Raw genomic sequence first — 72,089 nt, forward strand, 5'->3', positions numbered from 1 at the left:
TTTGTAGGGATAAAGTTAAAGGATGGTTAGGGTTTCAAAATTTGGAACTTTTCAACCAGGCTTTGTTGGCCAAAAAAATTTGGAGGTGCACTATCTTTGAGGCCAAGTGTGGGTTGAAAGCATTATTTGTGTGGAGAAGTCTCATGTGAGGAAATGAGATCATTTTGAAAGGTTGTAGATGAAGAGTAGATAAAGGAAATTAGGCGAGGGTCATTGAGGACCCTTGGATCCTTACCCTCTAGTTTTAAAATTTATGACAAGCCTTGCATTCCTCAAAACCTTTATGTCATTGATTTAAAGTTAGATGATGGTAGCTGGGATGAATATTTCATTAAAAGAATCTTCAATCTTGAAGATGCTAATTGATTTTGAAGTTGCCTAGTGAGAATTAAGGGTTGGAAGACAAGGTTATGCAACACTATACTAAGAATGGGGAGTTGTTTAACGCCCAAAATGTGACTACCACTAAGCAGTAGTTGTAGTAAAATCGGGCGGTCAATCCACAAGGAGGTAACCTAAATCAAATGATTAGTAAAAAAAATAACACAAAAAGTTAGTAACATGAAACAAATAAAAATGGAAATGAAAAGAGATTTGAGATTTTGGTGTTGACTTTTTGATGAAATGATAAAATGAGACAAGTGAAATAAAAGTAAGGTGTAATTAAGAGTTTAAGAAATAGAAAGGTTTTAAGAATCATCCATATGCTTGTTTGGTTACTTAGTTTCTTAATTTACAAAAATACACAAGTAAATAGCTCACATCCCAACATTTACTTGGAAAATCTAACATTAAAGTCCATATTCTTTTTTAACAAAAGTTCATTTGAGTTATAAAGTTCTTTACTTTAGGAGCACAATGTTAATCTTATGAAAAATCTAAAAATGACAAAATACCCAAGGGCAATAATGAAATAGAAGATTGGACATAAAATTATGTATCAATATTACTTTTACTAATTAGAATCACATAGAAAGAGCTTGACTAATCATATATACTATTAGTGCAAGTAAATAAAGATAACAAAATAGAGATGAGGATGAAAGAACATAAGGATAAATAACTCAAATACATTATATTAAGAACATAGTAAATCAAAGTAGCAAAATAACATCACTAGCATAATGAATCATCCTTAATCTTCCTATGAAGATTAGGCCATTATGCTCATGATTCTCACAAAATTCTAAGAAGAAAATATGAGAAGAAAGTGAGTAGAAATTTTGCTATAGTTTATTTACTCTAAAAATTACATACCAAATGTGAAAGAAGAGTCCATATTTATAGAAGGAGAAAATGACTAAAAAGAAATTAAATTACAAATGGGGTCTACAAAATAAATTTGAAATATTAATAATAAAATATGATTTTGAAAAATCAAATCTTATTATTAATATTAACCTAGCTATTTTAGTGAATGGTCATTTTGCCATTTTTCTAAAACACCACAAAATATGAGCTTAAGAGCTCAAAATGGAAAGGCACAAGACTCATGTTGTGAATTTTCTAACAATTAAAATATGCGCAAGTATACACAGTCACAAACAAGTAATACAGTGATAATGTATCAAAGTTCGTCTCCACAGGGACTTTTCAACTAAATTAATGTAAAATCAACCAAAAACAACTTATAAAATAGTAACCAAAACAAAGGAAAGAGTGGGTAATTAACTCTGAAAATAATTTTAGACAAACAAAGGAATTAAACCAAAAATCAGAGATTAAAATGACAAAATACTGGGTGGTTTTCAGATATAAGAAAAATGGGTTCGGGTGATTAATTCCCCTCGGTTCGTTCCAGTTGTTACAGCAATGGGTTAGCAATTGTGACAGTGTTAACAAATTTCGTAAAACCCAGCAAGTTTTTCCCAAAACGTGCAATCTAATGTCTATACTCCCTTTCTATACATTCCTGCATGAAACCAGATTATAAACATTCAATTAAGCATCAAATCTGACGTTATGCAAGGTAGCAAAACATTCCTATTCTACTACTCACAATCACCTAAAACTAGATGAATCTCTTGCATCAATTGAATGGGTTCAGCTAGACTTCCCTCTTCCAAGTTAGATCTAGCTTAGCACATGCTAAAAATGGCCAATAATTAACATTCAATAACAGTAAAGCACATTCAATTGAACAAAGACATAATCACTTAGCCATTGCATTTGTATATTGAGTTCATACTTGAGGGTTCATAATCACCCTAACCCTTAAGAAATTAGTTCATAGTTGCAAACTTAAACATGAAAATAATACAGAAGTAATCCATGGAGTTTGCAGAAATTAGATGAAATTAATACAAAAAGAAAGAGATGGTGTAGGACGAATGAGTTGTGAGCTCAAATCCCCCTTATGGCATCAGCCTTCTTTCTTCTCTTTTGGTCGTACTCTTCTCAAATCTTCTCCCTGAAACCTCCTCTGTACTTAGCCAGAAGTTCTCTCTCTTTCTAAAATGGTCAATGAAAATCAGCTGTCTCCAAGAATGGGGGCTGCCCCTTTTTCGGATGGTACTCTCTCTTTTTAGGGTACTTGGTTTACCCTAATTAGCAAGTCAATTCCCACCTTGTCCTCCACGTGCCACATCACCTAGCTGACTTAATTGTACAATACTCTCGCCACCTCAGTGCCACTTATGCCTCATTAAGTCCAGCTCGCAGTTGTCACGTTTCCTTCCTGGCTCTGCCCGATGCTACGGTGATGCTACAGCATTAAGGCAGCATCAAGCCCCTTTCAGAATTCGTTGCTCCCTTTTTGATTCCAAAGTTCCCTTTCTCAAATTTTGCAAGTTTCCTTTCCTGATTAATACAACACAGAAATTTACATAAAAAACACTGAAAAATATGACAATGCAAACACAAGGTCCCTAGCTACACAGACACACTAAATTGAACACAATTACAAGAAATAAAAACTCATTACTCTTTTGTTTGGTTCAAAAATTAAGTTTAAAGATGTGAAAATAACTCTAAATCCTAGAGTTATCAACACCCCAAACTTAGCCTATTGCTCGTCCTCGAGTAATGATGACACAAAAATAAACACAATAAACAAAATAAAATACACAACTTAACAGATGAGAGATCCAAAAGATTCAAAATGGCCTAGTGAACATGATGCTCTCAGAAAAATGGAATTAAGTGGAATAGCGAAGTGTTTCTGCCTTAACCGTATATGCTGCCCTTCTCAAATTTAGCTCACTGGATATCACTAATATCTCCCCAAAGTCACTTAATCAATAGTGTATACAAGTGCATCCCACCTAACCTTGAATTTCTCTACAACTACCCTTTGATTTTTTCATTCATTATAGCTCCATAAGTTGAATTAGTGCACTCCTCTCCACTAATGTAGTCTAAACTTATCCCCTCAATCAATAGGACTTTACTAAGCTTGTAATGTAAGGCTTGGGCTAGGGTATGGTAAAGGATGTCTTTTACTAGCTTAAACCTAACCACCTCACTTGTCAAAAACCGAGCCTCTCCCTCATGATTTATCTCTCTTGAATTACTTCCCTAAACGTTTTCTACTCACAAAGACATGTTGTTGTAATATAATTCTCTTGCTATTTTTATTCTTATCTCTTTTTTTTTTTTTCTTTCTTTTTCTTTGTTTTTCTTTTTCTCTCTTTTTTTTTCTGATATTTCATTTACTGTAAATTTTGTTTTTTTTTTTTTTTTGACTAAACATATTCAAAACAAGAAAGATAACACTATAATACAATTATATGATAGATAGCAAGAGAATATGCTTGATAGTATATAATGGTACGCCTTGTGAGCTAATTCCCCACCCCAAACTTACAACCCAACATTGTCCCCAATGTGGCTAAAATGGTAATCATGAATTAGCTCGCCACAAGCTACACTCACCACACTCACCCCAAACTTAGCATGAAAATCAATTTCTGACAAGTGAGAGCAATTAAGTTGGGACATGTATGGAAAGTGTATTGTAGGGGTAATGGGTATGCATGATCGGGTTGAACACAAAAATAGGCTAATCGGCTCAAAAATTGGGTGACTAAGGGAAAATATTCGTATAAGGGAGGCTAGAAAGGCTCAAGCGTCCAAAGATGGCCTAAATCATTTCTAAGGGATAAGTCTAGCTAGGATTTCGCCTCAAGGAAATGCACTAACCAATTCTAGATGCTAATATTACATATGCAGCAGTCATTTGAAAAATTCAAAGTATGGTGGGAAAACAAAAGTATAAAACTATTGAGGAGAGACTAAAAGGAAACATCCATGATATCCCGCAACTTAACAAGCAGAGGCAACATATAAAACCAGGCAGCAACATGCATGGAATGAATGGAAAGTATCATCATCGAGCAGAACACTAGGCCATAGGAATATATTTTAAATCTCTCAATGACACACTAAAACACACAAACAACAACAAGACAACACAGAAACATAAATCTAACAACAGAACCTAAACAGAACATAAAAACTAAAACAACATAACACAGAACAGAAACTAAAAATAGTTAATAGGAAAGGGAACCCCCTTCACTCGGATTCCTCTTGCGATTGCTGCCCAGAGTGCTAAATGAATGCTGTAACAACTGGGCAAATCCCAACCAATCGACCAATCAAACTTTTGTAAAACCCCGATACGAAAACAACGTCAATTTCTTTTTGGACCTAGCCTAAATGTTTGCTGCCCAGTGTTGCTGACTGGTTGCTATAGCAACTGGGCAACAACTCTCCACCCCAAACTTAATTCCTCTGCCCAGACTAGAACTCCACTGTAACCTTTCCATGACCTTCCTGCACAGAAAATAACACCTTCTCAGATTTAAACAGAACACTTTATTTACAGCTACTATATATATATATATTTTTTTTTTCTATTTGTTTTTTTCTTTATTTTCTCTCTATTTTTTTTTTTATATTATGGGGTGCCTTTGATTTTGCCTCACTCTTTTCTGTTTCTGTTTCTTTTCTCTCTTTTCTTTTTATGAGGCACCCCAAGTTACAATTTTCAAGCATCCTTCAAGGAGATCGAGGTCTTTTCTCGGTTGACCTCGCCTCCCCAATAGTGTTTCAGCCGCTGGCCATTCACTTTAAACTCTCTTCCTGAAATTTCATCACGCAAGTCCAATGCACCACACGAAAAGACTTTAATTATCAAGAAGGAATCAGAGAAACTTGATGCTGGCTATCTGGAACTTGCTTTCATTTTAGAATTAGAGAAATACACCCGCTGCCCCACTTCAAACCTTTGGGAATGAGCTTTCCTACCACACTTCTTTTTCTTCTTTCTACGTGGCTCTTGCAAATGAGACGATGCCTTGTTTATACTTGCCCCTAGCTCATTGTTGCTCTCAAATTCTTTAAGAGATAGCCTCATCCTCACTTTCTTGCTATACCTTGTGGGTACCTCTTCCTCCATATTAGTGTTCTTGACAGTGATGGCCAAACAATCTCCTACTTCATCTGGAGAACGTATATGATTGAATACCTTGAAAATTACTTGTTCTTCTTGAGCTCTCATTGTGAGCTCCCCTTTTTCCACGTCAATCAAGGTCCTCCCAGTAGCTAGAAATGGCCTACCCAAGATAATTGGAACATCTCTATCCACTTCATAATCAAGAATGATGAAATCGGCCGGAAAAATGAACTTATCAACTTGCACTAGAACATCTTCAATTTTTCCTTCTGGGTGCGCCATAGAAAGATCCGCCAATTGCAAAGTAACTGTGGTTGGCCTAGCTTCCCCAATGCCTAGCTTTTTGAAAATTGACATAGGCATTAGATTAATACTAGCACCTAAGTCACATAGAGCTCTTCCCACATCTCTTCCACCAATTGAACAAGGGATTGTAAAACTACCAGGATCCTTCAATTTCGGAGGGATTTTACTCTTCAACATGGCGCTGCAACCTTCTGTAAGAGCAACAGTCTCAAACTCTCCCAATCTTCTTTTTTTCGTCAAAATATCTTTTAAAAACTTGACGTAGTTTGGCATTTGTTCCAATGCTTCCACTAAGGGAATATTGATGTGGAGCTTTTTTAACACATCCAGAAACTTCCTGAACTGCCCATCTTGCTGCTGTTTGCGAAATCGCTGAGGAAATGGTAGGGGCGGCTTTGGTACAGATTCCACTGGAACAGATTGCTGACCCGATGCTGTATCAACTGGGCCAGTTTCAGTAACTTCTTTTGCTGGTTTTTTACTAGATTCTCCTTCAGTTTGGATTGAAGTGGGCTCCCCACTGCCTCTTATTTTCTCCTCAGAATTTTCCAGAATTTTTCCACTCCGTAGCGTGATTGCCTTGCATTGTTCTTTGCCATCCCTCCTTGGATTCTCGGTGTCACTAGGCAAGGAACCTTGGGGCCTATTTTTCAGATCATTGGCTAATTGTCCCAGCTGCATTTCAAGATTACGAAGGGATGCTGCCTGACTTTGTATCACTGCATCATTCTTTGCCATATAGTCCCTCATTAGACTCTCCAAAGAATTGGATTGAGAGCCTTGAGGGTGTTGCGTTTGTGGACCCCTTGGCTGCTGAGAAAAACCTGGTGGATAAGCTTGCTTCCCTTGTGCTGATACACTGCTGGAACTTGCTCCTTGACCCCCCCAAGATAGATTCGGATGTTGCCTCCAAGCTGGGTTGTACGAATTTGAGTATGGGCCACTGTTTCGGTTAAAATTCTGGTTTCCCACATAACAAACTGCTGCTGGGTTGGAAGGGCAATTCTCAAACATGTGCCCATCTCCACAATATACACAGGAAATGTCTCCACTTTGAATAGCAGCAGCTGGCTGAATGTTGTTCCCCAAACTCATGTTTTTCAGAATATTAGTCATGGAAGCCATTTGGGCTGTCAAAGCAGTTAATGCATCTACTTCAAGAACCCCTGCCACTTTTCTACTTTGCGGAGCTCTCGTGTTGGACCATTGATAATTGTTGCTTGCAATTCTCTCCAAAATTTCGAATGCTTCATTATAAGACTTGGACAAGATAGCACCATTGGCCGAGGCATCTAACACCATTCTAGAAGCTGCATTGAGGCCATTATAGAAAGTCTCCATCTGTATACAGTGTGGGATACCGTGGTGTGGGCACTTCCGCAAAAGCTCCTTAAATCTCTCCCATGCATCACTGGTTGATTCATCTTCAAGCTGCTGGAATGACATGATTTCACTTCGAAATTTTGCATTTCTGGTAGGAGGGAAATATTTGCGCAGAAACTTTTCAGCAAGATCATTCCAATTTGTGACGGAATCAGGAGGCAAAGTGTTGAGCCATGATCTAGCTCGGTCTCGTAATGAGAATGGAAATAGCTTCAGCCTCAATGCTTCTTCACTCACTCCTTGAAGCTTAAAGGAATCGCTCACCTCCAAGAATGAACGAAGATGGAGATGAGGATCCTCCGTTGGCATCCCGCTGAACTGCCCCACAGTTTGGAGCATTTGAAACATCACTGGCTTGAGCTCGAATTGAGCTGCTTGTATTTCTGGCCTCACAATGCCTGGATTTAACTCATTAAACATGGGGGCAGCGTATTCCCGTATTGCTCTGGCTCTGTCATCCGCCAAAACAATGGGATTAGTAACTTGCTGGCCATCCCCCTCATCATCAACACGTTCAGCCATAGTGCCTCGGCTTTTAGCCTTTTGATCTTTTCTCCTTTTTCTGAAAGTGCGTTCGATCTCGGGGTCAATAGGAGCAAGTTCACTGTCCTCTTGCTGGTTCATACACTGTAGGTACCTGAGTTTGCACAACCCGAACCAACAAGGTCAAAAACAATGAAAATAAACTGTAAAATAGTTGATAAAACAGAATTTAATTTTAAAGTCCCCGGCAACGGCGCCAAAAACTTGTTGTGAATTTTCTAACAATTAAAATATGCGCAAGTATACACAGTCACAAACAAGTAATACAGTGATAATGTATCAAAGTTCGTCTCCACAGGGACTTTTCAACTAAATTAATGTAAAATCAACCAAAAACAACTTATAAAATAGTAACCAAAACAAAGGAAAGAGTGGGTAATTAACTCTGAAAATAATTTTAGACAAACAAAGGAATTAAACCAAAAATCAGAGATTAAAATGACAAAATACTGGGTGGTTTTCAGATATAAGAAAAATGGGTTCGGGTGATTAATTCCCCTCGGTTCGTTCCAGTTGTTACAGCAATGGGTTAGCAATTGTGACAGTGTTAACAAATTTCGTAAAACCCAGCAAGTTTTTCCCAAAACGTGCAATCTAATGTCTATACTCCCTTTCTATACATTCCTGCATGAAACCAGATTATAAACATTCAATTAAGCATCAAATCTGACGTTATGCAAGGTAGCAAAACATTCCTATTCTACTACTCACAATCACCTAAAACTAGATGAATCTCTTGCATCAATTGAATGGGTTCAGCTAGACTTCCCTCTTCCAAGTTAGATCTAGCTTAGCACATGCTAAAAATGGCCAATAATTAACATTCAATAACAGTAAAGCACATTCAATTGAACAAAGACATAATCACTTAGCCATTGCATTTGTATATTGAGTTCATACTTGAGGGTTCATAATCACCCTAACCCTTAAGAAATTAGTTCATAGTTGCAAACTTAAACATGAAAATAATACAGAAGTAATCCATGGAGTTTGCAGAAATTAGATGAAATTAATACAAAAAGAAAGAGATGGTGTAGGACGAATGAGTTGTGAGCTCAAATCCCCCTTATGGCATCAGCCTTCTTTCTTCTCTTTTGGTCGTACTCTTCTCAAATCTTCTCCCTGAAACCTCCTCTGTACTTAGCCAGAAGTTCTCTCTCTTTCTAAAATGGTCAATGAAAATCAGCTGTCTCCAAGAATGGGGGCTGCCCCTTTTTCGGATGGTACTCTCTCTTTTTAGGGTACTTGGTTTACCCTAATTAGCAAGTCAATTCCCACCTTGTCCTCCACGTGCCACATCACCTAGCTGACTTAATTGTACAATACTCTCGCCACCTCAGTGCCACTTATGCCTCATTAAGTCCAGCTCGCAGTTGTCACGTTTCCTTCCTGGCTCTGCCCGATGCTACGGTGATGCTACAGCATTGAGGCAGCATCAAGCCCCTTTCAGAATTCGTTGCTCCCTTTTTTATTCCAAAGTTCCCTTTCTCAAATTTTGCAAGTTTCCTTTCCTGATTAATACAACACAGAAATTTACATAAAAAACACTGAAAAATATGACAATGCAAACACAAGGTCCCTAGCTACACAGACACACTAAATTGAACACAATTACAAGAAATAAAAACTCATTACTCTTTTGTTTGGTTCAAAAATTAAGTTTAAAGATGTGAAAATAACTCTAAATCCTAGAGTTATCAACTCAAAACCCACAAAAATTGGGTTGAAAGGTGGCTGAAAGTGTTGACCAAGTGCAGCCAATGGAGGCGCACCACGTGTCCAAGTGGTGGCAAGCTTGGACTTGGGCTTGTTTGGGCTCATTTTGGGCCTAATTCCCTTAAAAAATGCCACTTTTCAACTCTTTTTCTCAGTTTTGATTCTTTCTTTCTTCTTTCTTTCTCTTTATGCCAAAATGCAGCTTTAATTTCTACAAAATAACAATAAATTAAATCATAATCAAATATTTTAATTTATAAAATACATCATATTAATTCCATTAAAATATTAATTAAAACTTAATTTATTTTGACTATTAAAATCAATAAATGTGTATTTTTCACTACTAATCAGGAGTACAAAATTGTCATGGGACTTAATGATAGAGCTGAAGCTTTAGATATGAAAAGAACAGAGTCATGATGGACATGCGTGTGAGTTTATTCTAAATAAAACACTATCAATGGAAAATCGGTTCATTGTGGCTGCCTACTATCAGGTTCTATTTTTCTGAGGAGTTCAAGTCAATCCTTGGTGTAATAGATGAAATGGAAAAAGTCAAGAAGATGTGTTTGCATGCACATTGAAGATGTTGCTCGGTTTCTCATGTCTGGAAGATCAACTAGTTTTGGAAGCAAATGAAAGATAGTGTCGACAACGACATAATCACATTTCTGACCAAAATGGGACGTTGTTGTTAGAAATAATATAGTGGAGAAGAACGAAATATATATTAATATATTTAATTGAAGAACGAAAATTAAAAAATGCAATAGTAAGAATAAACCTAAGTCGAGGCATGTGAAACACGCTTTCCTTAAAGTAAATTTGCCCCCATCTACCTGAAGGTGCTAAAAGATTCGTGAGCAACCACTTCCCGGGATACAATAGCTATCAAGCAGGACAAAAGCACCACTGCATCTACTTAGGCGAACTTGAAACAAACCTTCCCTCTATCACCAAAAAATACTACAGAGACAGAAGAGAGAAAGAGACTAAAATTATTGTGTGTGATACTATGTATATGTGTGTCCTAGAATGAGAGGAGAAGCCTCCTTTTACAGGCTTCATGGAGAATTGAAAATGTGTGAGAATCAAGTGCATTAATGCCCAAATATCCAACAAATCTGGAATCTTAATTTCTAAAAATCAATCAAAATTAATCACACTTATTCTGGTAATATCAACAATTACCCAAAGTGATTTTCTGAAAATCAATCCGAATTAATCACACTTATTCTAGTAATATCATCAGTTCCCCAAAGTAATTTTCTGAAAATCAATCAAAATTAACCACACTTATTATGGTAATATCAATTGTTGCCCAAAGTGATTTTCCAACAATCAATCGAAATTAATCACACAATATTCTGATATCTCAATTTTGAACAAAGTGATTTGCCAAAATCAATCAGAATAAATCACACAATATGAAGATAATCTCATCTTTAATCAAAGTGATTTGCTGAATCATTACCATTTTAGGCATCAATTTATCATTCACTCAATCTTTTTCCAACAATCCCCCACATGAATGAAATTGATCAACATTAAGAAACAATGACTCGATACGACTCGACGCAACAAGGTGATAGAGTTATCTGATTGATACATGCGTAGGATAGGTGGGTGTTAGCCTTTGAACCTTCCCTTGTAAGAATATATTTACTTTACTAACTAATCAGTAGATACGATGTCTTTCAATTGTTCTTCCATTTGTGTAAACGATGATATATCTCACACGGATATCTTTCTAGCATAGTTTCAGTTCTCATGGTTATGTTCTTTTTGGCCATGAACATCTGCCTGGTTCTGTGAGAGGTTTTAGAGAATTGAGCCCCCAAAATTCTCCTTCGAAGCGGCCTTACTTCTCTCTCACATAGGTGACCTCTTATCTAAAAGCAATCCTGCATTACTCTGCTCGAACTTCCGATGCATAAGGGTCATTAAGAGCTTGAGCTTAACCTCTTTTACAATGAGCATCACTGTTTCACCATTGAAACAGGTAGGAGCAATCCCCCAAAGTGATCCTACTTGATCTCAATAACTAGGTTGTCCCATTGAACCTAGATCTTGGGATCTCTAGTCAACTAGGTTGGGTTTCCTTTATATTGACCTTAATTTTCCTTTGGGCTTAAGTCCCCTTGCTTCTGATGTCTTTTCAACTTGATCTCTTTTTAACCCTTTGGTTAGCAGATCCGCAATATTATCTTTTGACTTCACATAATCAATCGAGATAACTCCACTTGAGATCAGTTGTCAAACGATATTATGTCGTCGACGTAAGTGCCTAGACTTACCGTTATACAAAACATTTTGTGTTCGGCCAATTGTTGCTTGGTTATCACAATATATACATATTGTAGGCACATGTTTAGGCCATTCTGGAATATCCTCCAAGAAATTACGTAGCCATTATGCTTCTTCACTACATTTATGTAGGATCTTAAAAATTTAAATCTAGATGCATGCTTCCTATTATTTTTCCAAACACATAATAGAAACATAGAATAACATGACATACATATGAACATTATATTCATAAATTAACATAAACACAATGATGTAGAAACTTACGAATACGCAGCGGAACTGGAACAACTCCTTCCTTCAATCTCTCTAACTCTTGATTCCTTTTTGTAGCAGAGTATTATCAAGAGATTGAACTAGATCAGCAACACAGTCTTCCTCACCAAGCCTTTGATCAATCTAGAACTAGTGTGGGCTGGTTCTCAACACATGAGAAAGAGATCTAGAAAAGAAGAAGAGAAAGTGGCTAAGAAAGGATTAGAGTGTCTAGGTTTTCACTTACCAATGAATTAACTGATACTTACTTATGAAAACCCTAGATATCATATTCCTTATATAGACAACTTAATGGGCTTTATTTAAATTTAAATTTAAATTTAAATTTTGAATTAATTAAACTAATAAACAAAAAGATAAAAGCCTTGGGCTCCCACAAATGGACTTGGGCCCAATACTTTTATTTTGAATTTAAATCCCAATTGGGCCTAAATTCAAAACCTTTTATTTATTTATTTATTTTAATTAATTAACTAAATCCTTATTCAAATTAACTAATTATAATTTGAAACTTGATTTAATTTTTATTTATTTATATTGACACCAATTTATCAATATTAATAAATTTACTCAAAGATTCTCTTTTATTCTCTAAATCTCATATCTCTATAAATTTTCCAAAATTGACCTAGTCAACTTTAAAAAAATCCTAATTGATAATTAAATCAATTAATTGAGACATTCTAGATGATTTACTCAAAGGTGATGCGGGGACCATGGATCCATGAAATCAAGCTCCAATAAGTTACCATGAATTTATTTACGAATAATTTCACTACCTTATTAATTCCTCGTGACTCCACTATAGACTTGGAATTGAACTCTTGAATTCATAGAACGTATTTTCCAAAGCATAAATACGTTATCCATTGTTATAACCATTACAGTTAGTCAATCCTCTATCAATGACTTACTAACAAGCTGGGTGAAAATTACTGTTTTACCCCTCATCAGTATTTTATCCTTAACTCCCACTAAGTTCCTTATAAATGATATTTCCGTGAACTTAATCACAGAAATGAGATCTCAATCATTTAACCTTTTGAACAAAGCAATTAAGGAAATCATCTTTTCACTTCTCATACAGAAGTTATAGATTTCATATCTATGAATAATACTCCCACTCAATTTCATTACTAAATCTCCAAGATGTAAGTATGGGCTAGACCGTAGGGTAAGCTGGTAACGAACAAGTCAAAAGATTTAAATAATATAATTACCAGAATATTATCACTCAGAATTAAGATCGACTTAACCTATGGTCAACGTTGTGATATTGATTAGATTCGATAACAACGATACTTATTTATCAATCAATAATCAATATCGGTCCTAGTCCGATGTAACCAAATACATCCGATCATATCTACTTGGTCAATGCCTTGGATAAGACATCACACTCCTAATGTGTAAGTAGATCATATCGTAGATTTCCTAATCAGTGAAAATCCAATGCACTGATCTAATCTAGGACTTGTTCTTTTGAACATATAATTACAACTATAATCCACTGTGACCTAGTCACCATAATTGTAACTATCCATATGTTCAGGATTTTATGAATGTTTGTATTAATTGAATAAACATGTAATAAAACAAGCGAACAATGCAATTGAATAAACAAAATGATTTCTACTTCTTTTATTGATAATAATAACGTGTTACATAAGAAAAATGGTTTTATTAAGGGCATAAAACCCAACAATTTATCCAAAGCTACAAACTCGGATTCCATCGTGGATCTAGTGATTACAGTTTGTTTTGAGGATTTCCATGAAACAGTTGCGCCACCTAGAGTGAACACATATCCACTAGTACCTTTCGAGTCTTGGATGTGAGATATCCAGCTTGCGTCAGTGTATCCTTCAAGAACAGCTGGATCTCTGGTATAGTTCAACCCCTAGTTGCGAGTATACCGCAAATACCTACGTACTCTTGTAATTGCCTTCCAGTGTTCAACACCTGGATTACTCGTGAATCGACTTAAAGTACTTACAATGTAGGCAATATCTAGTCTTGTACAACTCATCAAGTACATTAGACTACCTATTACTCTAGCATACTCTGCTTGAGAGACAGTGTCGCCTTTATTCTTTGACAGATTATGACTTATGTCAATTGGTATTCTAAACACACCAGAATCATTTTTACCAAATTTGTCAAGAATCTTGTCCACATAGTGTGACTGACTCAAACTAAGTCTGACTGGCATCCTTGTCATTCATGTCAATATATATATATATATATTATGCATAAATAATGTTAGTATATATATAAAAGACGATAAAAGAAAAAAAAAACATACATATACTAGACGAAATATGACTTTCCACCAATTGAAATGTATTAAGCAATTTTTTTCTTCTTCTAAATAATTTCAATACATGGATATGAAACTGAAGGAAATTAATAGATATAGAAATAATTATATATGAATATTTCTTAATTATGATACAATTATATATGAAACATATATATAGAACATAAAATTTAATATGAGATAGATAAAATGAACGAAACCTACAAAGAAAGTTTTATGCACAATGCCATATATATGAATCTATATAATTTTCATGCATATATATATATAGATTTATATATTGAGTAGAATATGAAGAAAAAGATAGGTACCAAAAAATAAAAAGAATTGGATCAATGCATATATAAGTATAAAGTTATTGTCACCAATTAAATATAAAACAAAGAAAACCAAAATTGGTTTCCGCCCTTCAACCTGTTCATCTTCTCTAAGGAGTCAAAATCTGCTTTAAGATTGTTAGAAATAATATAGTAGAGAATAACGAAATATATATTAATATATTTAATTGAAGAATAGAAATGAAAAAAAATACAATAGAAAGAATAAACCTAAGCCGAGGCACGCAAAACACGCTTTCCTTAAAGCATATTTGCCCTCTCTACCTGAACGATTCTAGAAGATTCGCGAGCAACCACTTCCTAGGATACAACAACTATCAAGCAGGACGAAAGCACCACTGTGTCTGCTTAGGCAAACTCGAAACAAACCATCCCTCTATCACCAAAAAATACTACAAAGACAGAAGAGAGAAAGAGACCAAGACTATTGTGTATGATACTCTGTATCTGTGTGTCATAGAATAAGAGGAGAGGCCTCTTTTTATAAGCTTCATGGAGAATTGAAAATGTGTGAGAATCAAGTGCATTAATGTCCAAATATCCAACAAATTTGGAATCTTAATTTCTGAAAATCAATCAGAATTAATCACACTTATTCTGGTAATATCAGCAGTTACCCAAAGTGATTTTTTGAAAATCAATCAGAATTAATCACACTTATTCTGGTAATATCAGTTGTTACCCAAAGTGATTTTCTGACAATCAATTAGAATTAATCACACAATATTCTGATATCTCAATTTTGACCAAAATGATTTGCCAAAATCAATTAGAATAAATCACATAATAATCAGATAATCTCATCTTTAATCAAAGTGATTTGCTGAATCATTACCATTTTAGGCATCAATTTCTCATTCACTCAAAATTTTTCCAACAGCTGCTTATCTAAAAAAGACTCTGAACTTTTCATCACCATTTTCCTGGAAAATATGGGCTGTTAGAAACAAAATTAATCATGGTAAATGTGCTCCTCGTGATCGTGATTTAATTGTGTGGTGTTGTAGGTTACTTGCTGATTTTAGAGGTGACATTAACATACCACCTAATGAGTGTTGTTGCTAAGTGGGTTCCCCCAAATAATAAAAGCTACAAGAATAATGTAGACATTAAGACTTGTGATATAAAGGGCAGTTGCAACTTTAGAGGTGGTTGCAAGGGACTCCAAAGGCGAATCGGTAGTGGTGAAATCTATGTAGATGGAGAGATCGTTTGGTCCATGTATTGGTAAAATTTTGGCCATATGTTGTGAAGGTGTCAAAATGAGTTTAAAATGTTCTTTTATGTGGAGTCTAATTGTCTTACTACTATTAAGATGTTTTAGAACAACTATAAGGGGTTGCTTTAATTTAGATGGGGTCCTCAGAGAGAAATAAAAAGATTTATTGGTGTAAATGGAGCACTCTTTGCCAACCAAATGAAAGAGGGGGCCTTGGCTTTAGGGACCTTGGAGTTTTTAATAAAGCTCTCATTACCAAGCAAATGTGGAGGCTAATCAGAACACCTAACTCTTTTAGGTGGAAATGTGCTTAAAGAGTGACATTTTCCCAATTGTAGCATTCTTGAAGCAAAGAGTGGGACTCATGCCTCTTATGTATGGAGAAGCCTTATTTAGGGTAAAGTAACAATTCTCCAAGGGTATAGATGGCGAGTGGGTAATGGGAACAAAGTTAGAATTCTTGAAGACCCTTGGCTCCCTTGGCCTCTAAGCTTCAAAGTTTTTTACAATCCTTTTTCTCCCCAATAACCTCCATGTTATTGATCTTAAGCTTGCTGATGGGAGCTAGGATGAGGTGTTTATCATGCAAGTGTTCAACAAAGATGATGTTGAGGTGATCTTAAACCTTCATGTTGAAAACAATGGTTTTGAAGATAAAATCATGTGGCATTTTTCCAAAAATAGAGAGTATAATATTAAAAGTAGATATAAAGTAGCCATTAATTATATTGAGAATGTTGAAGCTTCTTATATGCAAAAAATTGAGTCTTGGAGGAAGTTTATTTGGAGAGTGAGAGTTCCACCAAAAATTAAACACTTTTTATGGAAACTTTGCCACTCATGGCTCCCTACTAATGGTGTTTTATCTTACAGGGGTATGAATTTTGATGGTATGTGCAGAAGGTGCTAGGGTGGATAGCTAGAGGATGTTCTCCATGTGATTTGGAGATGTCCTAAGGTGGCACAAATTTGGAAAAAAGCTGGCTTATGGAAGTATCTCAAAGATAGCAATGATGTGGATTCATTCTCTTTCGTTTCTAGAATTGCAAATTGCATTCCCAAAGATAGATTTGATTACTTCTCTATTATTGCTTGGAATATTTGGCAGAGCATGAACCATGGTTCAATCATACCTGGAAACTAATGAGCTATTGGAATAGAGTGCTAAGTACCTGACTAATTTTAAGAGAGGCTACTTTGGTTGGCACTAAGAAATTGGATTGGAACAATGTTAAATGGAGTCCCCCGGCTTAATTTCTGTGTATGAGTTGCTTTTTGCAATAACCAGCTCAATTGATAGCTAGGACCAATTCTCATTTATATACAAAAGAATACAAAGGGTCAGCCACTAGATTAGTGACACGTATACAGTTTGTTATACAAAGGGAATGTTCTAGTACAATGACTAACGAAACCACTGAAAACAATGACAAGAATACAATTGATACATTTTCTAATCACTCTCTGTTGTGTCTCTATCATCATCTATTTCTTTAACACCACTCCTCAAGCGAGAAGGTGAGCAACGAATCCCGAGCTTGTCAATGAGGAACTTGAATCGTGTATGAGATAGACCCTTTGTTAAATAATCTGCCAGCTGATCGTGGGATGGAGCATGTCTTATTTCAAGCTCTCCTTGAATAACCTTGTCTCTTACAAAGTGAATATCAAGCTCAATGTGCTTTGTTCGAGCATGGTACACCGGATTTGAAGCCAGTGGACTAGCACTCATATTGTCACAACAAATGACTGGTGTTGAACTTATCTTCAATCTCATTTCTTTCAGTAGGCCTTGAATCCAAGACAACTCTGCTACCAAGTGAGCTAAGGATTTGTACTCTGATTCTGTACTGGACCTAGCAACCAAAGTTTTCTTTTTAGAAGACCAAGAGATTAATGTGTCTCCCAAAACACACAGTATCCTCCTATGGACCTTCTATCATCTAAGCAGCATGCCCAATCTGGATAAAAAAATCCAGTTAAGTTTAGATTGTTGCTAGGAATAATATGTAGACCATGGTGCTGAGTTCCTTTTAGATATCTCAGTATTCTCTTGGCTGCACTCCAATGAGTATCTGTTGGACTTTTGAGGAATTGACTCAGTTTATTCACTGAGAAAGCTATGTCTGGGCTTGTGTGATTCAAATATTGTAGTGCTCCGATTACACTCCTGTAGGCAGCATGGTTGTTTAGACGCTTCCCATCATTCATTGATAAAGACTTCTCTGCAGTCATAGGTGTCGAGCTAGGCTTCAGATTTGGCATATGAACCCTTTGTAGCAGCTCTTCAATATATTTTCCTTGTGTGAGGTACATTTCTGTGGAGTCTCTGAACACCTCAATACTGAGGAAGTAGTGCAGTGACCCTAGATCCTTCAAGGTAAACTCCTTGTTCAGCATACAAATAAACATGTGTACCCCTTCTCTGTTATTACCAATTACTATTATATCATCCACATAGATTAAGACTATTACCACAAACTTAAGTGTTTTTAACATAAACAATAAAGTATCTATTGGGGTTTTATGCCCTAATTAAAACTCAATTTTTTTGTAATCTCATTTTATTATCAATAAAAGAATAGAAATCATTTTTTGACTTGGTCAATTACTTTGCTCACATGTTTTATTTTCATGATTATTTGTTTAATATAAACTTCTATTAAATCCTGAGCATATAGCTAATCGTATTTATAGTGACATAATCACAGTGGAATATAAATATGATTATATATTCAAAATAAGTTAGTCCTAAGATTAGTCAGTGCACAGGATTTACACTGACTTGCCAATCTACGATATGATCTACTTACACATTGTAGTGTTATGTTCTTTCCAGAACATTAGCAAAGTAGATAAGATCAAATGTATTTGTTACATCAGACTAGACCGATATTGATAGTTGATAAGTTAAGTAAACATACTGTTATTATCTATTCTAGTCATATCATATAGTTGACCATAGGTGAATTCAATCTCAATTCTGAGTGGTTAGTATTCTTACTAATTGTATTATTTGAGTTCTTTGACTTGTTCGTTACCAGCTTACCCTACGGACTATCCCATACTCACATCTTGGGAACTCGGTAGTATAATTGAGTGGGAGTGTTAATCATAGATATGAACATCTATAGCTTCTGATGAAGAAGTGAAACGATGATTTCCTTTTAGTTTGGTTCAAGGTGTTAAATGATAGAGATCTCATTTCAGTAATTAAATTAGTTTACTGAAATATCATTTACAAGGAACTAAGTGTTTTAAGGATTGTTATCCCCATTTCCTGTCAGGGTTTTGGGCCCTCGCCCCGGCCCACGGTCAGAGGGACCGGTTCGGTATTTGGGCCTGGTCCGAGGACTACGGACTGGGCCTGTGTAGAAGGGTCCGAGACGTTCCTCCGGGTTCATGTTCAGCTTGAACGGTCCCGGCACTGTCCGGAGTGCCCCGGACCATCGCGGCCATCGCGTCCCTGTCCCGGGCCCGAAATAAACGAAGCGGGCCAAAGGTAAACGAACCTGGGCCGTTTCATCCCCAGGCTATGGGTCAGGCGTCCAGGATACTGAAACCGCCTCATTTCGCGTGGGCATTGTCCCCCCACTTTTCACCTGCAGAAAGGGTCACCTTGGGATTATCTGCTGGCGTGTCAGGACTGCGCAGCCAAGTACTCTGACCGGTCTGGTCCCCTGAATCGGCCTCGTGATTCGAAGTGGTCAGAGCCAAAGTGTCGTTTTGTCGGGAGAATGCTTGCGTTTCAGGGCAACTAATTGGGCCTGAGCTGGTTCGGGTTTGGTGTACTGTATATCATTTTAGCTCGGGCCTCCACTAGGAAGGCCCCTTGTGCACATTCCCCAGATGGGTCCGGGTCGGGCCCGGCCCAAACTTGATGTCCCCCTCGACCTATAAATATGAGTTGTAATGCAACGTAGAAAAGGGGGGAGAAGGCAGAAACTCTGCTCAAATACAGTTAAACAACTCCATTGTAAAAGCTTATCCTAGCTCTAATACAGACTTATATACAGACTCGTGGACTAAGGCTAGTTAACGCCCCAACCACGTAAAAATCTTGTGTCGATCTTCCATTTTCATTATTATTATCAGTAAACATCCTTCTTTAAGATAGTTGCCGAAAATCTCGGTTAACAGTTTGGTGCTTTCATTGAGAGCTGAAGGAAGCTAGCGCCGACGTCAGGCCTTTGCTACGATGGTGAACACGCGTCACACCACCTTCGACCCTACCAACCCAGAGCAGGGTAACGGAGACCCACTGCCTTCTCAGCATGTTCCTCAGGACCCGCCTGAAGACGTGCCTCCTCAGACATCTCACCAGGACGAGTCGCAAGACTATGAGGGTGAGGCAGAATACGAAGTAGAAAACGAAGAGTACTACGAGGAGAACGAAGGGGAGTATCACGATGAAGCCGCGGACCCCGAAGTCCCTCTCGACGGTCAGCAAGACTCGGAGGTGACTAGGCTGAGGCAGCAGATCCTAGACCAGGAGGCCAGGATGGCCGAGCAGGCGGAGGCGCACCGCCGAGTGCAAGAGTCTCTGCAAGCCCTGCAAGCACTGATGGCCGCGCAGGGCCCGCCAGCCAACCCCACAGCTGGCCCGCAACCAGAAACGCAACAACCCGCTCCTCAAGCGCAAGCCAGGGGCCCCGGGGGTGCCAGTCCGATCCGTCCGCCAGAGCATCTCCCCGACGCGGCTCCGAAAGTCCTGGACAAGGAACGACGGACGACTTGGAAAAAGACTACCCCCGTCAATAAAGCCGGGGCACGTTCACGGTCGTTACCCAGGAAAGAGAAGGTGCGCCCTGTCCCAGGACGAGGCCACCCTTTCGATCTGCAGGGGGTACGGCCGCAGGACGGTCAGCCCCGGCCCGCCCCAAGGGCGAACGGGAGGGAAAAGTCTTTACACCCGAGTGCCTCGGTCAACAAGAACCATCGGGAACGATCCCGCCGCAAGGATCGTAACACTCTCAGCTCCGGGGATGACACTTCCCGGGTAGATTTGCGTGACGGACTAAATGCCCAGAAAGAGCGGGCCCGCAAGCAAAAAATCCTTCCTCGAAACGGCGACCTCAGGAACGACATAAACGACAAGCGGAACGAGAGAATCCCCCTGGAGGACAGCGCGGCCAGGCAGCTCATGGAGCAAATGGCAGCATTAAAAAAGGTCACAGACCGCTTGGTCCGCAAGCAGGAAGGCGCGGACACTGACTCTGACGAAGAGGACAAGGAGCCGTGCGCAAGACATATCCTAGACGCCGTATTGCCCAAGGGGTTCAAGATGCCAAGTCTCGCCGCCTACACTGGAAGCACGGATCCTAGGGATCATTTGTCCTGGTACAACCGACTCATGACCGTGGCTCATGTCAGCGACGACGGCAAGTGCCTCTGCTTCTCCATCACGTTGGGCGGTCCCGCCGAAGAGTGGTGGAAAAGGCTTAAACCGGGGTCCATCCAAACATGGTCCGCGCTACAGTCGGCTTTCCGAAAGCAATTCGTGGCCGCCATGAGGATGGACATGCAAATCAGTGCCCTCGCCAATATTAAGCAAATGCCCGCGGAAACATTGAGGGCCTACATCCAGCGCTTCACTGAAGAAGCCTCCAAGACAAAGGTCGATGACGGACAGTGCCTGGTGGCACTACAGTCTGGAATCCGGGTCGAGTCCCCGCTCTGGGATGACATGCAGCGCAATAAAGCCGCCACTCTAGAAGAGTTTATTAGGAGGGCCCAAGGATTCATCAACTGGGAGGAGGCTCAGATCCAGGCCTTTGGATGGCCCTCGGCTCCTCATCCAGTCCCTCAGACGATTCCAGGAGGTGCGGGACATTTCCCCGCACAGTCCTACGCAACGCCCCCCATTGTCCCGGGGGCGGTTGTCGCGCCCGGCGTTAGTTACACGCCTACGGTGTACGGTCCTGCCGCTTCGGGATACGCCCCGGTCCAATCAACGCATTTCTCCGGGTATGGCGTCGCGCTAGCAGGGCACAGTATGGCCCCCGTTGTGGCCCACCAATCACAGACCGGAGTAACCGAGGCAAGCGTGAATCCCTCCCGGGGTAAGCGGGCCGGCAAAGGCCAGAGCCGGCCAGAGTTGGCCAAAAAAGGAAAGAGGAGCTATGAGCCCCAGTATTCAGAATACACTAACCTGGTAGATACACGGGAAAACATCTACCTGTCTACAGAAAGAGCGGTCCACTACCGGAAACCCAGCCCCATGTTTAGGGGGGGAGGAACCCCAGAGACACCAGCAAACGGTGTGCCTATCACAAAGATGTGGGCCACACCACCGACGAGTGTCGGCAGCTCAAAGATGAAATTGAAAACCTCATCAAGTTGGGCCACCTCCATCAGTGGGTAAGGATGCCCGTAAGCGTCCCGGGCATGACAGCAAACCCCGCGCAGTCTACGGCGTCGGCAACGACTCGTGCATACCCACCCCAGGGGGGGTATGCGCCGGGGCTCCCGGCCCAGGCCCCTCAGGGGGCCGTCGCCACGCAGGCCCCTGGTCGTGGAATGCCCTATCCTTCCGGGGCAGCGCCCCCTCGAGTGGACGGGCACGTGTCGACCATATCAGGCGGACCCCACCTAGGAGGACCTTCGAAGAATGATCAAAAGCGCTATCTGAGCGAGCTGGACCATGACCAAGAAGTTTGCGCCCTCGTCCAGGCCCCTGCTCAGCGCCCCAAATTGATGAACCTCCCCATCACGTTCACGGAAGACGACGCCCGTAACGTCCATTTCCCGCACCACGACCCACTGGTCATAGATGCTCAAATTGCCAACAAGATGGTGTCCCAAGTGTTGGTGGATGACGGAAGCTCCGTCAACTTATTGTTCAAATCCGCCTTTGCCGCCATCGGCTTGACGGAGGCTGATCTGGCGTCGTGCCCGACCCAAATCTACGGCTTCAACGGAGACGCGCTCCTCCCCATGGGAAAGGTCCAGCTACCTGTAACTCTGGGGGACGCGTTGCAACAATCGTTCAAGTTCTGCACCTTTGTGGTGGTGGATTGCCCGACCGCTTACAACGATATCTTTGGCCGGCCCGCCCTGGTCGAGTTCGGGGCCATCACCTCCATCCGCCATCTATGCATGAAGTTCCCGTGCAGCAACGGAGGGATTGGGACGGTCCACGGAGACCAGAAAAGCGCGCGGAAGTGTTACCATATATCTGCCCGTCCCATTTGTATGGTCCGGGATGAGCCCGTCGGGCCGGCACTCCGTCCGCCCGAGCAAGCTGTCCAGGACGAGGACGATCTGGACCCACGGTTGGGAGAGGAGCGCGCCCTTGAGCCAATGGACGAAATAGAAGAGGTATGCATCAGCGAGTCCGACCCTGCCAGGGTCGTCCAAGTGGGAAGGAGGCTGCCGGAAGACATTCAGGCCGCCATTATCGCCCAAGTCAAGGAAAACCAGGATCTTCTGGCATGGTCCCACTCCGATATGACCGGGATCGACCGCAATATCATATGCCACACGTTGAGTATTGACCCAAACGCGACCCCGGTCCGCCAGAAGCGCAGACCTTTGGGGACGGAAAGGGCCGAGGCCCTCAAACTGGAGGTAGAGAAGCTGTCTTCCATTAACTTCATCCGGGAAGCCGTGTACCCCGTATGGCTGGCCAACCCGGTCTTGGTGCCGAAGCCTAACGGGACATGGAGGACCTGCATCGACTTCACGGACCTCAACAAAGCATGTCCGAAGGACTGTTTCCCGCTCCCCCGGATAGACCAAATGGTGGATGCTACGTCCGGTTACGAGATCTTGAGTTTCATGGACGCCTACTCGGGCTACAACCAGATCTCCATGCACGTGGCAGATCAGGAGCACACTAGTTTCCAAACTGACAAGGGCATCTACTGCTATGTCGTCATGCCTTTCGGACTCAAGAACGCCGAAGCAACTTACCAGAGGCTCGTCAATCGAATGTTTAGGGCCCAACTGGGGCGAAACATGTAAGTATACATCGACGATATGCTGGTCAAGTCCAAGACGTCGCGGGAACATTCGAATGATTTGGCGGAGGCTTTCGCGGTTATCCGGAAGTACGGGATGAAGCTAAACCCTAAGAAGTGCACCTTCGGCGTCGCATCCGGGAAGTTCCTGGGCTTTATCGTGAGTTCCCGAGGAATTGAAGCCAACCCCGAGAAGATCAAGGCCCTGATCAACATGGCCTCTCCCCGGAAGCACAAGGACGTTCAAAGCCTGACGGGGCGAGTGGCCGCCCTGAGCCGTTTTGTCTCCAAGGCCACAGACAAGTGCATCCCTTTTTTCAACGTCCTCTGGGGAAGCCAGCGGTTCGAATGGTCACCCGAGTGCGAAGAAGCCTTCCAGAAGCTGAAAAGAGCACTTGGCCAAGGCCCCCATCCTGGCGAAGCCAGTCGAAGGAGAGCCTTTGTACTTATACCTGGCCGTAACCGAGCACGCCATCAGCGCCGCGTTGGTGCGCGAGGAGGAAAGGACTCAACTCCCGGTGTACTACGTGAGAAAGTGATTACTAGACGCCAAAACTAGATACCCACTAATCGAAAAGCTGACTTTCTGTCTGCTCACGGCATCCCAGAAGCTTCGACCTTACTTCCAGGCCCACACGATAAAGGTCTTAACCAACCACCCCCTGCGGCAGGTGTTGCAGAAACCTGAGGCGTCGGGGAGACTCCTGAAATGGGCCATGGAGCTGAGCCAATTTGATATATCTTACGTGCCCCGGGTGTCCATTAAGGGACAGGCCCTGGCTGACTTCATCGTCGAATGTTCCGGGATCACCCCAGAAGAGAGTACCCCCGCGCCCTGCATTTCTCCCGTTTGGAAAGTCTTCGTGGACGGAGCATCAAACGAGAACGGGGCCGGCGCCGGGATCATCTTGGTATCCCCACAGGGGCATCAGCTACAAAACACCCTCCGTTTCCAGTTCAAAGCGTCGAACAACGAGGCAGAGCATGAGGCCGTCATAGCCGGCTTGCGTCTGGCCCGAGAAGTAGGGGCGACGAACCTCGAAATATACAACGATTCTCAGCTGGTAGTCAGACAGATTTCGGGGGAGTATCAGACCAAGGGAGAGCGAATGGCGGCATACATAACCCAAACGAGGGAGATGCTGCAAGCGTTCGCGGCGCATTCCATCCGCCAGATACCCCGGGAGAAGAACGTCTTCGCAGACACATTAGCGAAGCTAGCAACCGACGCAGAGGCCGAGTTGGCCAGGCTGGTCCCCGTCAACCATCTCCCCGTCCCAAGCATCGGGACTCCGACCGTCCATGCCGTCGATCACTCCAATTCATGGATGGGACCGCTGATCCGCTACCTGTCCACCGGGAGGTTCCGAACGAGCGAGCCGCGGCCAGGAAACTCCTGTACCAGGCCCACCGATACGTCATGATGGACGGGAAACTTTATCGCCGGGGACTGTCTATGCCTTACCTCAGGTGCGTGTCTGGGACTGAGCTGGGCGCCATCATGCATGAGGTCCAAGAAGGCTTTTGCGGAGATCACACAGCCGGACCCAGTTTATCCAAGAAGATTCTGCGCCAAGGATACTTCTGGCCCACCATGAAACGGGACTGCATAGACTACGTCCGCAAGTGCGAACAATGCCAGAGGTACGCGAAGATCCCTCGGGCCCCCCCAACAGAGATAACCTTGATGAACAGTCCCTGGCCCTTTGCAGTGTGGGGGATCGATCTTGTGGGATCCCTCCCAACCGGGAAAGGAGGGGTGAAGTATGCCATTGTGGCGGTAGACTATTTCACGAAATGGGTTGAGGCGGAGCCTATGAATACGATCACGTCCAAGAAGGCCTTAGATTTCGTCGTTAACAACATAGTGTGTCGGTATGGCCTCCCCTACAAAATCGTGTCTGACAACGGGAAATAATTTGACAGCCTCCACTTCACGGATTTCTGCGAGAGGCACGGTATAGTGAAGAGTTTCTCTGCCGTGGCCAGGCCCCAGGCGAATGGACAGGCCGAAGCCGTGAACAAAATCCTAAAAGGGACACTGAAGAAAAAGCTTCAGGCCTGTAAGAGCAAGTGGCCCGAAGAGCTCCCCCGCATGTTGTGGGCCTACCGAACAACCGAACGGACGTCAACCGGGCATACCCCATACTCAATGACGTACGGATGCGAAGCCGTCATCCCAATTGAAACAACCATCCCGTCCCATCGTCGCGACACATATGATCCCGCCCAGAACCACGCCTTACTCCAGGAATCTCTGGACCTCATCGAGGAGATCCGGGAAGAGTCGCAAGTACAGTTGAAGATGTACCAGGGCAAGATCGCTCGGCATTTCAACTCCAGAGTCAAAAGCCGTAAGTTTGAAGCCGGCGATCTGGTCCTGCGAAGGGTCTTCCCTGCCACTCAGGATCCCGGAGTAGGGGTTCTGGGCCCGAATTGGGAAGGGCCGTATGAGATTCAGCAAGAGATCTGCCCCGGAACCTACCGCTTGAAGCGGCTCGATGGCTCCGAGGTTCCGCGAGCCTGGAACGCAGAACACCTCCGTAAATACTACCAGTAGCCCAAGGGCTCGTCCCAGTTTAATGTTTACGCTGTAACATGTACGCCTCAGGGCTAATTCCCTTTGTTGAACAATAAAAATGACGTGTATAAAACGTCATAAAGGGCTATTATTTCCATGAAAATGTGTGCCTCAGGGCTATTATCTCAAGTGACCCCAGACCAGTCTCCGCTCACTTGCGGGGGGTGTCATCCCAGGCGCAAAAATAAAAAAGGGGACCGAGCCCAAGGCCGGTCCCACCCCGGACGAACGATGTCTGGGAGTATAAAAATAAAGGGAACCGAGCCCAAGGCCGGTCCCACCCCGGACGAACGACGTCTGGGGGTGTAAGTAAAAGGGAACCGAGCCAAAGGTCGGCCCCACCCCGGACGAACGACGTCCGGGGATATAAAAATAAGAGGACCGAGCCAAAGGCCGGTCCCACCCCGGACGAACGACGTCCGGGGGTATAAAAATAAGAGGACCGAGCCCAAGGCCGGTCCCACCCCGAACGAACGATGTCCGGGAGTATAAAAATAAAGGGAACCGAGCCCAAGGCCGGTCCCACCCCGGACGAACGACGTTCGGGGGTATAAAAATAAGAGGACCGAGCCCAAGGTCGGTCCCACCCCGGACGAACGACGTTTGGGGGTATAAAAATAAGAGGACCGAGCCCAAGGCCAGTCCCACCCCGGATGAACGACGTCCGGGGGTATGGAAAAGGGGACCAAGCCCAAGGCCGGTCCCACCCCGGACGAACGATGTCCGGGAGTATAAAAATAAGAGGACCGAGCCCAAGGCCGGTCCCACCCCGAACGAACGACGTCCGGGGGTATGGAAAAGAGGACCGAGCCCAAGGCCGGTCCCACCCCGGACGAACGACGTTCGGGGGTATAAAAATAAGAGGACCGAGCCCAAGGCCGGTCCCACCCCGGACGAACGATGTCCGGGAGTATAAAAATAAAGGGAACCGAGCCCAAGGCCGGTCCCACCCCGGACGAACGACGTTCGGGGGTATAAAAATAAGAGGACCGAGCCCAAGGTCGGTCCCACCCCGGACGAACGACGTCCGGGGGTATAAAAATAAGAGGACCGAGCCCAAGGCCGGTCCCACCCCGGACGAACGATGTCCGGGAGTATAAAAATAAGAGGACCAAGCCCAAGGCCGGTCCCACCCCAAACGAACGACGTCCGGGGGTATGGAAAAGAGGACCGAGCCCAAGGCCGGTCCCACCCCGGACGAACGACGTTCGGGGGTATAAAAATAAGAGGACCGAGCCCAAGGCCGGTCCCACCCCGGACGAACGACGTCCGGGGGTATAAAAATAAGAGGACCGAGCCCAAGGCCGGTCCCACCCCGGACGAATGACGTCCGGGGGTATGGAAAAGGGGACCGAGCCCAAGGCCGGTCCCACCCCGGACGAACGATGTCCGGGAGTATAAAAATAAGAGGACCGAGCCCAAGGCCGGTCCCACCCCGGACGAACGACGTCCGGGGGTATGGAAAAGAGGACCGAGCCCAAGGCCGGTCCCACCCCGGACGAACGATATCCGGGAGTATAAAAATAAGATGACCGAGCCCAAGGCCGGTCTCACCCCAGACGAACGATGTCCGGGAGTATAAAAATAAGAGGACCGAGCCCAAGGCCGGTCCCACCCCGGACAAACGATGTCCGAGAGTATAAAAATAAGAGGACCGAGCCCAAGGCCGGTCTCACCCCGGACGAACGATGTCTGGGAGTATAAAAATAAGAGGACCGAGCCCAAGGCCGGTCTCACCACGGACGAACGACGTCCGGGGGTATAAAAATAAGAGGATCGAGCCCAAGGCCGGTCCCACCCCGGACGAACGACGTCCGGAGGTATAAAAATAAGAGGACCGAGCCCAAGGCCGGTCCCACCCCGGACGAACGACGTCCGGGGATATAAAAATAAGAGGACCGAGCCCAAGGCCGGTCCCACCCCGGACGAACGACGTCTGGGGGTGTAAGTAAAAGGGAACCGAGCCCAAGGCCGGTCCCACCCCGGGCGGACGACGTCCGGGGGGTGAAAAAGGGAACCGAGCCCAAGGCTGGGTCCACCCCGGACGAACGGTGTCCGGGAGTAAAAATAAGAGGACCGAACCCAAGGCTGGTCCCACCCCGGACGAACGATGTCCGGGGGTATAGAATTAAAAGGATCGAACCAGGGCCTGCCCCGCCCCGGGTGAACAGCGTCCGACCCGAAGAAACTGGTCTTCGGGTTCGGAGTGCAAAAGCATCCGACTGACCCTAGGCGCTCCAGGGCAAACAAAGGCACAAGGGCCCCGAGCAGCGCCGGGGCTAGTCATTGGGTCCAGTCCCGGCCGTTGGAACCAGGACAAAACCCCCTGCAATCAGTTAGTCGCGACAACAACTGCTTACTGAACGGTGAAAGGAAAAATCTCTTAAAAACCAAAGGAAGAAACAGTGTTTAAAATTTGATTACATGCTAAACATATTAACAAAAGAACAAGGCCGAGACAAGGGCCTACAGCGCGTCCGCCCGGAGGTCCGCATCCTCCCTCTCCTTGGCCTCATACTCGGCATGCTTCGAGTCGGGATCGGGGAAGACTAGGAGGTTCATGTTCTTGTCCTTGCACCAGGCCATATAAATGGCCTCGTTAAAGGTGACATCCACTAAGTCGTCGGCCTCCTCCTTCTCCCGACGGGTGGTTTCGTGTGCCGCCTTCTCCTGAAGAAGGGAGTCACCCAGCTCAAGCACACGGGCTTTCAGGATCCGGATCTCCTCCTTGTCCAGGACGGACTGTGCCGCAGCCGTCTCCAAGAGAGTCGCCCTTTTGTCAGCAACCTTTGACGTCCGGGACAACTCCTCTTCCACCCCGGTCTTGGCACGGCTAATCTCCTCGCGCTCCGCCTTCGCGCGGGGCAACTCTTCTTGGAGGCGAGCTGTCTCCTTGCTGAGATTTTCCTTGACGGCCTCCCTCTGGTTCACGGCCGCCTCTATTTCCAGCTTGGCCGTCTCCATCTTGAGGGCAAGCTCGGCCATCAAATCGGCACTCCTTTGAGATAACAAGGCAACCTAGAGCAAACGAAAGTTAGAAAAAGAAGTCACCACCAACGAATGACTAAAGGACATGAGTTGAAAATTACCGCGGTAGCCTGGTGGCGGAGAGCCTGAGAGATGAACAGCCCGTCTGGATTGGCTATCGTGGCGTACCTCTTCAGCTGGAGGTTAGACATAGTGCTCCCGACCTGATCGAGCAGATCAACGACCATGGGGGCAATGTCCTGGCCCAGCTTGGGGCGGAAGCCCATCTCAGCAGCTAGCCGATCCACGATCGGCTGAGGAGCGCTGAACTCGGCGGGACGATCCGAAAACTCAACCTGACGACGGATCATCAGGGCCTTGTAAGCATCGTCTCTCCAGCATTGGCCGCTCTCCCAGGTCCGGTTGACCAGCCGGGACTGCTCGTCCCGCAGAGCGGACTCCCCCTCCTCGAGAAGGGTTGGGCGGAGGGGAAGGACAGGTGGAGTAGGGATCTCCTTCGCGGTTAGCCTACTCTCCCCGTGTGACTCCTCGGCCGTCTCTGACAACGTCGTCCGAGGCCTCTTCCCGAGTCTGCCCTCCCAGGCATCATCTCCGGGGCCTCTCTTCCCAGAGCTCCGGCTTGCGGCTTCGCCCGCTTCCAAATCAATTACCGGGGGCTGGTCCGGGAGACCGTCTGTGGCCGGCTCCACGGCCCGGAATGGTACCACGGCCAGTGCCTCGCCTGGGCCGGGCGTTGTCTCGGGTTTTTCACTGGTTGGGGGGAGCTCCGCGCCGGCCACGACATTCGACCTCCTGGCTGCCTTCAAGGTTGATCTTTCCTTGATGAGCCTCCTCATCTCGCTAGTTGGGTCAGACATGTTGGAATCCTCTGCAAAAATACAGGAAAACGAAGTTAGTATGATAAGCCGAACGGGAAAGCACAACAGAAAGGAGAAAGTATAGCCCGGGACAAACCCTCGTCTAGGCCCCGGGCGAGACTCAATTCCCTTAAAGCAAATGTGTGTATCTGGTCTCCTACGTCGTCTGGGATTAGAAACCCCCCGTACTGGAGGAACCCGGACAGGAACATTAGGGTTTCTGATCCTACAGGGATGGGAGATGAAGGCCTCATCTCCCCATCAGCCCCAAACGCGGGGCCCGGCGGCTCTAGCCTATCCCTAGCTAAGTCCCCAACTTGAGGGGCATAAATTAAGACTAAAGGGGAGTTACCTCGCCCCGATACGCTAGCCCCGGGAGTCCCAACGTTTGGTAGGGCATCTTCGAAAAGCTCTTCCAGCTCTTCCGAGGTGGCCTCTTCCACCGGGAGCTGATTCTTCTTACGCTGGGCTGCGGTGGCCCGCGCCGCTCTCACCACCTCGGCGATGTGGTCAAGGGCTAGCTGCTCCCAGGCCTCGACGTTCTTCTCAAACGGGATGCCCCGGAGGCTAGGGGCGACAATGGTCTGGGTGGCCGCGAGTAACCCTACTAGCCGGAGGTTTTTGTCATTGCATAGCCCCCTACGTCCAGCTCCTCCGCGGTCAGCTTGGCGTAGAACCTCCTCCTTTCCAGGAGAAAGGCGGTGAGGGGGGTTTGCATGAAGGGACCTGCGACCCGGAAGATACGATGAGAGATGGAAAGCGAAAGAGGAGTGAAATAGAGGGTCCGGGGAAATACTTACCCACTCACTGAAATTCTAGCAGCAGCGTGGGATTCTTGTCAATAAGGAACCCGGATGTCATAAACCAGTAATGCCTGACATCCGGGGGGTGCTTCCAGGTGCTAGTAGGAGCCGGATAGCCACTCCGCGGCTGCAGCCTGTAAAAGCCGTCCAGCTTGTAGAAGTACAAGACTTCCGCCGGGGTAGGATCCGCGATCTCTTTCGCGACACAGAACACCTTCCACCCAGCAAGCAGGCGGTATGCTTGTGGCAGCAGTTGGAAGGGTGCGATCCCCACATACGTCAGGAACCGCAAGAAGTAGTCATGAAGCGGGAGCGTAGCTCCCGCGCTGATGTGGCCGGCACTCCAGGCCCCGAATCCATCCACGGACGTATGCGCCCGCTCCTCTAACCTGGCCATACGATTGTGGAATAAGCCCAGAGTCGATTCGATGCCCAGCCCCGTCTCCAGGAGCTGCATCATCCGGTAGTTTCGGAACAGGTTGGGCGTTACGTCCATCTCCCACCTGCGGCCTTTGGGCATCGTGGAGCCGGGAATGACTACAGGAGCCCTATTAACCTCCTCTTCGGAGTGAAGTGTGACGCCCGTGGCCATGATCGACGATCTGGGAACAAAGAAAGAAAGACCAAGCAGTCAGTACCTAAACCCAAAAGAGTCGGTCGAGGTACAGGGAGTGTCCTAAGGACTGCTCGGAGTCCCGACGGATCAGGCCCGGGACCCCAAAAAGCCCCGGGACCCTGATCGGGAGGAAAGGCTACTACGGTCCATCCTTTGTCCAGGGATCATCCGAAGCGGTGCCACCCAACCGGGCAGCCTTCCTAGCAAATTCTAAAGCACGGAGCCTAGGTGCATGCGTCTAGAAAGCCTAGATTCACAAAGTTGACAATAGAATCAGAAGATACTTACTGTGTGGTGTCGACGGCTGAAGCTAGCGGTTGTCCGATCGTAAGGACGGCAGGACCTCGTTCCTGAAGTGGCACAGCCGGTGCAGCAGTTCGTCGGCGGGGCAAACCCGAGAAGCGCCGTCAGGTTGCAGAACGAAGTTTGAGGCCCTGGGAAACAGGCGGTGGCGCAGAACTAGTAAACGGCGAAGTATTTCGTCGGCGAAGTTGGACATGCAAAGCTCTGGCGAGCGTTCTGGTTTTTCTTTTTCTTAAGCTGGGTCGGAAGTGGAAAAGTGCCGAATGTTTGTAGTCCGAGTCTTTATATCAGCCCCCAAATCCTGGCTCCCGATCCAACGGTCAGATGCCTCTTCATCCAACGGCCAAGGATCGCGCAGAGGACATTTATGAGCTCTCTTTTGGTCTGGATCCTCAGCACCTCCAATCCGATGGTCCAGGAGTGGTGGATGTCAAAGGACGCCCCATCCTACGATCCACCCCATTCCAAGGAAATTAATGATGACTCTCCCCGTGCGGATGGGACGCCTCGTGACGTGTGCTGACACCCTAACCCAGGCCTAGCAGACTTTGGGAGGCCTAGGCGACTCTTCGAGGCCCTTGCAACAGTCACGTGGCGACACGTGTGTCACTATTCTTGAAAGCAGGCCAAGGGTAAACGTCCCCGGGGTACATCAAATGGTCCGGGCTGGGTAACCTGCCCCAGCCACGACCTTCCCGCGAGCCTCCTGGCCCTGGCAGAAATTGGGGAGGCAACTCAGCAAGAACCGCGAGGGTGGTGCAACCCTCCCCCCGGCTAGCCCGGGTGAAGGCTTGGGGGGTAAATGTTATCCCCATTTCCTGTCAGGGTTTTGGGCCCTCGCCCCGGCCCACGGTCAGAGGGACCGGTTCGGTATTTGGGCCTGGTCCGAGGACTACGGACTGGGCCTGTGTAGAAGGGTCCGGGACGTTCCTCCGGGTTCATGTTCAGCTTGAATGGTCCCGGCACTGTCCGGAGTGCCCCGGACCATCGCGTCCCTGTCCCGGGCCCGGAATGGTCCGGGCCTGAAGTAAACGAAGCGGGCCAAAGGTAAACGAACCTGGGCCGTTTCATCCCCAGGCTATGGGTCAGGCGTCCAGGATACTGAAACCGCCTCATTTCGCGTGGGCATTGTCCCCCCCACTTTTCACCTGCAGAAAGGGTCACCTTGGGATTATCTGCTGGCGTGTCAGGACTGCGCAGCCAAGTACTCTGACCGGTCTGGTCCCCTGAATCGGCCTCGTGATTCGAAGTGGTCAGAGCCAAAGTGCCGTTTTGTCGGGAGAATGCTTGCGTCTCAGGGCAACTAATTGGGCCTGAGCTGGTTCGGGTTTGGTGTACTGTATATCTTTTTAGCTCGGGCCTCCACTAGGAAGGCCCCTTGTGCACATTCCCCAGATGGGTCCGGGTCGGGCCCAGCCCAAACCTGATGTCCCCCTCGACCTATAAATATGAGTTGTAATGCAACGTAGAAAAGGGGGGAGAAGGCAGAAACTCTGCTCAAATACAGTTAAACAACTCCATTGTAAAAGCTTATCCTAGCTCTAATACAGACTTATATACAGACTCGTGGACTAAGGCTAGTTAACGCCCCAACCACGTAAAAATCTTGTGTCGATCTTCCATTTTCATTATTATTATCAGTAAACATCCTTCTTTAAGATAGTTGCCGAAAATCTCGGTTAACAAGGATAAAATACAATGAGGGGTAAAATGGTATTTTAGTCTCATCTCATTGTAGACCATCTATAGAGGATTGAGTGACAATTATGGTTGTAACAATAGATAACTAATATCGTATCTATATTTGTTATAGAGCGTTCTATGAATTCAAGAGTGCAATTCCGAGTCTATAGTGGAGTCACGAGGAATTAATAAATTAGTAAATTTATTTGTTAGATTTATGATAACTTATTGGAGCTTGATTTCATAGGCCTATGGTCCCCATTTTACCTTGGATAAAATCATCTAGATAGTCTCAATTAATTGATTTAATTATCAATTAGAATTATCAAAGTTGACCAGGTCAATTTTGGATAGTTTTACAGAGTTATGTAATTTTGAGAAGAAAAGAGAAATTAGGGCAAATTTATTAATTAAGATGAATTTGTTTCTAAATTAATAAATAAGTTTAAATCAAGGTTCAAATTATAAATAATTAATTTAATAAAGGGTTTTAATAATTATTTAATTAATTAAATCAATAGAAAATAATACAGGTCTTGATTTTAAGTCCAATGAGCAATCAAATGGGAAATTTCACGGGCCTAAAGCCCATGATAATTTCGACCTAGGGCTATTAATTGGCTATTATTTTATTGATTTTTTTAATTAAATTACATGGCCTAATTGAGTCTATAAAAGGAGTGCTTAGAGAGAAGTCAAGACAGACGACAAATAAGTTCAGAAGTCAAAAACACAAGTTTCTGATAGTTATTAGATTCTCTCTAAACACAAGTCCTTTTCTAAGCCTCTTAGTTCTTTTCTTTTCTTTTCTTCTCTCTGTATCTATCTCATGTGTTAAGAATTGCCCACTCTAGTCTAGGTGATTCTAAGGATACTTTGGAAGACTGTGAAGAAAATAGAAGATCGGTTCAGTTTCTTGATAATACTCTGTGACAAAAAGGATACAAGAGTTAGAGAAACTGAAGAATGGACTCATTCATTCCACTGCGTATATTGTAAGTATTCTTATCGTTGTTTCTATTTGAATTCAATTTTAGAAACATGTTCTAGTTTATCTCATATTAATTTGTTTAATATTAGATCTACATGAAAATAAATAAATATCCTATATAAGTTTTCCTAACAGTATCAGCTCTTGAGTTTTCAAACTTCCAGCTTATCAAGGTCTTCTTCAATCTCTCATACCATGATCGAGGTGCTTGTCTTAGCCTGTAGATTGACTTGTTTAGCTTGCATATGTAGTCTGGTCTTGATTGATTCTCAAATCCCTCGGGTTATGACATATAGACATCTTCTTTTAGAATCCCATTTAGAAATGTGTTGTTAATGTCCAGCTACCTCACATCCCAATTGTAGGTCATTGCTATTCCCAAAATAACCCTTATTGTACATGCCTTTATCACTGGACTAAATGTTTCTCCAAAATCTAAACTTGGTCTTTGGTGGAACCCCTTAGCTACCAGCCTCGCTTTGAATCGTTGGAATGTTCCATCTGTGTTTCTTTTGACTTTAAAATCCCACTTGTTGCCTACTGTGTTGACCTCGGATGAAAGAGCAACAAGTGTCCAAGTATTGTTGTTCTTTAGTGCCTCAAATTCATCTTCCATTGCTTTTTTCCACCCTTGATGTGTAAGTGCCTCTACTATCGAAGCTGGTTCTTGTTCATGATGTTTGTCTTCCATTTGACTGGTCAGCACCTTTGGTTTAAATATCCCTGCTTTGGACTGTGTCACCATATGATGACCAGTGGGAGCTTGTTGCTGTTCTTGTACTTCAACATGTGTATGACTTCCTGTTAGAGAGTGCACAGATTCTGTAGAGTGTACTGAAGAGACTTTGCCATGATCTGATTCCTCAAAAGACATATTAGGCATGAAGAAAATTGGAGAACCAAAATAGTTGGTGTCAGAATGTACCTCAGATTGATTATTGTGATCAGGCAGTGGTGGTTCTTCACTTATACTTTCAGATGTAACTGTACCATTTTCTTGCATCCGTTGTGTAGTCGGTCTTAGAGTCTCACTGGGAATAAACAACTAGGAGTAAGGCATATTCATGATAATTGGTTGCTCTTGCTGTTAATTATTCAGAAAACCTTGTTGGAAAGGGAATTCTATTTCATTAAAGATCACATTCCTGGAGATGTAGATTTGACCTGGAGGATTCAGACACTTAAAGCCTTTGTGAGCTTCACTTGGTCCAAGGTTCACACACTTTTTTCAGTATGAAATTGGAATTTATGGCTTTGGTATGGTCTTAAGCAAGGGAAGCAAGCTGCTCCAAAGACCCTTAGTGAGTTGTAAGCTGGTTGTTTACCATATACAAGCTTGTATGGTATTTTTCCTTCTAACACCACAGTGGGTAATCTGTTTATCACTGTTATCCCCAAAAATTGGAGATCGATGACGTGGCAATAGAGGTGACAAGTGGCAGTGCATGGTTAGTAAAAGACACATTAATAGTCAATAAATACATTGACTCCTCAGAGTTGTGATAAAGTGACCCGGTAGACTGATGAAGAGTTTTGACTGCTTGAGAGGTGTCATGATCAGTCAAGTTGTTGCATCCTACCAGTCACGACGTTGCTGCCCAGGAGTGACATTACTACCCAGAAATGGCATGCTAGAGGAGAGTGCCATGTTAGACGAGAGACATGGCATGCTAGAGGAGATTGCCATGTTAGACGAGAGGAGTGCATATGTCCAGCATGCATGTGTCCGACCAGCACTTGCATGTCCTACCAGCAAGTGCATGTGTCCGACCAGCACTTGCATGTCCTACCAGCATGCACATGTCCTACCAGCATGCACATGTCCTACCAGCAAGTGCATGTCCTACCAGCAAGTGCATATGTCTAGCATGCATATGTCCTACCAGCACTTGCATATGTCCAGCATGCATGTGTCCGACCAGCACTTGCATGAATGGTCAGTAGGAGATATGGGTCGACCAGATAGAGGAGGACTAAGTCAAGATTCCCAGAAACGGCTTCAACAAGAACCGGTCTTGGCGCACGCGGGAATCTCTCATTCTTCCCACAAATTTGGTGTTCTGTTATATTTTGAATATTTTTGTAATTTAAATATAATAAGAATAATAAAATATCCCGATTCTAGGGAATATCAGATGTATGATCCTAAGCCTATAAATACATGGCTTATGAGATCAGAAGGGGTTTTCTTCTTCTTTTTAGACTTTTTGGGAAATTTTGGGTCTGAGTTTTCTAGAGAGAGAAAGTGCTGGTATCATAAAGAATTCTTGTATTCTTGTAATCTGTACTGAAGAAACTCAATTGGCTCAGTTCATCTGATCTTGAGTACAGATCTATAATCACAACTCTAAGTGGATTAGGCTATTACCAACATATTGGGGCTGAACCACTATAAAAATTGTTGTGTTATTTACTTTCTGTTCAAAAACTGTCTGTGTCGTTTTATTTCTCTTGAAGGCTTCATCATTTTTTACGTTCTCACGTCGTTGGCCAAAAACGCGGTTTAACAATCACATGTATTGCATTCTGAAATGAGTCAACCCAATACTTTTGAGGCATACTAGATTGAGCAAGTAATGTGAGTCCCATCTCCACAATGTGACAGTGCTTTCTCTCTGCCCTTTCGTTCTGTGCCGAAGTATAAGGACAAGGATGTTCAAACTTTATTCCACTCTCATTTACAAGGCTAACAAATGATTGGTATTCCCCACCCCAATCAACTCTGATTGTCTTAATCTTCTTATCAAATTGATTCTCTACAAGGGCTTTGAATTGTACAAATGTAGCAAGTGCCTCCGATTTTAATTTCAATGGAAACAGCCAGGTGAACCTACTATAATCATCAAGAAAATGGATGTAAAACCTATATCCTGAGTGTGGTTATAGGTGCTGGTCCCCATACATCAGTGTGTATGAGCTCCAATAGACTAGTTGCTCTACTATTTGAGTTTTTAAAGGGCAGGGAATGAGATTTGCCATATTGGCATGCATCACAGAAAAATATAGTTTCATTCATAATAGGCTGCTTTACATTAGTATTTTTCAAAACTTATTTTAGAACTACATTAGAGGGATGACCAAGTCTTCTTTGCTAGACATTAAACCATGATCTACTATTCACTTCTTTGTTGTCTTGTGACTTCATTGCTATACCAGAAAAGTAACCATCTCTAGAACTCTTTTTGGCTCCTAACTAACTTCATTTTGTGGTTGACGACCCATATAGCTTTCATTGTATCTGTTGTAACATATGGCACCTGAGTGGCCATATTTGCCACAAACTTGGCAAGTTGGCCTGGAACTTATAGATCTGCCTCCCCTACCTCTAGGTCTCTATCCACCACCTCTAGAATAGTTCAAAAAATTGGGTGACCCAAATGATGAAGAACCCTTGCCAAACGGTTGATGAGAGTGTGGTGGCTTCCTTGATGAATATGACTAAGAGGGCTTCTGAGCAAAGTTAGCCATTGGTGCTGCCAGAGACAATTGTTTGGTTGTATTTCCAAGAGTAGTCAACCTCTCCAAAGTACCTTCAAACCTCAACATAATGCTTTGTAGTTCTTGCTAGGTTATGTTCTTCCTTCCTTCAAGCTGAACCATAATAGGGAGATAGTCGACATCGAGACCCGATATCACATTTGCCACCAGATGAGCTTCTGGGTACGGATCTTGTAACGCCCTGGTTACCCCAGAACAGTTACGGTGAACAGTGAACTGGAAATTTGACTCATTGCCTGAGTCTTTTGGTTAAAAACGTGATCTAAGTGTTATTAACAGGTTAAGGTGAAAACCAGTAAAAAGGAAATGATAAGTTTTATTGATACATAAAACGGTTCATGGGCCCACAAGAACATTTACAAGTTATTTACAACTCAAAAAGGTCATTACTGTTCCAAAATTATAAACCCTGCCGACCTAAGCGACAAAAATAGGGTAAACCCCCTAGTTCCTCTGAGAACTCCTTGGGCGTGGTGGTCAAGCGGCCGCATATGTACACATCACCACCTAAGCTCTCTACTCAAGGCTAGGTGAGCTTTTCTTTTCCTTTACCTGCACCACATAGCACCCATCAGCCAAAGCCCAGCAAGAAAACATAACATTATATGTAAACATCATCAACTGATTATCATTATAATCACACAGAGCTCAAAGCTTTCAGACAGATGAGTGAATATCACTTGAGGTTCTGGGAAACCATACTGAGTGACTGACAAGCAAGTCACTAATTCAAATGGAAGAGTGGCTGCTAGGTAAGCCACTAGCCTTCAACAGGTTCTGGTAAACCATACTGAGTGACTGACAAGAAAGTCACTAATTCAAATGGAAGAGTGGCTGCTGTGTAAGCCACTAGCCTTCAAGCGCTTATATTATTCATCGACCTTGAGGTCGGTCCGGCATTAATGCTCTTGAGTCATTCAATGCAGAAAGTCGATTAGATCTAATCTTTATTGGCTTGCGTTGAACACGCTAAGGCCGTCCTGACTAATGAGTCAGCCCAATGTGACCAGTGCCCAGTACCACTGCCGAACCTGACTAATAAGTCACAGCTTCACAGTTGATACTAGCACCTTTGCCAAATCTGACTAATGAGTCAATACCATACACAAGTGAGCAACATTTTCCAAGCATTCCATAATCAATTCATGTCCACATTTATACAACCAACATGCCTCATGAATAACCATGCATGTCACATTTGGGGCGCAGTTTTCTTACCTCTGATTCAAGCTAGAATGAACAAAAGAACGACCCTTGAGAACGGTTTAGCTTTTAGTCCTTTAGCGGTTACCTAATCATAACACATTATAGGATACCATCAATAACATGATAATCAAAGGTTCTCAAACCAATATCTAGCCTCCAAGAGATCAATCCAAACTAATCCAAGTAGTAAGGACACTCCCAAGGCCTAAAACTAGGTTCCCGGGGTCAAAACGAGCAAACGGGGCGAAAATTGGGCAAGGGCTGGGGGCCTAGCACCTTGGGCCGCGGCCCCCAGAGTTCCCTGAGGCAAGGGCCGCGGTGCCCTCCATCAAGGGCCGCGGCGCCCAGCAAGCACAAAAGCTCCACCTGCTTCTTCAAGGCAGGGCCGCGGCACCCCAAGAACAGGGCCACGACCCTCAACTCTGGGCCATTCCCAAACGTGTTTTTAACACTCCAAAGCCTCCAAAACATACCTAAACATTCCCCAATCATCAAAACAAGATTCCCAAGCTTCCCAATGCATCAAAACCCTCAAAACCCAAGGTTCAAGCGGATCGAAAACTCAACAATTCACAAAGTCCAATTCAAAGCTTAGAAACTCTAAAAACTCAAAACTTTAAACTTAGATTACCTTCGATTAGGTTGTTTTCTGTCAAATCCTTCGGTCAAGAAGCTTCTAATCTTTCCTAGGATCGCTAGGCCTCGATCCTCACTTGATTCTGACTCCTAGAACTCAAGATTTCTTCAATTATGCTTCGGGTGGCAAAAGTGAACTAACGAAGGAGAACGAGAGGTTTTCTTATCGTACGTTCTATCTGACATCTACTTCAAGCTTAAGTAACCTAAAATAAAACCTAATGCTCGGGGTCCCGAAAATACCCCCGGGGACATTATAGTCAAAACCTCCAGAATTTCACCCTGATATCAAATATTCCAAATTTATCATCAAATAAACATTCCTATTACCCCAAAATTGACCCCGTTATGACAAAACCGCTAATCCACTAAATATGACCGTCTCATGCCGAATAGCTCGAATATATCTCTATAATAATAGAATCTCATTCACAAATCACATCATGCACCCAAATACACAAGTTTACCCTCAATGGGCCAAATTATCAAAACATCATAATATATCAAATGTGGACCCACATGCACGCATATGACATCATATTATAATATAATTCACATAACACATGCATATATTCATTTAATGGCGTAATTAAACAATTACGGCCCTCCCGGCCTACTAAACCGCCACTAAACCTCATCGGAGAATTCGGGGCATTACAGATCTCCAGCGATTGCAAGGGTATCAGCCCATTCACGCATCTGCTTCAAGTAATCTGTCATGGTCATTGCCCCTTTTCTTGTAGTTTGTAGTTTTGTGCGCAACTCATCACTGTGAGCTTGAGAATAAGCTCCATACAACTGCTCTAAAGCTGTCCAAAGGGAAGCCGAGGATCTACAACCCATCACCTCCGATGCAATTCCCTCAGTCATGGAACCATATAACCAGCCCATCAGTAGCTGATCATAGACGAGCCAATGCTCATATTCAGGATTAAAGATCTGATTTGAATTTTGAGTATCAGAAGTACCTGAGTTTAGATACTCTGGTGAGGAGCCTTCTGATCATTGATGAAACCTTCCAATCGGTGCCCACGAACTATTGTTGTAACCATTGTCTTCCATAGTGCGAAATTGTTTCGATCAAGCTTCATTCCAAAGGGTTGGCTATGAGTATTGCTCAACGACGAGATACTCAGAGCTTGAACTAAAGGGGCAGTCTAAACAATCGCAGTTGCAACTCCAGAATCTGTTTGTGAGCTTTGTGACCCGGACTGAGGAGGTACTTTAGTCGAGCTTTCGGAGATCGGAGAAGTGGGTTGTTGGCCTGTCATGATGTTTTCCAAACAGCTCTTATACCAAGCTTAATTTCTGTGTATGTGTTGCTTTTTGCAATAACTAGCTCAATTGATAGCTGTGACCAATTCTCATTTATATACAAAAGAATACCAAGGGTCAACCACTATATTAGTGACACCTATACAGTTTGTTATAAAAAGGGAATGTCCTAGTACAATGACTAACGGAACTAATGAAAACAATGACAAGAATACAATTGAAACATTTCCTAATGACTCTCTGCTGTGTCTGGATGCAGGAGATAACAATGGTCAAACAGTGGTTGCCTCCTCGGAGTTTGGTATGAGAAGATGCAATATCATTAATGCTGAACTAATTACCATTACAAAAGGGCTGTCATTAGCTTATGAGCTAGGCCTGCGCAATTTTAGCTTGGAATGGAAAATGGTGGCTGTTGTGAGCTTGATGGCGTTGTTTGGGCCACAAAAACTTTAATTTCTGATTGTAATTGTTTGAGTAAAGTACTACCTTAAAAATAAAATTATTTTCATAGATGCTAATAAACTCTCTCATTCAAGCCAATGTAACTTTGAAATGTAAAGCTAGTGCTATGCGGAATGGGAGTAGAGATATTCCTCTTGTTGGTCGTCATACTTTGTCTATTCCTTTGTAATTTATATTTTTTATTAAAGTAATTTTCTTTCAAAAACAAAGTAAAAGAAATAAAATAAAAATAAGGAAAAATTGTTATTCAAAATTTTAATTAATATTTCAAAACTATAAAGTAGAAATCAAGCTATCGTACTTATTTACAAATTTTATTTGTCGCAAGTACTTGTTTCACATAGCTTCCCTCAAATTATTTATTTTTAAATCTTGTTTTCATACAAATTCCCTCAAATTATTTATTTTTAAATTTTGTTTCACATAACTTCCCTGAAATTATTTATTTACTTTTTATTTTAAAATATCGAAAATCCAACCTTTTTTTTTTGCAGTGAAAAAATAAATAATTAAAATATCAAAAACATGTTTTATATAAATTTTCTAATTCCAGCGAGGGATTGTTATTTATCCTATAGTGACTCAAATAAATACAAGCAACAAGTCGTTTCAGTTTCGAACGCTGAACTGATGACCACTAACCCTGCCAGCAAACCATTACCAGTTCTCCCTACATTTAATAAATTTTTTTAACTAAACAAAAAAAAAAGAGATCAAAGTAGAATTTAAAATCCAAAATCAAGTAGAAAAAAAAAATATAATAAGAAAAGAATGTAGGCATTATAGCGAGCCAAGAGCTGATTGAGACAAAGCACTGGCTTTCTGAAACGCCGTCGTTTGTTATCAGATCCTCTTCCTCTCTTTTCCATTTACAACGGAAAAAAGATGATGACAATACCGCCGTGTTCATGGACTCGTAAATCTCACAGAGCAGTTTGAGTCTAAGAGAACCTTAACGTAGGGTTTCCTAACAGGTTCCTCCGTATTTATACAACACAAGCTCTATTAATTGACACTCATGCCCCTAAATGTTTCTTTTATTACATTTACATCCATCCACTTTAAAATCTTTTGGGCCCAGGACGCCTCAATGGGCTTACTTAATGTAGATTCCCAGCCCAATACGGATTCATGTGCGTTCCGACGAGTGTAGAGAGATTCAAAACTGATTAGGGTTTATTATTTCTCCGCAGAGAGAGAGAGACGGGAAGAAACTTTTACTGCTCCTACTCGCTCGCGCTACTGCTTTCTCTTTCCCTCTGCGATTTTTCTCTCTTGCGATTTGGAACCGTGCGATAATGGCGGCGAACAGTGCGTAAAATTCTATCTGTTAATTTTTCATTTTTGCTCGTACGAGCTGGTTTTGACTGGTTATGGTTTTTGGGTTGTAGTGGCGAGGTCGTTCCTTCAAGTTGCAGCAACCGAAGAAGTTGCTTCTCCTCTCCGAGTTGTTCAGATCGAAGGATTGGTAATATTTCTGCGATTTTTATTTTTAAATCAATGACTTCCGAGGAAGCCCTCGCCTTATCAAAGTTTTTAACTTAGGATTTTTATATATTTATACATCATATTTGGACTGTAGTACTGTTTTTCAATTTGTGTGCTTGAGACTTGTATATATATTTGTTGAACAGGCTATATTAAAGATAATCAAGCATTGCAAGGAGTTTTCACCCGCTCTAGTCACAGGTCAACTTCTTGGATTGGATGTTGGCAGTGTTCTTGAAGTTACTAATTGTTTCCCTTTTCCGGTACGTTACTTTTCGGGTCAATTTAGAAAATTGCCTATATATATATATTAACGGCCTTGTTATCTGAATTCCTGTGTACCTATGCTTGGTATGATATATTCGTTTAGATTCGGGAAGAGGATGAGGAGATTGAAGCAGAAGGTGCTAATTACCAGCTTGAGATGATGAGATGTTTGAGAGAGGTTAACGTTGACAACAACACTGTTGGATGGTATGTCTGATACCAACACTTATATATTTATTATTTATAAAAACATTTTTATATTATTTATTTTCAATCTGTTCTCCGGGACTGGGAACTCTTATTATTTCAGCTTTTCATTACTTTGATTTTACTTCTCATGAGTTAAATATGAGAGTTATCCCTGACCAGTAAATATGTGAAATAACCGGAATGGTCTGTGCTTGTGATTGATTCTGAAGAGACTTTTTTACCTACTTAGTTCCTCTACTACCATAAGAAGGCTTCTTTATTCAATTGCAAATTTGCAATATATTTTTGTTAACATGGGTATTTGTTTGTGGTCTTAGACAAATAATGTAAAATCAATAATTTTTTTTTTGCCGTGTAATGTAAAATCAATAATTAACGTGGTGGAACGGTGGGTTTCCATTTAATTTTAATTGAATGAATTTATTAGCAATCAAATAGATATTTTGATTGATGTTTATATTTATAACATGAAAAATTAAATGTCTCAATTAAAAAAACTACATACTTGTATGCAAGATGTCCAAAAATTGATTATCTAGTCTAGGGCTACGTGTAGTTGCATCTTTGTTTGTGGGTTCCTTGTTGCTGTTGTTTATGCAAAATCCCACTAGTCAACTTCATGTGTAAGTGTAACTTTTAACCATCATTTTTGAATTTCAGGTATCAGTCTACTCTTTTTGGTTCTTATCAAACAGTAGAACTAATTGAGACCTTCATGAACTACCAGGTAGTAAATTCTTATGTTAGTTTCCCAACTGTAATTTTATTTAAAATATATACGAATATTCTTCTCCACATCATAGTATAATTTTATTTTGGAGGTTAGAAGACGAATAATGGATGAATATAAAACATATTTATGGATGTATATATTTCTCACTTTCTTCATAGAGGGTATAAAATATTGATCTTTGCAAATTAGTGTTGAGATTTAATATAAAGGAATTAGGCTCTAGTCTCTTGAGGTAGAGCAAAGGGTGAAATGTTGGGAAAAATGTTTGAGCAACAGTCATTTTAATTCTTGGGTTGATAAAGACAGATACAAGACTAGCTTTAATATCAGACTTTAGTTATCAAGCAGTACTAGTAGTATTGTGGTAGATGGCTACGATACTTTTAGTTGAGCTCAAAAGTATGATACATGCTCATGAATCCCATTGTCTATTAGTTCTAAAAAAAATGGATTATGTTCTTGGTAAAAGGAATCAGTTGTTAACTTGTTAAGACCTTGATGAATAATACTAGTAGTATTTTTTTAAAAATAAAATGAAAGGAATTTGAAAACATTTCTAGCTAATAGTTCAATTGAAATGACATAATGATTCATATCCTTTTTCCAAGTCATTTTTGCTCTTTGAAGTATGTTTCATTATATGGCCAAATGCTTTGGGTTGCTGTGCTTTTTCTGATATAAGTATTATTTTTTGGGTTCTATATAACAATGTTTAAAAAAGCATTTCAAACAACATAAAACGTCACATAAATTATCCAAAACTCTAAAATAAAAATAAAAATGTAGTTTCTAGAACTAGAATAGAATGCTAGATTCTACTTTACTAGAACAAACTTAGTAGTGAAAGCAGCACTCCTCTCTTTTTTTTTTTTGGAGAGGGTGGAGCTTATTTTTATTTCACTTAATGAGATTTAGGCAGGGCTTTTCTGATCCTAATAATTTAAATACAATTTAAAACCCAACATTTAAGCTGGGCTTAGGGCATTTAAGCCCAGCTTATGCCTCCCTCAATTTTCTGAGGCATCCTTAAAAGCAGCACCTTAAGGCATTTTTCCATTGCCTCAAAAACGCATTTTTAAACTATGCTATAAAATATATTTCGACATCTAAATTACTAATGATGTAAACTTGTTTGTATTTCATATTTTTTGAGATGAGCTTCTAAACATTAAGTTGACATATTAGATTTTATATGGTTTCTGGTAAAGTTTTAGTTTCTATATATTTTATTTTATATTTTTTGGTTTTATGTACAGAATTTAGCCATTTGTTTTGTTATTCTCTTTTTAGCAATTGAGTTTGTTTTACTATAGTTATTTATTCGTTTATCTGCAGGAAAATATTAAGCGGTGTGTCTGCATAATTTATGATCCGTCAAGGTCCAACCAAGGTGTCTTAGCACTAAAGGCATTGAAGCTTTCTGATGCGTTTATGGAACTTCATCGCAAAAAGAACTTTACAGGAGAGACGTAAGTCTTTCTGGATTTTTTCTTATTTTAAAGAAAGTAAACTATGAGATGAAAACTCATTTTTCTCTTCTGCTACTTTTAGGTTGAGGGAGAAGAACTTGTCCTGGGTTGATATATTTGAGGAAATACCTGTAAGCATTTTTACTTTACCCTCAGATTTTTGCTTTGAAGATGATAACCCTCAACTGTGTCCGCTTCTCAATTTTGCCAAAGTTGTCCATATCTGTATCATTTTCTTTTTGGTGTGTTCTGTTATCATTTCTCTTAGTCGATCATCAGGTTTATGAGACAATGAAGTTGTTTTAGTTATCTTTTTCTGCTGTTGAATTCTAACTTTTGGGGCTACTGCCACCTACTGTTGTCATTGGTAGCATATTATTGAAAGTATTATGTTTACTTCCCGTTCTTAACATTATATGTGTGTACTCACAAATCAATATGGGTGTTTCATCATTGTCTCATTGATGGCCTTCTCCATGATAGATTAAAGTCTCAAATTCTGCCCTGATAAGTGCCTTCATGACTGAACTGGAAGCTGATACCCCTGTTACCCAGGTATTATTAATCTTTTACTTTGAAGTATTCTACATCTGTTACATACTTGCATGCTCATTTGACTTTATTCCCATACTAGTGTGACTATGATCGTTTGCAATTATCAACTGGCCCATTTATGGAGAGGAATATGGAATTTTTGATCGAATGCATGGATGATTTGTCAATGGAGCAGCAAAAGGTTAGCGGTCTTCTCTCTCTCTCTCTCTCACACACACACACCCACACACACACACACACCTTGTGTATGTTAATTTTGGATTGTTGCATAACATGATATCTTTTACAGTTTCAATTCTACTATCGAAGCTTGTCACGCCAACAATCCCAACAGCAAGCATGGCTGCAGAAGAGAAGGTGACAATTTTGTTTAATTGTTAGTTGCTTATTTTATTTGTTGTTTGCCTTTGTCATCGTGGCTTCCTAATATTGGAATTTTGTCTGTGCATAATAGATGATCTTACTAAGATCGGGTTTGTTTTGTCTTCTTGTCCTGATGGTTGCATACTTTCCTCAGCTGGATGCATAAGCATTCTAATGTATATTCTAGAAATACTTGAAAAGTTATTTAGAATGCTTGTATTTGTGGTATAATAAACTATTAATGTTTGTCTTACAAATTATAAGCATTGGAACTTTTTGACTTCAAAAGGGTGATGTTTTTTTTTTACTTTTTAAGTAAATTACTTTTCCTTTGTTTTCATTTATTTTCTTCTCCTTTTGCATGTGGTAACTTGAAAAAAAATGTTTTGTAGGGCTGAGAATGCTGCAAGGAAGGCTTCCGGTGAAGATCTTTTGCCTGAGGAGGATCCTGCAAATCCTATTTTCAAGCCTCTTCCTGAGCCATCTCGGTTGGAGAGTTTCCTTGTTACTAATCAAATCTCCAACTACTGCAACCAGATTAATGGGTATGTTACAGTTTTTCATGCAGGGGGTCATGTTCTGCTATTCTTTTTCTTTTTAATGGATATAACTGTGCTTTTATCCTTCCTGTATGAAGATTTGCCTTGCTTGATTTGCAATCGCCTTTTCTCTGGCTACTTATTGTTGCTTGCCAATTGACATTGTTGGCCTGTAAGTGATCACAAATTCACATTTTTATCTTTGGTGAAATACTTATCCAGGGTTGCTGGCCAAAGCTTTAACAGATTGTATTTGATGAAGGCATTGCACGAAGAGTAATGCAACATGGATTGGTCAATGTCGTTTTTGGTCGAGAATTGATCCAACTAGAATATCACAAGTAGGAGTGTTTTTTTTAATATCATGCACCGGTCGGTATTGTGATGGAGGATAATGGTTACTATGTAATTGTTTATGCTTATTTTCGTTATAATTATTCTGTCATACGAGTCTTAAATTTTGAGAATTATTTTCCTGGTTTAGGGAAGCCATTTTTTTTGTAATGAAATTGCTGCTGTTTTTCCTCTATTCTAGTTTTCTCCAGTGTATATTGTGTTTAAAGTTCCCAACAACAGTTAAGTTGGACTTGTCGATTTTGATTAAGAGTATCAAGACCAAAACAGAGAAAAGTGATACAACTTTACCTTCTCGTCTTATTCGGGCAATACAAACGTACTTTCTATTCACTAGTTTTAAATCGTATAAACTAGTTTATATTTACGTAGTCATTATATACTAAAATTAATACCATTAAATCATCAAATATATATTTCTATCGATGATTACATTAATTTTAGTAATTAGATCGTTATATACGGTTGTGATTAATTTAGTAATTGATTAAAAATATTTAACGAGTGACTTATAATCTGATACTTTATTATTTACTTCAAATATTTTGTTTCTTTATAAAACACTAGTTATGATTTATATTATTTAAAAGATAAATTTACTTATAATTAGTAATTGGTTATAAGAGTTAAGTATTTTAATCAAAATATTAGATATGATTTTATAGCAATTAAAATTTGTAATTTGCAGCTAATACCTAAACTGTCAATTTAATATTAGATATTAATTGACGGGGATGCAAACCAGCTGCCGGAAGCAAGTTGTGCGACGCAGCGTCATTGGAAATTTGCTCTGACTCAGTGGCAAGAGAGGGCACGTGAGTGTAAATCCAGATATGATACTGACTCTTAATTTTGATATCAAACGTGTTTAAAATAGTTGACAGCTAAATAGTGAAGGAAGTGATTTTTGCTTTGAAATTTCATATACACACTCATCACATGCGTCAAAGGAAATTCTGTGTTTCTATTATAAGACTGAATGTTTTATTAGTGTATTGTCTAAGGAAGTGAATTTGGCTTGAAGTGGCTTCTTTCACCAGTGTAACAAGAAAAGAACGAATTTAAATTATAATATGGAGAAAAAAAGTTGCTTGTTTAATTTTAATCTTTTTGATTCAGTCAGATTTTTTTTTAATTATAATAGATTTTAAAAATTTTAAATAATGTAAAATATACTTTAAAACTAATATGTATTTTTGAATAATTTAGAAATTAAGAAAATTAATTTTTAAAAGAATTTTTATATGTGAACCAATTGTTTTGCCACGTGTCCTCTAATCTGTCGAAAAATAACCCCTAACGACTGATATACATATTTCCAGTATATGTAATGTTTGGATATTTTTGCCACTATAAAATGAGTTTGGGCATTATCCCTTATTTGTTTTTACTTAAGTCCCTAATATAAATTTTTGGGATTTTAGTAGGGTTGCCTCTTGAATTATATGTGGGGTAAGCGAACTAGTCTTTAAACTTTAATCACAAAAGAACTAACATTGTTTTTTTTAATAAATCAAATAAAAAAAAAATGCAAAAATCGTGAAAGAAGAAAAAAATGAGATGTAGATAGATATATGAGAATGAGTGAGAGAGGGAGAGAGTTTGAGATGGAGAAAGATCAAGTTTTTAAAAATTGATTTAACTCTTTAAAAAAAATTAATAATAATTATTTAACTTGGCCACATGGCCAAGAATAAACTTTAAAAAAAATATACATCTATTTATTTTAATAAAATTAGTATATATCTTATGGTGTAAGAGTTAATTATATAAATTTTTTCTAAAAAAAGAGTTAACTATTTAAAGTTAAACATTAAAAATTTAAATAAGAATAAAATATAAAATAATTAAAGGTTCTAACTTGTAAAAAAAATATTAATTACATAATTATTATATTAATAAATAATTTATTTAACTTCTTATATCATTTCACTAAAAATACAACCAGATACTCAGTTATTGCAAATTTCTCCATATATATATATATATATATATATATATATAGAACCACTTTGGTGTAGACTTTTTTGGTTGCACCACCGAAGTCACATTTTATTTTTTAAACTTTGATAGTTATAATTCTTTTTATAATTTTTTTTATATGACGAGTGTACATAATATGTATACATTATTATTTAATTTTAATTTTAATTTAAATGTATATGTTTACAACATTTTATAGACTTAATTTTATTAAGTTATAACTTCTTCATATAGTAATAAAATATGTTGGTCCCAATATTATTACTATAGAGAGATTTTTCTGTATATATATTGGCGATGGATGCAGTCATGCATTCGCCATTCGCCACTTTTCCAGACCGGTCCCGCAACATATATTAATAAAATAATATAATAAATCAATATATATATATGTGTGTGTCAACTCAAATGTACATGCATGTGAAACTTACCTGCTATAGCCAATTTTTATTATTGGCTGTGTTGGCGTCAAACCATTATATTAGTTAATAGGTGGGCAATTTAGTCAATTCATGTTATATGTGTAGGGATAAAATTGTAATTTGAATATTCAAAAGCAAATGAACTACTTTACCGGATGAATATGGACCTTCAACAAGTAATTTACTTATATTTACATGCAACAATATAAGTAAATTAAGTAATGAGTTATATCCGGAGTAAACATGATTATTACTCTAGTAGTATTTGTAGTAGAGTTTCACATGAATGGCTTATTATTTTACACTGTAAATATTGTACCACTTTAATATTATGACTTATTATTGTACATTGTAAATTTTGCACCACTTTAATATTATGACTTATTATTTTACATTGTAAATTTTGTACCACTTTAATATTTATTAATAGGTGGATAATTTAGTCAAATCATGTCATATGCATAGATGATATTATATTTAATTAATTTGTGGCATCCTTAATTTGATTATTGTAAATAATTAAATCAAATTATCTCTCTATTACAAATATTGAAAAAGGGTGGCATGTATATGTTGAGAAAAATGTTTCAAAAAACTTAATAATGGTCTGTGAAAATAACAGTCAAGAGCGTATAAACTAGTTCCAGAAACTTCCAAATACAAAAGCAACTAAAGTGGTCACAGATGATTGCATGTAGATGTTGAGAAAAATGTTTCAAAATACTGAATAATGGTCCATGAAAATAACAGTCAAGAACATATAAACAAAATCCAGAAACTAAAGTAGTGACAAATGGTTGATGCAAGACATACTAACTAGATTGGAAGGAGTCTTGTTTGATAGAGTTGGAAAGTTTGTGTCATTCCTTGTGTAAGATGATGTTCCTGCCCGAGTTGTAGAGGCCAATTCAGACCTCAAGTGACACGTTCACCGATTATGGTCCCGACCTCCGCAAAGTGTGCATTGCCGACCGCCTTGTATGTCATCATTTGGTCTTCTTTTAGAATTATTTGGGGTACCCATGCCTTTTGTCCTCACCCTAATAGTATCTTGTACAATAGTTGGATTATCATGATGTGTTCTAGTTTTTTTTTTCGGTACCCGTTTCATTACTTTGTCCCTGCTCATAAGCTTCTTTAAATATGGCCATCAATTTTGTGAGCTCATTCTTTGCCATTTGAAATGTGTTGTCGTTGTGTGATGCATAAAAACTCAATGACTGTGCTAAAGAATTTGAGTGCCTCAGACCTGCAGTCAAATATAAAATTCTCTATTACAATACAAAAATAAAAATGTAAAATTTACTTAACATTTAGTTCAAAAATAAATCAAAGAGATTTAGATTTTACCTTGAAGTTTGAATCATCTTTTGATAGTCAGCTGAGGATTCAGGCAGTGATATATTGGAAGAACTCTTAACATCCTTTCGCCAACAAGTTAAAATTAGGGACTCTGGTATAACTCGTATGTCAAGACTTTTCATTGCACAACATATATGCCTGGAAGGAATACCATCATGCTCAAATAACAAACACGAACGTTTGAACTCATTGGTCAGTCTGGTGTAATGAACTCTGTGCCTTGATTCACCACACTAGAATCTCACGAAAGAGAACAGACAATAGTCCTCATGATTCTACTTATCAAAAATTGAATCCGCTGCCTCCTGTACAAGCTCTTGTTCTACTTTGTAATAAATATTTTGTGTGAATATTACAGTGGCTTGTTTGTAATACAGTATCAAGTAATTATTCTTACCGTCTGGCATATGAGGAAGTGTGTGTACACTTTTGTAGTCAATTAAGGCTTCGTTGTTGTGCATCGTGTTGATGGCTAGGTCAACCTGTGTGACAAAATCTCACAATGAATAATTAGCTTTTAAAAATCTTTTCAGTTGATTGTTCATTGATTCACATCTTTGAGTTGTTCGCATGCCTCCATAGAACACCCCTTTCAAGTACGTCACTGACCATTGTTCTCGTGTGTTATATTTAGTACGACACCATGATTTTTCTTGAAGGCCAAACCTTGCCAACAAATCAACCCATTTTCTTCAAATTCTGCCTCTGTGTAGTAGGTGTATATTAAGTTGTAATGACCCAACTACTCTAGACTTTGGACCATTAACGAAAACTATACATAGACCCTAATCTTTAATAGAACTTACAAGTGAAAAAGATCATACTTTATTAAAAACTTGTAAAAAACCAATGTTTAAACTTACATAACTCAAAGCAGGATATGGGATCCCATTGTTTTAAAAAGAAAACATATCTTAATTGAAATGAAAAGAGATTACATAAATAGGTGCGGAAAAATTACACATAAACCATAAATAAAAGACTACATCCTCGAAATCAAACTCTCGACTCCTTGAATCCATTCATCACCGATACACATTCTCCCAAGCATCCACGAATCTATCCCGCCACTATAGCTATTTTCCTGCACATATAAACAAAAAGGAATGAGCCTAATGCCCAGCAAGGAAAATCTACCACATAGTTCATATACATAAATTTCATATGAAACATAAAAAAAACATAACATAACATTACATTACGCTTATATCATACACATACTATAATGGCCATTATTACTTGGGGTCCCATAGACTAAACAAGTCATATGCCCATTAGATTAGTGGGGTCCTACTAGCTAAGTAGGTCATATGCCCATAATCTGTTTGGGGCTTGTTAGTCATATGGGTCATATGCCCAAGCCTACATACATACATATCATAACACATTTCATAACATAAAAACATAAGATAACATAAGCATATAACATATAGATTCTATCCTATTTTCCTTACCAAAAATACCGGGATAAGAGGACAGAGTTGGGACTTTGGAACACTCCTAAGAACCATTTTGAAAAAGAGTGAGTATAGTGAAGAAGAGAAATGAAAGGAATGGAAGGACTAAACCATTGAGAAAAATACTTACCAACAACTTATGTGCAAGTTCTTAGATTTCCTAACCAAAATAAGAATAAGGTTAGAATAAGTAAAAGACTATGAGAACTTTTGAAGAAAAAGTACAGAAACGAACTAGAGTTTGGGTTACCTTGAAGACTTGTAAGACCAATCTAAACCTCGAACCGAAATGCTATAAATCCTTACTTTCCCAAGTGTTTGATAAGCTTATGATGATCAAGCTTATGATTTCCCCACCCAAGTGTTTACACTCTCACACTCACCTAGCAACTTGCAGCCTCTGAACTTAGAGCAAAAGATGAATAATGGATGGGTACTAGGTCCTATTTATAGAGTTTAGGAATGAAAGGATCTTAATTTTACTTGAATAAAAATAATGGCTTTTTAGGTGAAAATAATTTGAATTGTTGTTCAGCAGAGGCTGAAGACTCGTTCAAAAAGGTGTTGGACTTATCAAGAGGTTGAAGGGCTGAATGGAAAACGATTTCAAAACTTTTCAAAATATGCTGAAGGAGGCGATATATCGCCCCCTATAGGCGATATATCGCCTGGACCAATATGCCCGAGGCAAACGTGCATCGTTTAGTGTTTTCCGTATCTACGTGCTACGATATATCGCTCCCTATAGCTGCGATATATCAGCATTCGCTGATTATTAAACACGAAATTACACATTTTTAGCTTAATTCAAATTGAGTAAACAGCCTTGACTAAGCCCTCAAACGTATTCAAAGTTGCTGACTGACCTTAGAGCATTCAAACTTTACCCTTATTAAATTTAATCCTCAAAATACTTAATCCTTAATCACCCATACATAACATGTGCTAAAAATCCTATTGGTTCTTATCTAAACCTTATAGTATAATAAATATTATCCTCAATATCAGCCATATTAATCAAACCTTAGGTTAACATTAATATTCTTAAACTATAGGTTAAACTTAGAAAATCTACAAGTACTACTATGAGTGTCCAAATAATTCCCGGTCTGAACCAAAAATCCACAGTCAGAAAGATAATACTATTAATACTATAATACTACTATCTAACTAGCTAAGTAAAGTTCTTGGACTCTACATAAGTCATAAAACCTTGTTTTAACTCTGGAATCTTAATGTTCTTCGTTGCATTGTTTCCCAAATGCCATGCACAGAGTCGATGGGTACAATCACTTAAAATTTGGTTGACAACAAATCCAATTCTTTCATCATTGTCAATGAGCACTACTTTTGGCTTTTTGTTGCCCATGTAGTCAAGGAAAACCCTCAAGAACCAACAATAGGTGTCCTCTATCTCATCCACTATTAGTCCGCACCCAAACACACAACTCTCAAAGTGTTAATTGACGCCAACAACGATTGTCAATGGCTTATTATACTTGTTCGTTTTGCACGTTGAGTCGAATGCAATGACCTCACCAAATAGCATGTAGTCCCTTCTATTCACTCCATCAGCCCAGAAAGTATTTGCCTAGTGATTTTGCTCATCTAACTTGTACTCGACATATATATCAGGATCCTTTGTTGATAGGCTATCCAAGAAAGCCAACGCACCCTCTTAGTCACTTGGTAGGCTATCTAGTTTTCTTAAAGTGGTAACTTTGTTGTACACATCTCTTAGTTGAAAAGGAAGATTATCGTACCTAACCGATTGCAGGGCCATGTGTGCTACTGCTAAACTAGTTTTTATCCCACATATGTTCATGCTCATTACATGGGAAGCCATTGCTCCTAGAACCTCGCGGTTTGAATGTAAGAAATGCATTTGTGATGGGATCACCAAATCATGATTGTGAACTGCTACAAATTCCTTACACCACCAAAGGTTTGTGTCTTTCATTCGAAGGATTCGGATCGCAGCCTGACACCCACATCGTGTTATTTCTTTTGCATGCTTCTTTCGGTTTGGCAGGTTCAAAAAAATTTCTCTTCGAAAACTTTCATTAGAACAAACCCACCGACGTATGCTAATAATGTCGTCCCTGTATTTGGTGTCGTCAATCCTAACACCAAATCCAACCCACTTGGCGTAAGTCTTGTAGAAAGCCTCCCATTTATCTAAAGTCTCCATCTCCTTGCCCCTAATATCAATAGTATCTATTTCAGTTACTGGTTTGTATAGTTGAAGGGAGCCAAGAATTTCTTTCCAATGAGGATTGGAGGATAAATCAATGTCCGTCATATCTCCTTGCAATGCATGAAAATCATTTAAGATGTCAATATGCGAATCCCTAATTGTTTCTATATATTTGTTTAGTGTAGTCTTAAGCATATGTAAGCAAGAGGTGCATATGTGAATCCACGAACAAACATTTATCTAGTACTCATGTCATATTCCATTATAATTATTCTAGCATAAAACATACTAATATTTATACTAAAACAGAAATAATGCTTCTTGAAGACCTATATTTATACTCAAAAGTAAATAATTATTCCTGAACACCTATATTAATACTCAGCAATATTCTCATTCATACACAATGTACAAAGTCTTTGAATTAGTGGTTGAAATACATACCTTGAAAGTGCTTCCTCTGATGAAGAGAATGCTTGAGAAATTTACCAAGTGTTGGAATTATAACTCCTTCGTTGATAGAACAACTAAATGAGCTTCTATAGATTGTATTTAGTTAAAATGAAATGGTAGATATGGGGCAGATAACATCATTTATTATTTTGTCTATATCTTGCAGTGCACTTAATTACTAGCTTAAGAACTGCACATTTGTTTTACACTGACAATATTTGGTTTACTAAATTAGTTATCCACATAAGGCCCAAATAAATAAAAGCCAAATTGAACTGAATTGCAAGTGTTTGGGATGACTATGTAATACGGCTCAATCACCTTTAAAAAAGATCTATATATTTTGATCAATATAAGCATAAGTCCAATCACCCTCATATTACACATTTTATTATATTCCACTGCTTTTAAACATAAGACCCACTCAAATATAATAGTTGGAATATGCCTATCTACATTTGACCAATTTTACTGTAACGCTCTACTTCCTTAGAGCCGTTACTAAGTGAGTTTAAAAATGTGCTTTCATCTCGCTAATCGAGGTTTTAGATCAAACAGTGTAATTAAGCTATAAATAGAGGAAAAACCTTAGAAATATTAATTTCCATAGAAAATCATAAAAGGTTTACACTTGGGATCCCAAAATACAGTTTAGAAATGTTTACAACATATTAATCAAACCAAGTCGACTAAACGACAAAATCAGAGTTTATTTACAAGCATCTCCCAAAATCCTCTGGCCGCTGCGGCCAGGCTAGCCAAACATGTACACGCTGCCTCACGCCTGCTGTACTCATGGTTGGTTGATCACCTCTGTACCCTTTACCTGCACCACAGAGCATCTGTGAGCCGAAGCCCAGCAAGAGAACCCACAAGCAGATAGCATATGCAACACATATATCAAACATTTAAACATGCCACCAATGGCTAAACACGTATGACCTAGTCGTCCCAGGCATTTACCAAGCCCTGGGTTCGCGGACCATGCCGTGAGGATATCCCAGGTATCCTTTTGGGGACTCGCCTTGGAAACTCGCACTCCACGTGCTCAGCGCTGCACCAGGCCCCTTGCCATTCTCGGCCTTGCACTCAATGTGCCCAACGCCGTTCCGGGCCCTTCGCCGTTCTCGGTCTACACCGTTCCCAACTCAAGCCGACCATTCACATCATAATTCACATAGCATAACAAGCAAGTATAGAATTCTAGTATAATCAGATAAAGGGCTACGCCCCGCAGTTCTAACATATTGGGCCCGACCCTGCATACTAATCCATTAAATCACACTGGGCTCAGCCCTGCATATCAGTTCATTCAAACACATTGGGCTCAGCCCTGCACACAAGCTCTATGGGAACAAGGGTTCTCTTACTTGAGTTCCGAGCTTTCTGAGCACCGATGCCCCGAGCACAGTCCTCCAACGTGAGCCTCGCCGAGACCCTAGTCACAACACATTAACAATGTCCTTCCATCAAATTCTAATCCAACAAATAACTTAGAGCCATAACCCTAACCTCCGGGTCCTTGAATTCTATCAATCCGGGTGATATAATCCATCCCGAGCCTTAACCATTGAATTACTAAGCCTAAATACCCTTAGAAATGCAAACTGGCACTAAGGGCCGCGGCTAGCCTCAAAACAGAGGCTAGCACCACACTGACCCCCACACGGGCCGCGGCGCACCCCTCCTAGGGCCACGACGCTCCTCACCGAACCCAGAATTCTTCATCAATTTCCTACCTTTTCTTCAAGCCAATTCTCACCAAAACTCACCTATCTAACCCATATATTGAACACTGTTGACGGTGAAATCTCGTCAACGAAATTAGATCGGAAAACTCAAAGGAAAGTCAGGCGAAGTTTATATAAGAACTGAGAATAAACTTTAAGGAAAAGTAAACATAGATAAACAATGGAGTAAGCCTTAGTATATTTCTCAATAGCCTCTACATACAATGAATTTTCCAACCCCCTTTCAGGTGGTGTTAGAGTTCATTTTATAGTAGGCTCTAATGGCCTTAGGTACATAGTGGTCCAGGAGACCAAGGGGTACATAAGTACTATGTCAGGGGAGTGGCTTCAGAGCTTGTGGTCGTACGTCAGTACAGGAGCAGGTGTCAAGAGAATGTCTTCACTACTTGTCTGTACCCATGTCTGATGAGTGGCGGTAGGCATAGTGGCGCAAGTGGTAGTGGTGTCGACTCTGACCCTTGGCCGTAGACGTACGGGCCATAACTCTTATCCCAGCAGTCCCACTGGTACGGGTGTACGTACTCAGTACTAGGTCGTACAAGTATGTCCCATTCGACTCGTACTGGAGCCTCTGAGCATAGGGGTCTCTAGGTGTAAGGAATGGGACCCTTGGTGCATGGCTCTACTCATGAGGCCACTAGGTGATGTAGCTTTCATTCCTTCGCGAGGCCCCCTCGGAAGGTTTATTGGTGGCGCGGCTCTCTTGTCTGTTCACGGGGCCGAATGTGTTGCGGATGTGACCCCCATGAGGCTATGTGCGAGGCTGCCACCATGGGGCCTATTTGGCGAGGCCACCCCGTGGGCATGGGTGAGGCCACCATGGGGCCTATTCGGCGAGGCCACCTTGGGGCCATGGGCGAGGCCATTCGGGCCTATGTGGCGAGGCCACATTGGGGCCACGGGCGAGGCCACTTTGGGGCCACGGGTGAGGCCACTCGGGCCCTTGGAGATGCGCGCGAGGTGGCCGAACGACGCCAGGGAGACGCGCGCACGGTGGCCGAGTGACGCCATGGAGATGCGCGCGCGGTGGCCGAGCGACGCCAGGGAGACGCGCGCGTTGTGGCCGAGCGACGCCAGGGGGTGCGCGCGCGAGGAGGGCCCCGCGCCTGGGGCATGGCTGAGCGTGGCCATGGTGATGGGGCTGGGACCTCACACATCGCGAGTTGCTCCGAAGTTGCCGTCAAAGGATGATGGGCCTTCACGGGATCTTATATGGGGGCGGAACATTCAGTGTCCACACAAGACTTATAGGTTTGAGCCTGATAATGCGACTAAGTGACCTTTAGCCTTGTATTTTCACCTTGTACTAGGGATTTTTTTCTTGGTGGATTTTTGGCATCCACAAACACATATACTCCAACTCAATAATAACTCAGTAACAACATCAAAACCCATTAAATCCACCCCAAAACTCAACTAGACCACACAAGAACAAATCAAACTTGCTAGCATGCATATTCTAATAACCAGCTGCAACTTTAGACTTATCCACCATAATCAAAACTTACCTCTTGCTAAATTTGGCCTTAGAACCAGTTCCCCCTATGCTTCAATCTTCAAGCTTCAAGTTCCCTTAGATTTCCCCAGCTGAAGCCCCTTAGCTTAGATTAGTTTTCCTTAAGTTTCCCCTTGGGTTTGCCTTAGTGAGTGAGAGAGTGAAGAAGAAGAGAGCTATCTCAGCCAAGGGAGAGTGTATAAGTCGGTTTCCCCAAGGTTCTAATTAATTCCTCTTTTGTTTTATTCAGCTTAAGTCTATGTGGTTACCTCAAGGCTCGGGGTACCCAAAACGTCCCTGAGGGCAAAATGGTAAATTTCCCCAATATTCCCGCCTATGCATTCTATCCTCAAATATATCTCCAAATATTTATTTTCATGCCCCAATAATCCCATAACACTCCTAGTACCCAAATTACCCCTCGACTCGCCCCGAGTCGGAATCTCAACCCCGTTGTGACTCTCTGGCTAACCGCTCCCTAGGACTGTCTCGGATCGTGCTGCACAGACATTTCACATATATATAACATATATCACATTCATGCCCCTAATATCCAGACGGGGTCCACATGCACATTTAACTCATTAAACATGCATCATTATCATATATCCACATTAATTCACCCATTAACACATTAAAGCATAATAAATCATTTATTGCCCTCCAGGCACACTAATCAAGGCCCTAAGCCTGATTAGCAAATTCAGGTCGTTACATTTACTATATCATCAACATTATATATATGGTTTTAGACAATAAGACCCACTAAAAGTTTATTTTATTATTTGACTATGCTATAGTTGGAATAGTTTTTTTTTTGGTAAATCAGCTCAATCTTGTATTATGCACAAAACTAATTACAAACACCAATCAATTAATTGCATTTGTAATTTCTCCACCCAATCTAAGTCATCCTTACTTATCTTCCCGCCATCATAAAAGAAATCCTAGTACAGACATCAACTTTGCTTTTCACAGCAACATTACAAACCATTGAAACCTTTAGATTCCAGTAGGCATCTGTTGTACTCTAAACTTAACATGAGTTCACTTGCCCAGCTTGGGTACATGTAACGACCCAAAATCACTAATATGGCTTAAGGGCCTTGATTAGTGTGCCGGTAGGGTGTAATTGGTTTATGTGTGAAATTATTAAATTAACGTGTAATTATATGATTAACATGCTTGTATGGTTATGAATGTAAATGTGATTATATGTTATATTTGTGAGAACCACATTATTATGTGGGTAATTCTGCAGCGTGCGACTCGAGGTGATCCTAGCGAGCTAGTTAGCGGGAAAGTCACAATGGGGCTTAATATCTGATTTGGGGCAAGTCAAGGGGTATTTCAGGTATTGGATGATTATGTGGGTTATTGGGTTATGGAAATAAATATATGGAGATATATTTGAGGTTAGGAAGCCTAGGCGGGAATATTGGAGAATTTTACCATTTTGCCCTCAGGGACGTTTTTGGTACCCCGAGCCTCGGGATTGACTTAATTAACTAAGGTTAGACTAAGTAGATAGAAAATAGTAGAACAAAAACCCAAACCGACCCATTTCGCTCCTCTCTTCCTTCTTTTCTCTCTTTTAAGAAAACTACTGAAACCTAAGGGAATTCAGTGGTTTGGGTTGGAAACTTGAAGGTTTAGTCCAGTGTTCAGCTAAGGGAACTCAACCAGGATTAAGGTAAGGGCTGAGCTATACTCTTGATCATTAGAATTCTGAGTTTCGGCTGAGTATTAAAAGTGTTTATGGTTTTGATGTTTAAGGATTGAATTAAAGCTGAGAAGCTTGGGTTTTAGCTCAGAAATCTATTAAGGAAGTGGTTCATCAAAGAAGGTAAGCTTCAATTCGTAATTTAGAGTTTAAATTATGAGTTTGCATGATTGGTTTTAGAGTTCTTGAGCTACTGGGTTTTAGAAATAAAATGGGATTTTAATGAGTTTTTGAGCTAGGTTTTTGTTGGATTATTTTGCTAGAATCATGTTAAAAGTCTTGTGATCAATGGGTTTTGGAATTGGGGTGCTTTGGGGTTGTTTTGAGTAAGGTTAGGGTGTTATGAATGGTGGATTTTCTAGGCACGAAGGGCTAGGCCGCGACTTTGTTCTAGAGTGCCGCGACCCTGCGAAGCAAGGAAGAGCCAAGGAGGCTCTGCAGTGGGGAAGCGCCGCGACACCAAAGGGCAGGACCGCGGCATGTGTCTGTCTTCAGGGGGGCCTAGCCTCTGTTTCAGGGGCAGGCCACGGCTGGGTTTCAGGGGCCGCAACCCTTAAGGGTATTTCTGATCTCTTGGAGGTTTTAAGCACGGGAACCTAACCTAGGGTGCTCGGGATCGATTCCACCACCGTGTTTGGTAGAATTCAATGTCCCGGAAGCTAGAACTCCATCTGGAAATATTAACGCGATTGTGACTAGGTATTAAGCTAGGGCTCGGGAAGCGGATTGTGCTCGAGAGGCATCGCTCGTAACCAGTAAACTTGGAAATTAAAGGTAAGAAAACTGCACCCGGTTGTGGATTTATAATGGGACTAAGGGTTCCCTATTTTGTATGCTTGGTAAAGGATGGTATTATGCCATGTAAACAGTAAACCAACGGCCTAAGAGTGCCAAAGTTTACACTAGCGCATAGGGCGCGGCTCGGCCATTGGTAGCTGAGGACAGCTTATTATGCACTGAGCTCGGTTTAAGCGGGTTGGAGTCAGTGGGGTAAACAGAGGGTTCAACCTAAGGTGTTGTAACGACCCAAATTCACTAATAAGGCTTAAGGGCTTTGATTAGTGTGCCGGGAGGGCATGATGAGAATTATGTGTGATGATTATGATTAAGATGCATGATTATGATTTTAAGCATGTTATATGACTATGTGAATTATATTATGTGATAATTATGATGTGTGAATCGTACCACGTGGGTGCTGTGATACCAGTGTGATGCACGTGCCGGGACGGTCCTAGAAAACTAGATATTGGTAACTGGTGATTTGGTAACCTGCGTAACTGTTAGTAACCATAGAGAGTAACAGGTTTTATGGGAAAGTGGTAGAATTGCAAAGCTGATGAAAGGACAAATAAGCCCTTGAGGTCTAGTTAGTAAGTGATATTAATGGAGGGTTAAAATGGTAATTTGGTAGTAAATAGATGAGTTTGAGCTGAGGGAATAACATATACGTATAATATTTTGGAGAGGGGTTTATGCTGAATGGTGGAAACCTAGAATTAGAACAAAAAGGAGATAGAAAGGAGAAGCAGAAATCTAGACTCTTGGAAGGAGAATCAAGGGATGTCTGAAGTTATCAACCAAGTTTAGGCCAAGAAAACTCAGAGGTAAGATTTTGATTATGCTATATCCAAGTTTTAAGTCTGAATTTTAGTTAAGGAAGGTGAATTGAGATAAGTTGGTGGCTGGTTTTATGTAATTTCAGAATTTGGAAACCAAGGGGGAAGAAGGTCAAGAGCTGGAGGTTGAACCTATCACTTAAGGTAAGGTCTCTGTATGTTTATTAGATTTGTTTTGTTAAGGTTTAGGGAGTTTGAAGTGTGGGTTGTGCTTGAATTCAAGCTGTGCATAACTTTTCTGGTTTGAGTTGTCAAGTGGGAATTCAAAAGTGAATTTTAGGATTGAAGGTGTGAGTGAGCTTAGGCATGATGTCTTTGGATTGTTGTGAGGTTTGTTAGGGGTTTAGAGTTGGTTTTGGGACTTAGGATAGAGTTTGGGGTGAATTGGTGAGGTTGGAGCTCGGGAAAATGCGAAGGAAAACCCAGAAATCTGGGTCTGCGATGGTGTGCCGCGGCACGGCTTTTTCTTGCCGCGGCCTAGGGGTCTCTGGAGGTGGGTGCCGCGGCACAAGGAATGTGGTGCCGCGGCACAAGGCAAATTTCAGGGAGTGATATTTTGCAATTTTTGACCTTTGCTCCGGGGGTTCGGGGAATGTCTCCGGGATGTTGTTCTAGGGTTTTGGGGGTTCCGAGAGTGTGGATTAGGTATCGGGAAGGTAGTCTTGGATTGGTTAATGACAAGGAATATTATATTTGTGTTTGATTAGGACTTTGGAGAAGCTCGGGATAGAGGACCGTGCTTGTGGCTACGTGTTATCGGAAACCAGCGAATTGAAAGGTAAGAACACTGCACCCAAATGTATGATTGTGATGGGACTAAGTGCTCCCGAGAATTGTTTTGTGTCATCATTGGTATTATGCCAAGGGACACGTGTAAGCGGTCTAAGAGTACCGTTCATGAATTTAGCGCATGGGACGCGAATTGGCCACTGGGAGCCAGAAACGAAAGGATAACAGAGGGAGCAGCTTGTGAGCGCTAGCCCTGGTTATCGTCTATAAATTGTGTTATGGGCTGATATGCTTTGTATATGAGATACTTGATTATTGATATGCTTTGTATATGAGATACTTGACTATTGATATACTTTGTATATGAGATACTTGACTATTGATATACTTTGTATATGAGATACTTGACTATTGATATGCTTAAGTTTATGAGATGCTATATGTAAGATTGACTTGACAGCTAAATGTGCATGTTCTATTATTGATGTGTGTTCTTGCTGGGCCTTGGCTCACGGGTGCTATGTGGTGCAGGTAAAGGCAAGGGCAAGTTGGACCAGGCCTGAGGTGGAGAGCTCCGAGGTGAAATGTACATAGCCAGCCGTTCGATCACCATGATCGAGGAGTGTGTCAGGACGGAGATCACCTAACTGCTCATTTTGCCTTAGTATGGCTGTTAATGTATATAAACTTTGTAATTTTTGTAGTATGGCTTTTAAACTGTCATTTTTGGGATCCCATGTACATAAACAATGTTTAGCAGTGAAAATGTACCTTTTGAGACCAAAACGCTTTTAACCCTAGTTCCTCTACTGTTTCAATAACACGTTTTTACTTTAATGACTTGATTAGCGAGTCTGGCACTTTATAAACACACAGTGTAGCGGTCCTGGCTATCCAGGGCGTTACAACTTGGTATCAGAGCCAGGTTTCGATCCTGGGACCTGTGGGTTATTATATGTTAAAGTGAACTTATATGATATACCCGTTTGTTGGCATGGAGGGCATAAAAGGTATGAACGCATCTAGTGATAAAGAGATTTGATAATTTATGCGTAATATGGGTGTTTAATATGTTTGATGTGTGTTTGATTGTTATGATTGTTTGGATCTGCCCTTGAGTTGGTTTTTGGTATAAACGTCAGGGCTGAGAAGTTTAGTCGATGAAGACAGATTAATTCAGGGTGTATGTAGTGAGAATGGTCAATTGGATTCAGTTTTGGTTTTGGTAGGGATAGAAGATGACAGTTGGGGGTTGGAATCCTCCACCTTCCCTTGAGATTCGCAGCAGGTGTTTGTTGATTTATGAGTCAGGCTGTGAGGTCTGATGGAATTTATTGGATGGATGAAAAAGGCAAGTTACTGAGGAGGAACAGACAAGAATTATTGTACGGAAGTCTTATCCTCTAGTTTCAAGGAAGGTTTGGGTTTGTTCAGGAATCAATTAGTGAATGGGTGTGGCTAACCCCGTTCTTAGTGATATGAGAAGGATAAATTGGGATAAGTAACCTTACTAGGCAATTGTGGTAAAAGGGTGTCAAAAGTGGCAAGATAGCGATAATACATATTGCTGAGTTTGGTGGGTTGGTCGGTCCACTTTGGATTACGGTACAAATGGATGAAGCCGAGGATGATAAGTCATTTGTGAGTTAAACTCTGAGTTGGTTGTCTGTGCTTGGGCAGTAGAGAGAGAGGGCCTCATTATCTATGATGAAGGGGAATACATGTGATGATACTTTCGTTCGTCGAAATGTAGTAAGTGTGGCTACTCAGTGATCAGAAGAATGAGAACCTTTGGTGGTTTATGGCTCCTGGTTTGGACAGGAAGGGGGTTCAGTGCACAGGTTGGCCATTAAGACGGGGAAGACTGGGATACTTTACTCATTTAAAGCCCAAGGTTAGTTTCTCAGAAGTGACTAGTGGATTGGATAGCCTTGGCTTTGGTTGGGAAGAGAGCTGAAAGGAGTTGGTGTTGCGCATCTATTAGGAAGGATTCAGATGGGTATATGTTGAGGGAAGTTAATATGTTATATTAGGGACAACTTTGGATAGTCATGAGTATTTCTTGAAGTATATTGATGGGACTGAATGGGAATTAGATTAGTCAGTAGGAAAGTAGATAAGAATGCAGTTTTCGGCCACAGCTTGGAACTTGGGTATGGAAGGAGTTGGTATCAGGGACGCGATGAGGAGTGATATTAGGTTGGCTTAAGGAATTATTGAGTTGCCTGGAAAAGTATGCGACTTTTAAGTGAATTGGGTAGAGTATTGTGTCGTGGGACTCGTGGATATTGCCTGCTAGGGATGAAGAGTTTAAATGCCTCGTTACAAGACAGGACGGTGTCTTTAGGAGTTGATTATCGGTCTGGTTATTACCAGATAAGGATCAAGGAAAGAGACATCTTAGAAATTATCACTTGTACCGAGAGGGGTGTGATGTATTACTAGTAAGGATTTCTAGTCGTTTGTACTTTAATGACATGAGTAAGTCTAATGAGCAGAGAACAAGAAATGACATGGATGGTTTGCATTCAGGATTCACTAGTGACTAGTTGAATTACTCCCCAGTTAGAAGTGGAATGTGAACGACTACTATACTGATGATATCACGACTGAAGCAGTAGGGTCAGAGGTAAGGTTTCAGAGGGTAGTAACTTCATTCTTCAAAGGTATTCCAGGTTAAGTACAGGAAGGGAGGAGATCAGGTACGGAGAGAGTTGATCAGAAGCACACTAAGACCGATGAATGTATCAGCTACTACTTGAAGTATCCTCGAAGACAGTTACAACGTGAGGGTTTTGAACATGAAGAGTCGGTCAAGCAGGGGGAAACGGTGATGGGTTGTAAGAAAGGAGCGGTAACTCTTGAGTTTAAAAAGGGGAAATCCTTGTAGTGGCTGGCATTTATATCTGGAGTGTGAGGTCTACTGCAAGGGAAACGATTAGAGCCTTAGTTGATGTGATGGGACAAGACAGATTGGATTGGTTTATGGGTTTCCAGATAAGTTTCCAAGGAGTTCGTCAGGGAGTTCGGCTGCGTAAAGAGATGGGTTGGTGATAAGACTGGTGTCAGGGATGGAATTAGATCTAAGATGTTGTATTGAATGGTTTTAACAAAACGGTGAAAGTTAAGGTCTTGATTGTTGAGTAGGATGACATACTTCAGGAAGGATTTTTGATCTGGTTATTACCAGCTAGAGATCAGGTGCAATTAGGGATCTTCGACCTGGTTATTACCAGTTGGAGAACAGGGAAGAGGATAGGTAGGAGGTTGCTATTATGTTGGATAAGGGCACTGAGGGTGCTAGGTTATGTGCTGAGGGTTTGGTCTATGCCAAACTGTTTTTGTAAAATAGGTGAAAAGAGTATTCAAAGATTATCTGAATTGGACTTGTAATTGTCTTGATCAACGGCACAGTGATGTATTCTGGTTAGAGCTTTGTTAAGGCTGAAGAATGCCTTGGAAGTAGGAGTTTCCCTAGGTAAGCATGATGGTACCGGTAGTTGGGTGAGATTCACGTCTTCCTACAGATTAGAATCAATTGTTGTGTTGCTATGATACCTCAAGACAGGAGGAAGTGATGATCTATGCATGGTGTTGGTTAGAGGACCCGACTAGAACTAGAGTGGTGTATCTAGTAGGCTTAATAGCCAGTGGATACCTGGAATTATTATTGTATACAGGAACAAGAATGACAGTTAAGGAAAACCCAAATGAAAGGAATTAAAGGCAAGTCTTAATTGAATTAGCAAAGGATTCTACAGTGTTATGTGTAAGTTTATAGTGATATAAGGACCAAATTTGGACTCTGATGGACACCGAAATTATATGGAAATTCTGGATGAATCTCGTACTATTCTCTTGGTCCTTTCATCCAGACATTAGGAAAAAGGTACAATAATTTGAAGGTTTTTATTGGAGGCCTAGATGGAGAAGAATATAATGAATGAGGAACAAAATTCTTATCCCGATAGCAGTTTGTGATAGGCATCGCAACCTTCGAGTATGTTATAATGGAAATAAGGAAATATGGTGATAGGTATTGCAGAGAGGTTGCCAAGATGGTGGGGTCATCATGGATCAACGTTTGGGGAGAACTTGCTTTTATCAGTAAGAATAATTTATACAGCTGACCAGTACTCAGAATTTTAAGCGAGATGGGTGGTAAGCCTCCATGGAATTCAGAGTTAATTTCATTGAACAAGGACTTTATCATACTCTCAGGTCTTAGGAGGATTAAGAAAGGCAATGAACAGATAAGCAGAATCTGACGAGTTTTATCATTTTCAGACTGATGGTAAATCAGAGAGAAAGGAAGTTATTTGGTTATTGGAAGAACACTTGATAAAATGGAATATAAGAAGGATTGTATTTCGTCCCTTCGTTGGAATGAGATAAGTGATAGGTTGTGTTTGGATCTGGAGGTAGTTCAGGGGATCATTGAGATTATTAAAAGATTAGAGCATGAAACTCACTTTTCAAAGTAGCTGGAAAAGCTTTATTGAATTGGGAAACAGGAGTATGGAGTTTCGAGTAGAAGATGGTAGCTCTTGTGGGATGTCACCAGAGATAGAGAGGTGAAGAGCTAGATGAACCCCAAGGTATTAAAGTTGTTTGGATTCGGTAAGGGATCAGTGAGGTCGTATTTAAGTTGACTACATCTTTGGGCACCGTTAGCTATATGCAGTGGATTTTGTATTCCATGTTAGGGACATGGATTGGAGAAACTCATGTGTTGATTGATAAGGATCTACAGATTAAGATGAAGATATTCCATGTGGGGTGACCGGTTTAAGCATAAAATTGAAAGACTGAGGTTTTGAGGAATAAGATTGTACCTTGAGTTAAGGTAACACACCAGAAAAGGTAGGGTCAAGGAGTGACCGGGATAGCTGGAATCAGTTGTGTGGAATTTGTGTCCTGAATTGCTCGGGTAAATTTCGAGGACGAAATTCTTATTAGGAGGGGATAGTTGTAACGACCCAAATTCACTAATAAGGCTTAAGGGCTTTGATTAGTGTGCCGGGAGGGCATGATGAGAATTATGTGTGATGATTATGATTAAGATGCATGATTATGATTTTAAGCATGTTATATGACTATGTGAATTATATTATGTGATAATTATGATGTGTGATCGTACCACGTGGGTGCTGTGATACCAGTGTGATGCACGTGCCGGGACGGTCCTAGAAAACTAGATATTGGTAACTGGTGATTTGGTAACCTGCGTAACTGTTAGTAACCATAGAGAGTAACAGGTTTTATGGGAAAGTGGTAGAATTGCAAAGCTGATGAAAGGACAAATAAGCCCTTGAGGTCTAGTTAGTAAGTGATATTAATGGAGGGTTAAAATGGTAATTTGGTAGTAAATAGATGAGTTTGAGCTGAGGGAATAACATATACGTATAATATTTTGGAGAGGGGTTTATGCTGAATGGTGGAAACCTAGAATTAGAACAAAAAGGAGATAGAAAGGAGAAGCAGAAATCTAGACTCTTGGAAGGAGAATCAAGGGATGTCTGAAGTTATCAACCAAGTTTAGGCCAAGAAAACTCAGAGGTAAGATTTTGATTATGCTATATCCAAGTTTTAAGTCTGAATTTTAGTTAAGGAAGGTGAATTGAGATAAGTTGGTGGCTGGTTTTATGTAATTTCAGAATTTGGAAACCAAGGGGGAAGAAGGTCAAGAGCTGGAGGTTGAACCTATCACTTAAGGTAAGGTCTCTGTATGTTTATTAGATTTGTTTTGTTAAGGTTTAGGGAGTTTGAAGTGTGGGTTGTGCTTGAATTCAAGCTGTGCATAACTTTTCTGGTTTGAGTTGTCAAGTGGGAATTCAAAAGTGAATTTTAGGATTGAAGGTGTGAGTGAGCTTAGGCATGATGTCTTTGGATTGTTGTGAGGTTTGTTAGGGGTTTAGAGTTGGTTTTGGGACTTAGGATAGAGTTTGGGGTGAATTGGTGAGGTTGGAGCTCGGGAAAATGCGAAGGAAAACCCAGAAATCTGGGTCTGCGATGGTGTGCCGCGGCACGGCTTTTGCTTGCCGCGGCCTAGGGGTCTCTGGAGGTGGGTGCCGCGGCACAAGGAATGTGGTGCCGCGGCACAAGGCAAATTTCAGGGAGTGATATTTTGCAATTTTTGACCTTTGCTCCGGGGGTTCGGGGAATGTCTCCGGGATGTTGTTCTAGGGTTTTGGGGGTTCCGAGAGTGTGGATTAGGTATCGGGAAGGTAGTCTTGGATTGGTTAATGACAAGGAATATTATATTTGTGTTTGATTAGGACTTTGGAGAAGCTCGGGATAGAGGACCGTGCTTGTGGCTACGTGTTATCGGAAACCAGCGAATTGAAAGGTAAGAACACTGCACCCGAATGTATGATTGTGATGGGACTAAGTGCTCCCGAGAATTGTTTTGTGTCATCGTTGGTATTATGCCAAGGGACACGTGTAAGCGGTCTAAGAGTACCGTTCATGAATTTAGCGCATGGGACGCGAATTGGCCACTGGGAGCCAGAAACGAAAGGATAACAGAGGGAGCAGCTTGTGAGCGCTAGCCCTGGTTATCGTCTATAAATTGTGTTATGGGCTGATATGCTTTGTATATGAGATACTTGATTATTGATATGCTTTGTATATGAGATACTTGACTATTGATATACTTTGTATATGAGATACTTGACTATTGATATACTTTGTATATGAGATACTTGACTATTGATATGCTTAAGTTTATGAGATGCTATATGTAAGATTGACTTGACAGCTAAATGTGCATGCTCTATTATTGATGTGTGTTCTTGCTGGGCCTTGGCTCACGGGTGCTACGTGGTGCAGGTAAAGGCAAGGGCAAGTTGGACCAGGCCTGAGGTGGAGAGCTCCGAGGTGAAATGTACATAGCCAGCCGTTCGATCACCACGATCGAGGAGTGTGTCAGGACGGAGATCACCTAACTGCTCATTTTGCCTTAGTATGGCTGTTAATGTATATAAACTTTGTAATTTTTGTAGTATGGCTTTTAAACTGTCATTTTTGGGATCCCATGTACATAAACAATGTTTAGCAGTGAAAATGTACCTTTTGAGACCAAAACGCTTTTAACCCTAGTTCCTCTACTGTTTCAATAACACGTTTTTACTTTAATGACTTGATTAGCGAGTCTGGCACTTTATAAACACACAGTGTAGCGGTCCTGGCTATCCAGGGCGTTACAACTTGGTATCAGAGCCAGGTTTCGATCCTGGGACCTGTGGGTTATTATATGTTAAAGTGAACTTATATGATATACCCGTTTGTTGGCATGGAGGGCATAAAAGGTATGAACGCATCTAGTGATAAAGAGATTTGATAATTTATGCGTAATATGGGTGTTTAATATGTTTGATGTGTGTTTGATTGTTATGATTGTTTGGATCTGCCCTTGAGTTGGTTTTTGGTATAAACGTCAGGGCTGAGAAGTTTAGTCGATGAAGACAGATTAATTCAGGGTGTATGTAGTGAGAATGGTCAATTGGATTCAGTTTTGGTTTTGGTAGGGATAGAAGATGACAGTTGGGGGTTGGAATCCTCCACCTTCCCTTGAGATTCGCAGCAGGTGTTTGTTGATTTATGAGTCAGGCTGTGAGGTCTGATGGAATTTATTGGATGGATGAAAAAGGCAAGTTACTGAGGAGGAACAGACAAGAATTATTGTACGGAAGTCTTATCCTCTAGTTTCAAGGAAGGTTTGGGTTTGTTCAGGAATCAATTAGTGAATGGGTGTGGCTAACCCCGTTCTTAGTGATATGAGAAGGATAAATTGGGATAAGTAACCTTACTAGGCAATTGTGGTAAAAGGGTGTCAAAAGTGGCAAGATAGCGATAATACATATTGCTGAGTTTGGTGGGTTGGTCGGTCCACTTTGGATTACGGTACAAATGGATGAAGCCGAGGATGATAAGTCATTTGTGAGTTAAACTCTGAGTTGGTTGTCTGTGCTTGGGCAGTAGAGAGAGAGGGCCTCATTATCTATGATGAAGGGGAATACATGTGATGATACTTTCGTTCGTCGAAATGTAGTAAGTGTGGCTACTCAGTGATCAGAAGAATGAGAACCTTTGGTGGTTTATGGCTCCTGGTTTGGACAGGAAGGGGGTTCAGTGCACAGGTTGGCCATTAAGACGGGGAAGACTGGGATACTTTACTCATTTAAAGCCCAAGGTTAGTTTCTCAGAAGTGACTAGTGGATTGGATAGCCTTGGCTTTGGTTGGGAAGAGAGCTGAAAGGAGTTGGTGTTGCGCATCTATTAGGAAGGATTCAGATGGGTATATGTTGAGGGAAGTTAATATGTTATATTAGGGACAACTTTGGATAGTCATGAGTATTTCTTGAAGTATATTGATGGGACTGAATGGGAATTAGATTAGTCAGTAGGAAAGTAGATAAGAATGCAGTTTTCGGCCACAGCTTGGAACTTGGGTATGGAAGGAGTTGGTATCAGGGACGCGATGAGGAGTGATATTAGGTTGGCTTAAGGAATTATTGAGTTGCCTGGAAAAGTATGCGACTTTTAAGTGAATTGGGTAGAGTATTGTGTCGTGGGACTCGTGGATATTGCCTGCTAGGGATGAAGAGTTTAAATGCCTCGTTACAAGACAGGACGGTGTCTTTAGGAGTTGATTATCGGTCTGGTTATTACCAGATAAGGATCAAGGAAAGAGACATCTTAGAAATTATCACTTGTACCGAGAGGGGTGTGATGTATTACTAGTAAGGATTTCTAGTCGTTTGTACTTTAATGACATGAGTAAGTCTAATGAGCAGAGAACAAGAAATGACATGGATGGTTTGCATTCAGGATTCACTAGTGACTAGTTGAATTACTCCCCAGTTAGAAGTGGAATGTGAACGACTACTATACTGATGATATCACGACTGAAGCAGTAGGGTCAGAGGTAAGGTTTCAGAGGGTAGTAACTTCATTCTTCAAAGGTATTCCAGGTTAAGTACAGGAAGGGAGGAGATCAGGTACGGAGAGAGTTGATCAGAAGCACACTAAGACCGATGAATGTATCAGCTACTACTTGAAGTATCCTCGAAGACAGTTACAACGTGAGGGTTTTGAACATGAAGAGTCGGTCAAGCAGGGGGAAACGGTGATGGGTTGTAAGAAAGGAGCGGTAACTCTTGAGTTTAAAAAGGGGAAATCCTTGCAGTGGCTGGCATTTATATCTGGAGTGTGAGGTCTACTGCAAGGGAAACGATTAGAGCCTT

At 41.3% G+C, this 72,089-nt stretch overlaps 2 protein-coding genes and 1 non-coding gene across 3 annotated transcripts; 2 read left to right on the forward strand and 1 right to left on the reverse strand.

Moving 5' to 3' along the window:
• Window positions 1–7,061: 7,061 nt before the first annotated feature.
• Window positions 7,062–7,168, forward strand: LOC133820314 (small nucleolar RNA R71). Its single transcript, XR_009886732.1, has one exon. It is a non-coding gene; the product is annotated as a small nucleolar RNA R71 (small nucleolar RNA).
• Window positions 7,169–42,810: 35,642 nt separating this feature from the next.
• LOC133818956 (eukaryotic translation initiation factor 3 subunit H) lies at window positions 42,811–47,825 on the forward strand. The gene is made up of 12 exons (XM_062252085.1): window positions 42,811–42,983; window positions 43,064–43,140; window positions 43,307–43,423; window positions 43,531–43,634; window positions 44,298–44,364; window positions 45,706–45,839; window positions 45,922–45,970; window positions 46,323–46,394; window positions 46,474–46,575; window positions 46,684–46,751; window positions 47,150–47,302; window positions 47,519–47,825. The coding sequence occupies exons 1-12, from the start codon at window positions 42,971–42,973 to the stop codon at window positions 47,574–47,576; spliced, it is 1,014 nt and encodes a 337-aa protein (XP_062108069.1). The 5' UTR covers window positions 42,811–42,970; the 3' UTR covers window positions 47,577–47,825.
• A 6,727-nt stretch (window positions 47,826–54,552) lies between these two features.
• Window positions 54,553–55,176, reverse strand: LOC133815157 (protein FAR1-RELATED SEQUENCE 5-like). The gene has a single exon (XM_062248027.1). It carries the CDS (start codon window positions 55,174–55,176, stop codon window positions 54,553–54,555), a length of 624 nt encoding a protein of 207 aa, XP_062104011.1.
• Between the last annotated feature and the right edge of the window lie 16,913 nt (window positions 55,177–72,089).

Source organism: Humulus lupulus, chromosome 2 (assembly GCF_963169125.1).
Source record: "Humulus lupulus chromosome 2, drHumLupu1.1, whole genome shotgun sequence".
NCBI lineage: Eukaryota > Viridiplantae > Streptophyta > Magnoliopsida > Rosales > Cannabaceae > Humulus > Humulus lupulus.

Coding starts and splice junctions, on each gene's coding strand:
- LOC133818956 (XM_062252085.1), top strand. Junction 44,365..45,705: donor AGACCTTCATGAACTACCAG/GTAGTAAATTCT, acceptor GTTTATCTGCAG/GAAAATATTAAGCGGTGTGT. Junction 45,971..46,322: donor ATATATTTGAGGAAATACCT/GTAAGCATTTTT, acceptor TCTCCATGATAG/ATTAAAGTCTCAAATTCTGC.
- LOC133815157 (XM_062248027.1), bottom strand. CDS start 55,176: ATGACGGACATTGATTTATCCTCCAATCCTCATTGGAAAGAAATTCTT.